A 69,039-nucleotide genomic window follows, 5' to 3' on the forward strand; every position below is an offset into this window, starting at 1 on the left:
TGATTTGAGTGTGGGCTATCGTCAAATCAAATCAGAACCAACGATGTTCGTAATGTTGTCTTACTTGCGGTTGTCCCTTGAGCATACACCATTATATCTTTGGTCTGACCAATACTATCACATTGTTCACATAGTGGTGGAAGTCCAGTGATATGGAGATTCCGATGAGTTGCTGTTAAGCCCATCAGCAGCATTTTGTCTCCCCCATGATTCACGTTGAACATTACACTAGTGTTGGAAACTTTATAAGCATTGCCCTCATGTCCCGATCATGAAGCATATGTCCGGTTGAAAGGTGTGACTTCCTCTAATTCATGTGCATCTGATGTAAGTTGCCGCCGTGAATTCGATAAAGTTTGTTTTGCTTCCTCTGGAATCATCCCAAGTCAGTCATGCATGTGCGAAGTATTCTATGGTCTGATAGACTGATCATCTACATTCTATACGTATCCCTAGCACACCAAGCCACTGATTGATTTGTTCAAGGAGAAGAAGTTTCTTCTTAAGAGTTAGACCTACGCAAGGACTTCGATATCCTTGTTGATGGTTCCCCCTGAACTCGGTAGTGTTTCATTTTAAGACTACCAGGTGACCATGCTTGTCTAGGACAACGTGTTCACATGCTTGTAGCAGAACCGGCTCATGTTTTGGAGCTTACTACCGTAGTTCATTCCCCCGAGAATCTCGCAACGTCGTCTCGTCGATTTGTGTTGCAAACCTTCATTTTCATTTCTAGACTCGATGAGTCTGGAATATCCTGACACCAACCAGATCTGAATCTCAGGCAGATATGATGTTTGGAGCATTTTCCAAGAACTATAATATTGGTCTCTCGATAACCGGTAAAGTGGATGTCGTGGCCAACACACCTAGCCGGAAGGCCTATTATTGTAGTATCTTGATTGAGGAAGTTGGTCACCTACCCATAAGGATTTCGTAGGATTTACTCCAGAAGTTGTTCCTTATGGATCTATTGTATTCTGAAGTCCGACCACTACTTGGTGGCTATGCCGATGCTTTAAAGCATGACCGTGGTAACCAGTACATCAAGGAGAACATTAGAAGCGGAGAGCTAAATGTCTCTCGGTCGATCATCCAGATTTCTTTCCCTTGGCCTCACCAAGGTGAAATATGAGAAAGTGTTATCTTCCTTTGCACCCGCATTGTCCATCACTATTCATCATGGTAGTAAGATGTGTTCCCAGGATCCTCGGCACGGATGTTGGTAAGACCTTGATGAGTATGGGAATGCTCAAGTTCTTGAGAGCACGCTCAGGCACTAGGTTCTGATGTTGTCGTTAACTGGAATGTGCCTCCGTTCCCTCAGTTGTTCGATAACCATCCAATTGGTGGAATCACCTTTGCCGTTGAACCTTCTCCCCAGTTACTAGAATCATTCCCAACATTTGCATTTTGTTCCCAGCTTACACCTCAGTAGCTGTTGTTCAGGATCATCCTCAAAAGTGGACTTACCATGGGTCTCATCTATTTCCGATGATAAGCAAAAATCATCCATTGCGTTGTCTTCGACAAGGTAGTCCACATCATCCATTCTAGTCCGAGTATGTCATTCTTTCAAACCCCTTCAAAAGATCGATTGTGATTGCCCTAGGCTGGTATAAAGAGTTTCAATGATCTATGGGTCAAAAGTAATTCTTTTTGCCACTTAAGGGAATAGCTCTACGAGTCACCTTCACTAAGGTGCCTCGTTATGGTTTTATGGGCAACATAACTTCTCGCTACTTTGAAACCCCCTCACCATATATTTAGGCGTGGAATTGTTGCCCACCAAATCAAACCCCGTCGTTGTTCTTCCATCCCTCTCGATGTGTTTTGTGTCTCAACTCGAGATGTTTCAACATCTCGTTCCGCGAGTCGGGATTGTATAGTTCGATCTTTGAGAAGATCAATCCTAGTAGAGTTTCTTTCCGCCGTCACCGCATGGATGAAGATCTCAAAAGCGAGGATGTCAAGATCAACGTATGCAACGAATCAACCACCTTATGAGGTGCAACCTGGATCGTGAAGATTATGACAGCTTGTGTTTCCCCCTTCACCTTACCCTACGCTTGAATCTCGGGTCGAGATTCTTGTTTAGTGGGGGTGAGTTGTCACAGCCCTAGAATTTGCTTGTAGCTATTTACCTGAGTGAGCATCATGCATCATGTCTAAATTCTGAAAGTTGAATTGAGGTTAGTTGAAACCCTCATAAATCACTTCAAAAATAATCAACATTAAAATCTTTTCAAAGAAGTCCAAGAAAATGTTCCTCTTAGTCTCTGAAAATATTGGCAAGAGGTAAAACTCAAAACAATATTTTTGGAATCTCAGAGATATTTATTTTGGGCCTTTGAATTAATTCAATAACTACTTGCATTGGATATATATTTTTTTATATAAATAATACATGTCCAATAATTCTGGAACATTTTATGTGGTTTGGGATATTTTAGTTCTAGTCACATATTTATTTTCAGGATTTTATAAAATGATTTAGTATTTTAATTAAATCAAAACAAATGTCAGAAAATAGAAAACAGAACTAAAATAAAAGAGAGAGAGAGAAGGACTACATGGCCCACCTACCTGAAGCCGGCCCAGCTCGCTGGCCTAGCCCACCAGGGGCAGAGCCGTCTTCAACCTCTGCCTACTGGCAGAGGCATGGCAACGCGCCCGTGCCCGAGCCTCCACCTCCTGCTTGGCTGCCTCCTCCTCCCCTGGACGTCTCTCGCAGCGCCACGCGACCCTCCCCGGATCTCTCTCACTCTCTCCCGTCCCCATCCCCTCCCCTAGTTTTCCCTCTCTCTCACGCCCGAGAACGCCTTCGTCGCCGCCGACGTGCACCACCGCAGCCACCGCCTCCCCCTCGCCTCCCTGACTGGCTCAGAGGCTCCGCCTCGACCCCCTCTTTCTTCCACCCCGAGCCACGTCACCGCGGGAGCCCCACATCGCCGCCACGAGTCGTCTTCCCCGAGCACGGCCGCCGGACTCCATCGACGAATTCGTCGCCTTCCGGTCGTCCCCGAGCCAGCTGAGCTCCGCTTCGACCTCGCCGTGAGCTCCTCTACCAAACCCCTCTCTCCCCGCCGTCTATTTCCTCCTCTAGCCTCACTAACCACCGCGGCCGAAGCTCGCCGCCGCCGTACCTCATCGCCGCCACGGCCACAGCTGCCGGCACCCACGCCCGAGCTTTGCCCCGTGCTCAGCACTCTCCCAGGAGCCGGGCGTGCCCACCCGTTCGACCTGCTGTGCCCCCTAGCGCCAACCCCGACCTCGCCCGAACTCCGGCCACCGCAAAAGTTGCCGCCGCCGTCGATTTAGTCAACCCCGGCGCGAGGTGTTGCCACCGCTGGATGCGCGAGTCTCCCAGCTCGCCGTAGCCACAAACCACGAGCGAAACGATGCTCTGTAGCTCCGTCCCGAGCATCTCCGGCGATCCACCGCCGTGCTTTTGGTCACCGGCGTCGACCGCTGACGTGGTCGCTTAATTAAGACTAATCACCACTAATCCCTCCCTAACAGACGCTGACAGACGGGCCCCACCCGTTAGTTAACCACAGGGTTATACCCTGTTTAATTTAAGCTAATGACCGTGGCCCCACCGGTCAGTTTGACCTGGCCACGTCACACGTTGACCGACCCCACCCGTCAGTGTTGACTTTGCTGACGCTGCAGTTGACCGGTCCCACATGTCATCCACCCAAACCAGCCCTGTTACACTGACCCGTGGGTCCCAGCCGTCAGGTTTGACTCTGGGCGACCGTGTTGACCAGCTGACATCATAGTGACGTAATGTTGACGCAATAATTCATTTTCTGGAATTAGTTAATTCTAAATAATTCAGAAAATTCCAGAAAATGCCCAAAACTTCTAAAAATCATAGAAAATCAACCGTAACTCCAAATGAAATAAATTATATATGAAAAATTATCAGAAAAATTCAAGGAACCTGTTTATGGCATTTTCATGCATGTTAGAACAACTTATGGCTGCTGATTAGGCCAATTCATATAAATGGAATTTAAACTCTCACGTATGGAGTTTGAATTTGAACCTAGGGTTCAAACCAACTCCATTTAACATGTTGCTAGTTGCATTAGCTCAAACCATAGCATATTGCCATGTCATGATCATGCATCATATTGAGCATTGCATTGATTGTGTCCTTTCTCTGTTGCCGGTATTTGTCCCCTCTCGATAGACGTTGTACCGACGATGTGATCGTTGACACTGATGAAGACCCAATGATATCTTCAGAAGTGCCAGGCAAGCACAACCCCCTTGTTCATTCCGATACAAGCCCACTCTCTCGCTCCTGCTCTCTTTTACTGCATTAGGACAACAACGATTCAACTGTACATGCTGCGGTAGTTGAACCCCTTCCTTTGCATGACCTGTCATTGCCACAGTAAATAGATGAAACCCACTAGTATGAGTAGGAGTTGTTTGAGCCCTAATGTGCCTACTCATTCATGCTTGTTTGTCATGCCTGCTACTGCTTAGAGTTGAGTCAGGTCTGGTTCATCGGGGATGAATCGGAGGTGTGTAAACATGTCCTACTGTTGAGAGCTAAGTGTGTGAACATGATTTGGAAAAGGTAGCGGTGAGAGGCCATGTAGGAGTACATGGTGGGTTGTCTCATTGAAACCGTCCTCAGGAACCGAGTTCTGTGTTTGTGATCCATGAAACAGTTACTACCACGCATTGGGCCCGAAACCAATGGACCCTCTCGACTTCTTGATCACCCTTGTCCTCTGTCCAGGAGTTGCAACTAGTTTCTGGTGTTTATAGGATATGTGTTGGCGGCTGTGCGTAGCGCTGACTCTAGTGGTGGGCTATGATGCGGTAGATACACCATGGCACGGTGTACCGGGCGCCCATTTGGTGTCTCGGGAACCCTGTTCACATCGTTCGGGGCCGTATGTGGAAACCTCGCCCGGACTCCCTGCGGATGGAACCTGGATAGGCGATAAACCTGGACTAGAGACTTGAGTGTTTAGGTAGGCCGTGGCCGACACCCTCGTTGGGCTTTCGCTTGAAGGTTGCCGAGTACATGTCGTGTAAACGGCGGTAAGTGGTGAGAGCGTGTGTGAAGAAGTACACCCCTGCAGGGTTAACATCATCTATTCGAATAGCCGTGTCCGCGGTAAAGGACTTCTGGGTTGCCTATAACAGTTCATAGACAAGTGAAAGTGGATACTCTAAAACTCGCAAGATAAGTGTGAGTGCTATGGATGGCCTTCTCGTAGGGAGACGGGAGTGGTTCCATAGTGGTGTATTGGATGGTGAATATGTGGACTCGTGTGCGCCACCTCAAAAGAGTTGCTTGCAGTCGTAGTTCAGATAGCCACCGAGTCAAAGCTGGCTTGCTGCAGTTAAACTCCACCACCCCCCCTTTCGTTGATACTGATGCATATGTAGCTAGTTCTGATGTAAGTCTTGCTGAGTACTCTTGTACTCACGTTTGCTTAATTTATGTTTTGCGGAGAGATTTCAGTCTCGCTAGTAGTTCCGCGTGGACTTCGACGTTAGCTTGATGCCTCATCTACGATCTTGTGCCCTTGGCAGGATCTGGTAGATAGTCGGGCTTCTCAGCCTTCTTCATTTGTAGTTGTCTGTACTCAGACAAGTTAAGCTTCCGCATGTGCTTGTTGCTTGTATGTTCTGTGTGTTGGGTCATAAGACCCATGTTTGTAATATCTCGCTCCTCGGAGCCTAATGAATAAATACTTGAGTTGTAGAGTTATGTTGTGATGCCATGTTGTATTTACACATATCGAGCATATTGTGTGTATGATTGAAATGCTTGGTATGTGTGGGATCCGACAATCTAGTTGTTTATCCTTGGCAGTCTCTCTTATGGGGAAATGTAGTCTAGTGCTTCCATGAGCCATAGTAGTCCGCTACAGCCCGGTTCACCGGAGTCCTGCTAGCCCAGCACTACTGTTCAGGACACTTGACTGGCCGGCATGTGTTTCACTTCGTTCCTATGTCTGTCCCTTCGGGGAAATGTCACGCGGTGACTTCCGGAGTCCTGCCTAGCCTGCTACAGCCCGGGTTCCCCGGAGTCCTGTTAGCCCAGTGCTACAGCCCGGAATCACTCGTTGATGACCGACATGCTCGATGTGATTCATGTATGCCTGTCTCCATAGATCTGTGCCGCTTTGGGTTCACAATTAGCCATGTCGGCCCGGGTTCTCTGTCATATGGATGCTAGCGACACTATCATATACGTGAGCCAAAAGGTGCAAACGGTTCCGGGCCATGGTAAGGCGACACCCGTGGGATACCGTGCGTGAGACCGCAAAGTGATATGAGGTGTTACCGGCTAGATCGATGTGACTCGGAATCGGGGTCCTGACAGCTTTGCATCTTTTGGTATCAATATTATTAATATGTGTATCACTATGATCGAGATTCAATAAACCATTTATATTAAGTGTATGACCATAGAAGGTTTTATTCATGTAAACAGAACAACAATTATTCTTTGACTTAAATGAATAACCGTACTGCAATAAACATGATCCAATCATATTCATGCTCAACGCAAATACCAAATAACATTTATTTTAGGTTCAACACTAATCCTGAAGGTAAGAGGAGTGTGCGATAGTGATCTTATCAACCTTGAAATCATTTCCAATACACATCGTCACCTCGTCCTTAACTAGTCTCTGTTTATCTTGTAACTCCTGTTTTTGTGTTACTACTCTTAGCAACTGAACCAGTATCAAATACCGAGGGGTTGCTATAAACACTAGTAAAGTACACATCAATAACATGTATATTAAATATACCTTTGTTCCCTTTGCCATCCTTCTTATCCGCCAAGTATCTAGGGCAGTTCCACTTCAAGTGACGATTTTCTTTGCACTAGAAGCATTCAGTTTCAGGCTTGGGTCTAGCTTTGGGCTTCTTCATGGGAGTGGAAACTTGCTTGCCATTTTTCTTGAAGTTCTCTTTCTTTTCCTTTGCCCCTTTACTTGAAACTAGTGGTCTTGTCAACCATCAACACTTGATACTTTTTTTTGATTTCTACCTTTGCCGATTTCAGCATCACGAAGAGCTCGGAAATTGTTTTCGTCATCCCTTGCATATTATAGTTCATCACGAAGTTCTAGTTGCTTGATGATAGTGACTAGAGAATACTATCAATCACTATATTATCTGGAAGATTAACTCCACTTGATTCAAGCGATTGTAGTTCCCAGACATTCTGAGCACATACTCACTAGCTTAGCTATTCTCCTCCATCTTGTAGGCAAAGTACTGTCAGAGGTCTCATACCTCTCGACAGGGGCATGAGTCTGAAATACTAATTTCAACTCTTGGAACATCTCATATGCTCCATCGCGTTCAAAACGTTTTTGAAGTCACGATTCTAAGCCGTAAAGCATGGTGCACTAAACTATCAAGTATTCATCATACCAAGCTTGCAAAACGTTCATAACGTCCGCATCTGCTCAACAGGTTCATCACCTAGTGGTGCATCAAGGACATAATTCTTCTGTGCAGCAATGATGAGGATAATCCTCAGATCACGGACCTAGTCCGCATTATTGCTACTAACACCTTTCAACTTAGTTTTCTCTAGGAACATATCAAAAATAAAATAGAGGAGCTATACGCGAACTATTGATCTACAACATAGATTGCAAATACTATCAGGACTAAGTTCATGATAAATTAAAGTTCAATTAATCAAATTACTTAAGAAATCCCACTTAGATAGACATCCCTCTAGTCATCTAAATGATCACGTGATCCATAGCAACTAAATCATGTCCGACAATCACGTGAGATGGAGTAGTTTTCAATGATGAACATCTCTATGTGGATAAGCTAGACGTCGCTGCCAATTTGACCGCTCTATTAGATGAGATTGGGTCCAACAAGGGGATGGTGATGCAGGCATAATTCAAGCTCAGCATAAACGCGTATTTGCCAGACTTGGTCCACTCCCCGGTCCATTCGCTTGCAGACATCATAGCTTTCAACAAGGCACATCCTATAGAGGCAAGTGTAGCAACTGAATCCACATTTCATCTCTTCGCTTCTTGTTATTTGTTCAAAGTTCAAACAATATATATCCAGGTATTAAAGTAATTTTATCAAAGTTTTTATAGATCAGTGATCACTCTTAAAAACGGTAGAATCAACACGGCAGTGAATGGAACTTGCTCTTTATGCACGCTCTTAAAAAATTTCTTTACCCTTAACTTTAATGCAAAGGCAGAGCTCCTGCCAATTTGGCTCAAAAAAAATTTATTTACATGTTGGTGCAGGAGAGGCTAAAAGATTTCGGACAACCCGACCTTATCGCGGCCCAAAACACAAACGGCATTGGCACGGTGGAGAGAGTCGCGATCTGGTGGCTGAATGAACTAAACGTAGAAGGGATGGACATGCTGATGAAGGAGCACCAGCTGGACGCAATTGTGGCGCCTAACAGCGATATATCTAGCATTCTCGCCATTGGCCACTCTGGCATCGTTGTGCCGGAAGGTTACTATGAGAAGGAGGTCCCCTTCGGGATATGTTTTGGTGGGCTGCAGGGGTACGAGCCAAGGCTGATCGAGATGCCTATGCTTTTGAGCAGGCTACCAAAGTTAGGAGGCCACCCATGTTCAAGCCCTAGCTAAATATAACTTTTTGAGTAGCGACAGTGTAACAAACTCTATGGCCCAAAAATAGGCTCTAGTTACATTTTTCTCTTTACATGTCACAGAACAAAAACCTGGAAGTATTACTTATTGGGTCAGCAAGTAACTCTGAATAAACTAGCAATGTGGCAGTAAAGGTGAAGCAACAGGCACCATCTACAGGTAACCAACGGAGTACTCCAGCCAATGTTACAGCAAAAGAAAACACACCCATCTCCTCCTTACGCTTAATTTAATTAATGTATGAAAATACCATATGACAATGTTCTACGGTTTCAGGCTTAAAAAAAGCAGGGTCGGTGGTGAACACGCAAACTATACATAACCGTCGGCCCCAACAGGCGCTTGCAGATTACCAGAAGCAGGGCGTTACCTATGCATGGTAACAAGATGCTCAGCTGGTGAGTGAAGCGATTGACGGCCACTTGTCGCTCGTTGTGAACCCTGTCATGGTATAATGCACCTTGGACGATTGGTGTCAACGCCCATCCTCCAACATCTCAGGTTCCTAATTACGGAAGAGAACACAAAAGGAGCAGTGAGCACCCTTCATCAGTGCACGGACATGATTGAATTAGATTAATCTGAACAAAGTTCAATTAGTTTGTAGTGTACCAGATCGGAATAGTAGCATGCTGATGGCACGTTCCTCGCATGTGGAGAGTCCGGTGAGTCGTCGACTTTTTCAAGGAAGGGCTACAAACCAGACTTGTCAACTGAATCTGGCTCATCGCTGCAGATCAACTCGCACGCTATCTCGAGGTTGGCAACAATGCCTGATATGGCGGGCCGGTCGTTCCCGGCAAACTTCACGCAGCATCTTGCAATCTACGCCACATGTTTCGATGTGTGCAGCTGCGATGGCGTTGGCTCCGGTACAGGTCATCTATCCAGCATCTCCTCAGTAATACCGGCCTCAACGATGGGGAGTGCAAAGGATGCCAGATCTATATTTATCTCCTCCTCTGCTTGGTAAAACGCCTTTTTCCTTGTCAGAACCCCAAGCATAACCACGCCGAGGCTATACACGTCGCTCGCCAGAGTCAGATGACCTGTATGGAGGTACTCAAGATCGATGTATCCAAGTGTGCCTCTAACGGTGATATCCAACCACGGCACCTCACTCGCCCTGTCCCAGGCGAGCGACAAGCCAAAGTCTGACACACGTGGTACCCACTTGCCATCGAAAAGGATGTTACTCGGCTTGATGTCCCGATGAATGATCGGCGGGTTGGCATGACAATGCAGGTGCTCGATGGCGCGTGACACGTCGAGGAGCACATCAATGCGCATCTTCCAGGACACCGTCACCGGCGACAACGTGGAGCAGCCCTGATCAGCGTGCAGGTGGTCGAAGAGTGTGCCATTCTCCATGTACTCGTAGACGACCGACCTCTGTGGCTCTTCCGGCTCCTTTGTCCGTCTTGTTAGCAGGCCCTTTTTCTCTTTTGCCGGGTTGTTGGTAGGCGCTTTTCCTTGCTCACGGTCACACACGATCCAAGCAGGTGGACGATGTGTTTGTGTTGGGGCCGTGGTAGGGTGTGGAGCTCCATGCTGAATACCTTTATGCAGTACTCGTCATTATTGATCCGCTTGATGGCCACCCCTCGCCCATCGTGAAGCCTGCCTTTGTACACCTTACCAGAAGAACCTTAACCAATCACGGTGTCAAGGGCGAAGTTATTGGTGGCAGCCACAATCTCCACGAACGTAAACTCCTTGGTTCCGAATAAGGCTATTCCTAACTGATTGCGCGCGCAGCACGAATCAGTGTCGTTGCTCCTCATGTGGGTCAGCATGAGCGTGCCCCACATGGCCCCATCCGAATATAGCGTGCAGTTTTCCCAGCCGCATATGGAATGAATACAGTCCCATCGTATCTGCCGATCTACTACTACCTATGCACGCACTGTACTCGCCTATGGGGCGATGTGCTCATCCCCCGTGACCCAGCTGCCCCATCCGCCCGAACGGGACACCATTCGAAATGTGAATCCCCTTCGGCAGACGCAGCCTCGTCGCCGGGAACCAGATCGACCTTCCATCCATATCGACGCCTCGGTCTACAGATTTCTTCTCGATTTGCCCAATGGATCTTGGTGCGGAGTCATTCACGGATCTCCGGTTCAGGTTTCTCCTCTCATAAGCTCCTCTGTTTCTTGCATCGTCTTCTTCCGTCAAATCCTTCAATCTTCATCTTGCCGTGTCCATGTGCAGCTTCTGTTCCCAGCCGAGGGCGTCCCAGATCTGGGATTGCTAGAGAAGGAGTACGACGTGCTAGAGGAGGAGGAGGGCGACAATTGCGTTCCTCTGAATTTACAGAAGGATTCGCCTTCCTCAAGCCAAGATGGAGAGAAAGATGGTGTTACGGATTCTGGATCTCAAGTTCCTGAGGCCACGCAAGATTTTTCTGGCATCCCGGATATTGACAACATCGATAGCCACCGAGAGAGCGCTCATCTGAATCGCAACACACTCCAGATCTGTGGCCTAAAAGGTACTATATCCGTCGCACTCCTGGTTGTCCTCGTCGATGCATTCCATTCTCACACGAAGGACTTTACTGAAGTTTTGGATTTTGCATGAATTAACCCTGTTTAAGTTTGATCAAGCCTATTAAAATATTATTAACATCTGAAACACCAAATTAGCATCATGGAATTCTTTTGTTATTTCTTCTCAGCTCAAAAAAGACAACCGGTGACAACGGCGTTTGATGTCGGCGGTGGCCTGGGGTGACGTGCAACGGCTGTCTGGGAGACAGTCGGAGCTGCACTGGTAGAAGAACTTATGAGTGCGGAATATCATTTAGCCAGACGGATTTATTGAACCTTTTTTTTGCGAGGGGATTTACTGAACCTTGTGGATAGAAAAATATTTCCCAACACTGTCAGACGGAATCAAAATATATTTCTGAATAAAATATACGAGTGTCACTGGATAAAATATTCCTACGTGCTCCATGTCACCGGATAAAATATAAGAACAATACTTTGTTTTTTGAGGAAACAATACTTTGTTTTATTCTACCGACGAAGAACATTTTCCATCTCTTGCAAAAGAAAAAAGAAGAACGTTTTCCATCGAGGTGTCGGACTTTGCTTTGCCACCTATGAAGAACTTGTTGATGGCTGTTGTTTTTTGTTTGGCGTTATATTGTCACATGTCTCACCATTCGTAAGAGAGAAGGTTCAAATTTTGAATCTCATCGGTAGAAAAATCTTGCTCTCTCTCCACTTCTATGACCCTGAGGACCTAACCCATAGCGGCGCCTCACCTCTGACACAACTATCGTGTAGCTTTGTGGGACTATGGACCCACCTGCCGTCCAATCTCGAGAGGAATACGGCTTGATATACCAGCTGTTAAAATAGGAAGATGCCTCCTACACAGATGGAAAAGGACTGGGACCTGACCAACCTGTCAGCCTGTTGATTTCACATGAAGCTGGATGTGCGGACGAGATACGCGTTGTGCGCGCAATGGGTTAGGAAAAATCCACGTCCCCTTGGTTCCATGCAGTAGTACCTCTTGGGAAGCGGATTTTTCCTAACTATTTGCGCCCTCAACATATATCTAGTCCACCCATCGATAATATTTCTAACAGTGTCATAAAGTTTTCATCAAAGTCCAGACAAGCTGTTTATAAAGTTATCGGTTTCAAATACATTTTATAGCAAAGTTCTTTAATATTTCTAACAAAGTGCAGAAACACTATTTATAAAGTTCTTCACTCCTGATCTTGTTTATTTATCACTTTGAAAATGCAAAGTTCTTCACTATGCCCAGCAAAGTTCCTCACTGAAAACACTTATAATCTTCAAAAAGACCATATTTCAAAAACAATTTTTTGATTAAACTGTTAAAAGACAACTAAAAGTAATCAAGTTTTTGAAGAGAGGAAAGACGACCTAGACATGCATGTGCACTGTAGCCATGCATGTGTCTGTCCATGGGAAAGAAAAGAGAGGGAGAGGGGCATGCACATGCAAAGGGCCTGGATCCATATGTTGGAGCAGTGGCTGTGATTAGCGTTGCGCGTGCAACCACTTAGAGGGTGTTTGTTTTCAGGGACTTATTGGTTTAGGGACTTAAAAAAGTCCCTATAAGTCTCATCTAAACCAAACAGGAGGGACTGATAGGGACTTAAAGTGGGCAGTTGGGACTTATGAAATAAGACTCTCAAGGAGGGACTTATAGGGACTTATAGTTGTAACATGGTCTTTTAGTCCATGTTAAGTCCCAGAAATCAAATAGGTAGTGACTTCTTAGGGACTTGGGACTTATAAGTTGGGACTAAAAAAAGTCCTAGGACTTATGAACCAAACACGGCCTTAGGAAAGGCCTTATTCGAAGTCAATGTGCTCAGCTCAGCTGAAGCTAGCTGCTCACTCAACTAATTTTCTGTACGTCCTTCGATTTCTCCTTTCCCTTTGAGCTCTCACTTTGTATCGTGCGATGGACTCCAATTGGCAAATCATACAAGCAAGCAAGCAAGCACACAGGATGTTGGTGTAAAATACAAAGGCAGCTGGTTAACACAAGTTTCCTTCGAAGAACGTCACGAGCGACGTACAACCGGCTATTTTATCTTGTCTTTGTTTGCCTATTGTATGTCCTATTTTTGCCCGCTGTGGTCCAATAAAAATAGGTGTTTAGACATTATATGTCCTATTTTTGCCCGTTGTGGCTATTTGTTTTTTTATCTTGTCTTTGTTTGTCTATTTGAGTTGTGTTTAGCACTTTGATACTTTATCTGTCTTAATTAATAAATGGCTATGTGCACCGCTTGATGTCAGAGAGGCCGGGATAATCCTCCTTTTCAAAAAAAATCGTCTATGGTTCATTCAAATGGTCAAAGAAAATATGGGATGATCTACGTCAATCTAATGGTCTTGCTTCGCTTTCGTGGATGTGATTAGAACTGTCATACAAAATTCATATCAGAAGTGCCGTATGTGTATCATGGTTCAACAATGATTACAAAACTACTCCGCATACGCTTTACGTATAATTTATGTATGCTAGTTAATCAATGGTCCTGCTGCGCTTTCATTTATTCATGGATGATCTGATTAGAACTGTTGTATAAAAATCATACCAGAAGTGTCGTATATGTAGCATGGTTCATACTCATCAACTTGAAAAAGCTGACCACACCTACCGTGTGGTCTGAGAAAGTCATAACATGGTATGACAGTGGATTATGATACCATATGTTTCTTTCTAATCTGTGATTGGCTATTTTGCCATGTGGCTGGGAAACATTTCTTTTGGTTGTTGTTTTTTCCTTTGTTGCTATTTCCGACGACTATAAAATAAGTATAATGCAATCTCACAGATTCCCTTTTTAGTGATTAACTAGATGACTGTATATGTATTCAATGGGGATGTACATATTTTATTGGTTTCACAAACTGTGACTAATGTATGATTCTACCTTTATAATTCACTCTTCTTCTTTCTCCACCCACTATCTCTGCCTCTCCATCATAGAAATCCAAGCCCGCCATCCTCTCCCACTGGCACAGCTAGCTCACAAGCCTTCCACCCTGTCTTGGTATACCCACACTTTGAATTTCTAACATGTAATCATGCAACTATGTTATATTTCAACATCGTGCATTTGTCTTGGCTTGCCATGTCTGCAATTTTTTATTGCACGTAGCTCTCTCTCTCTCTCTCTCTCTCTCTCTCTCCTTGTCCTCGCCTGAAGGAACGAACTTGGATGTCGAGTGTATTGCACGGATTGGATTAAGGTATGATTAAATTATGGTCATAATATAAAAATAACACACGAAGCAAACAACCAAATGTTAAATTTACGTTTGTCTATGTTGTATAACAAACGAAACACGGAACAAAAAGTAAAACATTTTCAGGAGCAACATACAGATCTAGCGGCACAATGCAATTGCTACCAGTGGATGCACATCTCCCTGTTCTCCATAACAATTAGCGGAATTAGCATGCTACAGTTAATAACCAACACCTAGAAATCATACGGCCAGTAATCAACACCAGAACTAGGCAATTGCCCCCACGCGCCCTTTCGCTCAGGCGCGCCGTCGAGCACTACTCCATGCCAGTCTTCCATCAAGGGAGCGGACATATAACTACTCACCTTTTGTGACAATTTATTCCTTCCCGTCTGTGATTGATTCTTTCCCATGAATTTATTATGTTATCAAATAATTACCAATCATGATTGATTTTTATGATTTTATTGTGTTGTGAATATTTATTACCCAAAAAGAAATTGATTATCAAATTTGAATATATTGTGTGACTAAATATTAATTTGATTTGGCCGACCAGATGAAAACTATTAACCAAAGAAAAATCGCGAGGGATGAAGAACAATTGAAAGGGTGGCAGAGTGACATATTGATGGAGTGCGGACGAAGGAAGGGCATAAGAAAACTTGACATAAGAAGGGACCTTACATCTATTTAGGTAGTAGAGGCTTGCAATTGATGGAAGACTGGCACCTTCCGACCACCACACGCACCTCAGCTCCTCTCCCCTCGCTTGTCTTGCCTGATATGCATGACATTTATGTTAGAATAAATCCAAAGCATACCGTCGATCATCCAAGGACCAAACAATCACATGAGTACGACATCGAAATTTGTTAACGAGGTTCATCGATATGGCTACATCCCGGGGCCTAACTACGGGCGCTTTTCCCCGTGACACCGCTACAATACCGCATCCGGTCGTCCCGAACACCGGCACATGCCGCCGGCTTTTCTTGCGTTCCGGTGCTATTATGTTGGCATATGTTACATCATGTGTCTACCCCCTCTATATAAGAGAGGCTTAGGCTACAAGTGTCCTACTAGGACACGACTCCACATCCTATGTAAACACAATACAACTCATAGTCCAACTGTAACCTACCTTGTACACAATATTCGACACAACTCTAATAAACTCCACCTTGGCGAATATTCTCCACCACCCTGAATTTGTCCATGCATCGAACTTCCATGTACATTGAACTTGAGCTTATCCCATGAGTACCGCTGCTACTCCAAAGACTCCATATGACTCCACCTGCAACTTGTAGTCCCTTCTTTTCTTGACCACAGTCAACACTCGAGCAAAATTAAGTTCCTTCTTACTCTAATTTGTGCTCCCAACTTTCAGAGTACAACGCCATCACACACTGATCACTGACCTGCGTGAAAGTGAACAACTCACATATTGGGTGACACACATAAGAGTTATCTGAACTCAACATCACCGCTCCTTTCTTGACCGTCTGTCTGAAACTTGAAGGAATTTCACCAGACTGTCCAAATCTGACCCAGCCGAACATATCTGACTGCAATCATGCTCCACCCTGCATCACAACTGCTTGCACATCATTGCATGTTTTGGACGCCTTGTGTTTGCATGATTCTGCATGACGCGCTCCAGGTTTCCAAATACTCAACCCTGACTGCCATCCATACACAAATTGTGTACCAAACAAAGGAGACCGAAATAAAATCTCTTGTAGCCTTCCTGTGTGCACGTACCAAAGGAGATCAATGACAAGCTAACTAGTCAAACTCCAATCTGTCACATTGTAGCTTGTGGACTTGTATTTCTTTCCTCTTGTTAGATAGCATCACGCCTGATCCTTGGTCCTTGTGCCAATATTTTTGTCCAAAACAAATCCCATATACGTTGCACCGATCGCACTGTAACCCGTGTGTTCTGCCTTGAGTCATCAAGTTCTACGCCTTGGCCACTTGCCCTTCCAGCACCTGGCTGGTACGTGCCCGCATCCAGCACGCCCCCGCCTCCAAACCCTTGGGCCACGCCTAGCGATGCCGCTGGCCGCTCGCCAACACACGCTGCTTAGGGTAGATTCCGTGTGCGTCGCCGTCAGTCCATCGATCTGCTCGACCTCGCTGACACGGTCTCGAACACGATACGCCCTGCTGTACACGATTCAGTCGCTCGATTGCTATTCCAAAGAAAACGCCACTCTGTCGGATCGGCCCTCGTCCGCACAAGTCGCTCTACGGCGACGTCTTCCATACGAATAATGTTGATCCACTCTGAGCGCTTTTTCTCCTCTGATCAACAATCCACGACCTCCAAATAACCTAGCTCATGATATCACTTGTTAGAATAAATCCGAGACATACCGTCGATCATCCGAGGACCAAGCAATCACACGAGCACGACACTGAGATTTGTTAACGAGGTTCACCGATATGGCTACATCCCCGGGGCCTGACTACGGGCGCTCCTCCCTGTGACACCGCTACAATACCGCATCCGGTCGCCCTGGACACCGGCAATGCCGCCGGCTTCCCCTGCGTTCCGGTGTCTCTACCCCCGCTATATAAGAGAGGCCTAGGATACAAGTGTCCTACTAAGACACGACTCCACATCCTATGTAAACACAATACAACTCATAGTTTAACTGTAACCTATCTTATACATAATATTCGACACAACTCTAACAATTTATCTCTCCACATGCTTCTCTGATGTTTCGCAACATCATCTCAATGAGACGACACATCAAATGCAACTTAAGACCTTGAGAGGACCGAACAATATAGGTTGGAGTCTAGACCACGACCCATTTTGAGCTACACGCAGATGACTTGGAGTTGGAGCTGGCTAGAAGTTCTACACTAATAACCCCGACGACATTCCTATTCCTCCCTTCAATTGCTCTGTTTTTGTTGTAGCTTTAATGTTACAAGCATACGTTTCTTCATCCTCCTCATGTCCAAATCTTTCCTCCACCCATTGTAAGATATGCGTCTATAAGTGTAGATAGCAAAGGCAGTCTTGGTCACTTGTGCTAATGTGGTGACGTGCAGGGGCCTAGGTAGGCCAAAGCAACACAGGCCATGGCCTGGGGTGGCAACAACTCCCTTTGTTGACTATTGTTGTTTTATTTTGCGAAAAAAATCTGATCTATTCATCTTTAATCATGGCAGTATAACGAACACCAGAAATAATAAAGGTTAGATCTAGATCCATATAGACCATCTAGCGATGACTACAAATACTGAAGCGAGCCGAAGGCGCGCCTCCGTCATCACCCCTCCATCGCCGGTGTCAGGAACAACTTGTTGTAGAAGACAGTCAGGAAGTCGTCGTGCTAAGGCCCCATAAGACCAGCACACCAGAACAGCAACCACCGTCGATGTAGAATAATGTAGATCAGAAGGATCCAACCCGAAGACACATGAACGTAGACGAACACCGGCGAGATCCGAGTAAATCCATCAAAGATAGATCCACCGAAGACACACCTCCACAGGCCCACCAACGGTGCTAGACACACCGCCGGGAGGGGGGCTAGGCAGGGAGACTTTATTCCATCTTCAGGGAGCTGCCTCCGTCTCACCTTCCTGAGCAGGACACAAACCCTAACAAAAATTGAAAGAAACGACTAAAAACGGAGTCCTTCCGTCGGCCCTTGACGAGATCCACCCCCCCCCCCCCCCCCCCCCGCCCCCGCCCCCGCCCCCGCCCCCGACCCTAGGGCCACTAGAGAGGAGGCGGACCTGCGGCGTCGCCGGCGAGAGGCAGGAACCCTAGCTTTTTTGGAGGAGGAGGAAGAAGCAGCCTATTGATTGTTGACTGATTGATTGTTGACTGTTGCTGTTGCAGCTATTGTTTGATATTGTATCTTGAATTTGGCCTGGGCCATTGGTAATTTCTAGCTACGCAACTAATGACGTGCCTCTCAAAACAGTGGTCATAGAAAAAAATAGTTTGACAAATAAGTCATCATATATCCGCATTAGTTGATCCATGAATAGATTGCAACGGTATGAGTAAATCGACAAAATGGTAGACAACAAAGCAAACTGTTAGACCAGCAATCACACCAAGATGCTTTCGAAATAGATTAGCAGTACTCACAAATTGTGCCGGACATGGTTTTCGATACACGCTCTTGTAGATGGTTGTGCATAGAACCGTCAGGATGAGATAGCCTTCTAACAACACAACAAAATGGACCACCAAAAAACACAGCAAAATGATTTTACAATGTGTGAAAGAGGCTACGCGAGAGACAGGGAGATCAAACCCAGCGTTAGGAGATGGACTGATCGGCCTTCTCTGTATGAATTCTTCTTTGTGGATGGTTACTTAATTAATTCTCATTATCACAACTGGCAAAGATTCCAACCCACAATGAACCAATACCTGGTATAGCTCGGCTCTTCATGATAAAAAAAACGCACATGGCGAGAGGCGAGGGAATGAACGGGCGTTGTTGCTCTCTTTGTCATCCGCGTTCCTGTTTTATTTTTTGCCCTAATGTACTCTTAATAGTTTATCAACGCAGTCGGATGTTCACTAAAAAGATACTTGCATGCTATGTGTAAAGCCTTTAGTCCTACATTGTTAGCGCAAAAAGGAACAACAACACATACAGTTGTATTTATAAGGAGCAGCTTGAGTCGTCCACCCCAATAAGTCAAAATTATTCAAACGCGTTGTGGCCGAGGACACACCCATTCCATGGTAAATTTGTGAACTGTTGATTCCTCGCCACAATATCATAGAACAAGTTCGCCAAAACAAAAAGAATGAAACTTGAGAACTAAGAGCATCTTCAATAGATGATGCAAATTTGTAGATATAAAACTAGAGATGTAAAATTTACATCACCAAAAGTACATTTTAGATCTTTAAAAAAAAGAGGCAACTCCAACAGATGATGTATATTGGTGATGTAACTCCAATAGATGATGTATAATTGGTGATGTAAACTACACCTACTGTTGAAATTGAACCTAGTGTCGAAATTGATCAAATGGCTGATGCTCTCGCATGCCTCCGGCCGATTCCCATGCACCGCCAGTTGCCGAGAAAATCGAGCTGCCGCTTATCGTCTCCTCCTCTGTCGCACACTGCTAGATGTTGCTGCCGCTCCTCCTCTGCCACAATCACTCCTCCTCGCCTCCTCCTCTGTGGACACCGCCAACCGGGTTGTGGCCCGGGATGGCGTCAAGGCGAAGCATCGTGGCCATGAGTGCCTCGGAGAAGTGCGCGCGACCGCCACGCACTTCTGGCATCCTCCTCTGCTCGCGACAGCTCATCTGCTCCAGCGCGGCGGATGGCCGGATTCGGGCAGCGGGGATGGCCGCGGGCGGACTGGAATGGGTAGGGGAGGCCGAAGCTGACGGAGGTGGTGGGGTGGCGCCAGAAGTGGCTGGAATCAGTTGCCGACGGTAGCGGCCGAAAGAGGATGGCGACTGCGGTATCGTCCGATTGGTAGTGGGCGGGGACGCAGCAGCAGTGGAGCATCGGGATCTGGCGGCGGCGCAGCGGAGTTGGCCGGGTCGGGTGGCGGTGACGCGCGGGCGGGTGGGAAATGAAATGAAGGGTTGTTGGCATGCGGACAGATTTTTACTTCTCCGGGAGGTGGAGATGCAAATTTGCATCTCGAGATGATGTATTTTGCATCTCCTAGAGGTGGAGGTGTAATATTTTTATATCTACATCATCTTTTGGAGATGGTTTTTTAGGTCTCTAGTTATTTTTGCATCTAGATCATCTATTGAAGATGCTCTAATGACCACACCAAACTTGATACCACACCCGACCGGAAGCCGACGATTTGCGGGACCAAAACCCCATAGACTCCTCGATGTCAGCCATGTCATATCACACCAGGACGGGGGTAGAAGCCTGAGGCACCATCTGCTACCTCGAAATGTGGCACAAGACCAGAACATTAAGGGAAACTAGAGTGCATTTTGTTTGGATCTGGGGTTCCCTGCCGGAGACGAGAGAAACCGACATAAAACAGTGGAAGGAGAAGTTTTCCTCAGCTATAGGTCTCGGCACTCGTAGCTCGCGAGCTTAAAGAATGTTTGATAGTTCGCCTTGTTAAGCTTGTAGTGCTTCATAAGTAGGCCCTGTTTGGTTCATAAGTTCTAGTATTTTTTTAGGCCCTGTTTGGTTCATAAGTGGCCTAAAAAAATCCTAGGACTTTTTTTAGTCTCAACTTATAAGTCTCAAGTCCCTAAAAAGTTCCTATTTGTTTGGTTCCTGGGACTTACAAGTCTCTATAAGACCATATTACAACTATAAGTCCCTTCTTGAGAGTCTTATTTCATAAGTCCCAATGCCCACTTTAAGTCCCTATAAGTCCCTCCTGTTTGGTTTAGATGGGACTTATAGGGACTTTTTTAAGTCCCTAAACCAATAAGTCCCTGGAAACAAACACCCTCTTAGTCCCAATTTATAAGTCTCAAGTCTCTAAAAAGTCCCTACCTGTTTGGTTCCTGGGACTTATAAGTCTCTATAAGACCATATTACAACTATAAGTCCCTATAAGTCCCTCCTTGAGAGTCTTATTTCATAAGTCCCAAATGTTCACTTTAAGTCCCTATAAGTCCCTCCTGTTTGGTTTAGGTGGGACCTATAGGGACTTATTTAAGTCCCTAGACCAATAAGTCTGTGGAAACAAACACCTTCTTAATAGAGCCAACCACTAATTTCAGCTCAATAATTTTAACAAGCTTAATGAATGGGATAACAAGTTTAACGAGCAGCTCGTAAAGTTCGTTAGTACAACACGACACATATTTTTATCTTATATGATAACATTTTTGTAGCATCTAAGTCGATATATCCAATCAAATATAATCGATCCAACCTAGTTCACAGGAGATAGAAAATTAGTGCATCTCCTCATGTAGTCACCATCTTCTTCATAAAAGTCATGTGCATTCTTATCCTGTAGGCCGTAGCACATTGTAGTATGTTCGCGAGCGTTCACGAGCTTAACGAGTTTCAAATGAACAAAGCCGAGCGGGGTTTTCTGCTTGTTAAGCTTAACGAGCACGAGCTTAACGAGCACGAGCTTAACGAGCTGAGCAACTCATTAATCCACCCTTACTCTCGGCTGCAACAACGGTAGGAACACAACATTTTTATTCTACAAATATCACGCAGATTCACGAGATCTTTAGATGGATTTGGTGCGTCGCGTGACACGAGCGGAAAGCGGCTTCTTCATCACCTTGAAGAAGGAATCCAGCTCGGTGAGGTCAATGGCGATAGTGCCAGTCGGCGGCGCCCACTCAAACTCGCGCACGAGCGCCGCCAAGAAGCACTTCATGTTCACCATCGCCATGCCCACGCCAGGGCAGAACCTATGCCCGGCGCCAAATGGCATCATCCGGATCTGCTTGGGCCCCGGCAACGGGCCAATGCCCTCCCCGTCGCCGCCGGTCAGGAACCTCTCCGGAAGAAACTCGTCGGGATCCTTCCATATCTTGCTGTCCCTACCAATGTCCCCCGCAGAGAAATTGACGTAAAAGTCGCAGGCCGGCGGCGGCACGTCCATTCCTCCGGCCAGCACTCCGACGGCATCGGCATGGACATGGCGCGGGATGACCGGCAACGGCGGATGCATGCGGAGGGTCTCCAGCACGACGGCATGCAGGTAAGGCATGCCTGCACCTGCACGGGAGACCTCGCCGTTGTCGACCTCGCCGCGGAGCTTCTCCTGCATCTCCGGCTTGTCGACAAGGTGGGCGAGGGCCCATTCGAGGGTTGCCACCGCCGTCCCCGTGCCGGCGCCGAGGAACTCTGAGATTAGTTGCACCATCTCGTCGTCCCTAAGAGCGCGCCTGCCGCCGTCCTCATCAGGGATGCGGAGGTCGACGAGTGAGTCGACGTACGGACGACGGCCGTCGTCGTCGCGTGGTCGAGCAGACTGAAGCCCCCGCCGCCGTGCCTGGATGGGAGGGAGGAACAGCTCCTTGAGCCGGACATCGATGGCGAAGAGCCTGCGCAGCCGCCTCCACTCGACGAGCTTCTCCATCACGGAGCCCATGGACGTGAAGGGCTTGACCAGCCCAATGGCAATCTGGAATCTCTGTATGACGTGGCGCATGGCGCGCACATGGGCCTCGTCGACGGCGTCGCCGAAGCAGACGCGCGCGACGACCGAGAACACGGCGCCATAGAGGTGCTGGTGCACCTCCGTCACCTCCTCCCGGCTTCCACGTGGGGCGGACGACAGGTCGGCCACGAGGCCCTGGACGGCCTCCCGCTGCAGGGGCGCGAGGCTGCCGAGGCGCGACGGGTGGAGGGTCTCGGCGGTGAGGTTGCACCGGAGGGCGCGCCAGTGCGGGCCGTGCGCCACGGAGTTGAGGTTCTCGTTCCTCTGGCCGCCGCGCCGGCCGGCCAGGGCCACGTGCAGTCGCGCTGGAGGGCGGTTCGAGAAGGCGTCGGCGTTGTCGACAAGCGCGCGGTGGGCGACGGCTGGGTCGATGATCTTGTGCATGGCGAGTGAGGGTGGAGGAGGAGGAGCACGGCCGCGCCGGAGGACAGCCAGGAGGCCGCACAAGAGAAGGGCGAGGAGCACGACGAGCTGATCCATACTGATCTGCTGGACCTGCTGCTGCATGCCTGCAAATGATTGTGTGTTTGGATACTATATAGGAGTGAGAGAGAGGCGCCTCCCACCATGAATGGTCATGCCGAGTGACTCGGTGCCAGTTTGATATAACACCGGCATGGCCACTCACACCTAACACTTGCCATTATTGTATCATCCACTCACACCTAACGAGTATGATAAGATGCTCCTCACACCACTCTTTGTTAGTGTTCATTTTGCTCACCTTTTGGAGCGCTCTCATTAAAAGTATCACGTTTTGTTTCGAGGATGGATGCTAACACTTTAAAAATAATGCACTAGTTATATTCCTAAATATAGCACTAATTAAGGTTGTGCCGATGCCGAAACCAAAGCACTGGAGCGCCACCAAGCATCTCACCTTATTCTCCCTTTTGAGTCACCCACTTGAAGGTCACACCACAAGCAAGAAAACTTCCGCGCCTTGACCCCTACCACCTAGGAGCCCAAATATTCAAAAATAACAAGTGTTGGCAATGAACGTGTTGGAAAATCACAAATTGATTTGGTGGAAATGTAGATCGGGTGAACCTCTTCCAAATCCTAAAGTATGGTGGAATTTGAGATGATGGATTTGGAGTAATCGAGTATTTACACCTACCCCCCATCAATGTGATAGTTGCCACGCACGTCCAGGAAGGAGGGGGAAGGAGCCGTAGTCACAATGTGTATCTTAACATCTACCATATGAAGGTTTGTCCTGGTGAAACAGACACCGGGACACAGAATGAGCGATGCGTCTATCGTAGCTTCCTTCACCGCTGACTGGCCAACTCAATTGGAAGGTTTTGTATCATAAGGCTAGTCATAGTGGAGAGTAATTTATACTAGTTTCATGCATATAACACTAGTGTAAGTTACTACCTTCATAGTGTAAAGTAACATAGTAGTAGTGTCATAGATGACTTCATTTATTATCTTGTAGTATCATTTTCTCTTGGGAAGCATTAGGCTAGTCATAGTGGGGAGTAAGTTAGACTAGTGTCATATGCATGACACTAGTCTATGTTACTACCTTCATAATGTAAAATAACATATAAGTAGTATCATAGATGATTGCATTTATTATATTGTAGACTCATTCTGCTTTAGGTTCCGTTATGTTACAGTAACATATTATGTTCCTCCAAACACCTCACTCCTCATTAACTACATGCCACATAAGCAAACTTGTCTTGAAAAACGTTATGTTACTAGCTAAGTTACTCCCACTATGACCAGCCTTATTTTAGGCCCTTCCAAGTGCTCCACGGTGTACAGGTGCTAAGGGTGCCACATAGGCAAAAATATGATGTGGCAAAGCATTTAAAAAGGAGAGAGAGCATTATGGTGACCCCAATAAGAACCAATGCTAAGCACGTGGACCTAGGTAAAAAGACTACCAACCAATACATGAAGGAGTTTTATTACTAAACAATTAAATAGAGGAGGCTTAGCTACAAAACCTAAGCACTGATGCATTAAGGACATTAGTTGCTAAGCATTTTAATGCACTTAGCACCTCACTTTAGCACCAATGCATTGGAAAAGGTCTTACCGTAACATATTAGGCTAGTCATAGTGGGAGTAACTTAGGTAGTAACATAGAGCACTCCAAGAAAATGTTGCTTATGTGGCATATAGTTAATGAGGTGAGAGGTGTTTATAGTAACATATTATGTTACTGTAACATAACGCTTCCTGAGAAAGAATCAGTCTATAAGCTAATAAATGAAGCCATCTATGACAATACTACTATGTTACTTTGCACTATGGAGGTAGTAATTTAGACTAGTGTCATGACCAACCTTATGTTACCACAGACATCTCTCTCTTCAGTAACTACTTGTCACATAAGTAAATTTGCCTTGGGGTGCGTTATGTTACTATGCCCTTCGTCCAGGTGCAAAGGGCATCTTAAGGAGTTGCATTACAACCTAGGTGCGTGAAGATTTGATGGGTGATATTAAACCAAAAATCAATGACAATGATGACTCCTATTTGGCCCTCTTGAAGAATTTGGAGGAGCCAACCACTATACGCTAGTTTCCCGCGTCATTAATTTCTAAAGAGCAGCATGCAAATCCTATTTAATGCGGCAGCCAATGAAAATAACAGCATGCAAAGTGAAAATTAATTATCACAGAGAATGAGGAGCTCCTTCTACATAAGGTAACTGATATGTTTGGAATACTAAATTTTCATTAAAGACCCCCTATGCACCTCGACGAAGGGAGTAGCTAAGTTACTCCCACTATGACTAACCTAATAAGGAAAAGCATGATGGGGCACTCCTCCTCTAGCTAGGACGCTTGTCGGCTCGTCCTTTTAGACATGGAGTAGATCACCTAGATGTGCAACAACTACTGCCTGGCGAGCACATCTCCGATGTTGTTTCCCTTGCCACATGACTCTGATTCATGATGGCTGACATAAGGAACAGATTCGCGGTGACAAGCTCACCCCTGAGTTATCGAGTGCTTCTATTCTATGCTTTAAGAGTAGGCGGAGGTAGGTGGCAAATCGCCTCACATGCTCTCATATGGGCCAGCCTTAGCATGACCCATCAGTTCAATGTTCTTTATTTTTGTTATATAATTCAGAAAAAAATTGTAGTTACAAGAATTTATAGAAAACACCCTCAAAGAATGAAAAAAGGAGAAATGTCCACATATTTGGAGAATAAAATGTTTGGATTTTGTTTACAACATTCATTTTTTTGCGAGAAAAAGTAGGGTATTTATTTCAGATTCACAGGATTACAATCGGCGGCGACAAGTTTAACGATATAAGAAAGAGGTTGTGTAAGCCAGCATGCAGTATAGTGCTATCCCCAACAAGCAAAATTCGCTAAACAATCTACAACCCTATTTTGTTCATGAGAGATTTTTCCAGGAGTATACACCCCATCTTCTAGTAGAAGTTTTATCTCTGTAATCAAATGGCCATACGTTGATCTGTCTAAAGAACGGTCCTTGATCACCGATAATGGTGTGGTATAGTCAAACTGGGTCATTACTGGTAGGGCAGTCCGCTGGGTCGCCAATTCAAGACCCTCCATTATCGCATGTAACTCCACCTCCAAAGCTTCATTGCAGTGGTATAACCGCCTCTACGCCGCAAAAATTATCGCTCCCTTGTCGTATCTCAAAACCATTCCTGTACCAGCCGAACCGTCCTCTTTAAGAAAAGATCCATCCACAGATAAAGCACCCCAACCAGATGGTGGCTGTGGTCATGGATGGTTCGGCGGTTTCGGTTTGGTTTGAGGCAACTGTCTACATCGAACACCAGGGATTTTCCTTTATTGCCTCCTCAACAGTAAGTTGGCGCGCTTGACTCACTGAGTTAAGATAGCTGCTCAGGAACAAGCTGGCACTTCCGTAGGGGAATAGATTTACCATGATATAGCTCATTCCGGTGGTGCCATATACGCCATTGAAGGAGCAGAAGTATGTCTCGTGTTCTCTCAGGTTGATCAACAAGAAGGTGAAGCAACTATTCGTTCCCAGCCCATATAACTTCCATCCTATCTGGTATGGGCCATTGAAGCTTCGTTGAATCCCAAAGAGTTGCAGCATTCGGGCAAGCTACGAGTGCATGAAATGACAATTCTTCCTTCCGGCCACAAATAGGGCAGGCTGCATGAGTTCCAATATGAAGGCAGTTCTTCTCCAAATTAGTGTCTAGAGCTCCAGACGCTACTTTCCCCTCATTTTATGTGGAACTGATGCCTTCCAAATCAGGTTCCACAATGGACGATTACCTCCAGGTCTTCAACTACTAACGCCGGAACAGTGACTTTCCTCATGGTCTGCCATGGCTAATGGTACGCAGACTTGACACCTTCTTGCCAAGCAATAAAACCATCGAACAAACCTAGGTGAAGTTCGTATTTTCAATATTTCATCCACATCCGCAGGCAGAAAATATTTTTTTATTAAATCCATCTTCCATGCCCCCATTATGATCAATAAAGTCTGACACCTTCTTGAGCCGGTAGATTCCCTTCAATGGAACCGTCGTGTATGGCGGACCATGAGGGATCCACGGATCACGCCAAGTACGTATCTTCCACCACCCATGATAGTTTCCGGCCAATGCGAGGACGGTAGTTGAAGGACGATTAGACGAAGGTGTTGTACGTTAACAGCTCTGACAGATGGAGATGGGGCTCGGAGGGGTAGGACTTTGTGGCGTCGCCGGACGGCTTTAAATAGTGGGTGCCTAGGAAAGCAGAGCGGTGGCTTGAATGTGGACGCCCGGATTTTGTTATTGCCAATGGCTGCCGATCGCACGAGAAAGGAAGATAGAGAGGATTTTGCGAGAGAAGAACAAGTCTGACAAAGGAGGGTTTTGAGCTGAGCACTGAACTGCAGCTTTTCTTTGCTTTTCTGTTATTTGTAGCAAGCTCAAACGGCTGCCTAAAAACAAGCAAAACGCCCACTTCTCTAGCTGGCTTACTGGTCGTGTCATCCCACGACGCCGCACTGAGATCGAGCAACTATTGCGCCCGCACAAACCGTGATAATCATGCTATCCCATGACCTGGTCCTGCGAGCGAAACTAGCTAACTATCTAACTGAATCTACTGACAGACTAGCTAACTGAAACTACTGACCGTACGTGGACATATGCACGCTGCCGGTCCTTTTATTCAGATAAGGAATAGATTGTAAAGCTGAGACTAGCCACAATGGGTAGTAACATAGACTAGTAATATACACATGTTACTAGTCTATGTTACTACCTCTATAGTGGGGAGTAACATATGTGTGGTAACATGCAACACTTTATTTATTAGGCTTTAGACTCATTTTGCTTTGATATGTGTGATGTTACTCATACTACTAGTAACTGACTATGTTATCACTTTTCTCCATTTTTTCATTTATTACTTGTCACATCATTTATTTTATCTAGACATATGTGATGTTACTACCTATGTTACTTCCACTATGGATAGTCTGAGACTAGCAACGAGATTACACATCAGATTTGGCTTCCTGTTTGCCGCACCAATGTGAATGCCGAGCACACGGAGGGTCGGTCAGCCAGCTTAAATGCGGTTGAAGCCATCCCGTAGTCCCGTCCGGTCACACCCGCTCTGAACCGGCATAAATGCAGTGTAGAGAGTGAGCGGGCGGGACGGGAGAGACAGAGTGGCGGCTTCAATGCGGGATGGTGTTGTCAATGCCGGGCAGGCGGGCAGCCGGTCAGCCAGTTTGAGTGTGGTAGGAAGTCTCCCATCCGATCACGTCTACTCCAAACCGGCATGAATCAGGCGCGGAAAGCTTGCGGATGCGGCGGGAGAGGGGTTTTGGACGTGGGCCCATGGTGTTGGAGGTCCAGATGCCCACAAACCTTGCCTACATTTGGTTCTGATTTGTGGGATTTTGGATATCAAGATAGGTCTAGACAAATTGAGTGAGTGGCGTTGGATGGCAAGAAAATGTTTGGACTGTGCGATCTGTACATATAGGAGCTATTTCATGAACTGCGCTCGAGTTTCCCTTAGTACGCAAGGAAGCTAGCTACTTCTGAGATGTATTTGTCAAGGTCGGTTCTTGTGGCCTATAAATAGGCATGTATGCCATCTTTCTAAGGCAAGCTTGTAGTGTACTCTATAAGACAAATGGTCTTGAGCCCTTGGCTGTGTGGGGCAACAAGTCACCAAAACTGCCTGTGTATGTTGTGAGAAACAACATAGAGAAAGTAAGTGGGGCAGAGCTAAGAGAGCTAAGAGCATCTCCAGCCGCGCCACAGAAAGGCCTCTCCAGGTGATTTTTTTTTTCACCGTCGCCGAAAAAACGGTCTAATCGTGCCTTCAGGAGTCCGATTTTCGCCGGCCTGGGTCGAAATCAGCACCGGCGGATCCAGCCCGAACCCGGCACGCTGGGGGGCACTCGGGAGCAACGGGCGAATCGTTTTTGGCGCGAAAGAGCCACGGGCCCTCCTTGCCAGCGACTCGTCTCTCTTCCCGCGGCGAATCAATGCCAAATCTGCCGCGCGCTGTCGCGCCGGTCAGCCTCCTCCATTGATGCCTCACGGACGACGCGCGTCCTTCGTCCGCCACGCGTGCACACGACGGCCACGCGTACACGCTGCGCCCCCGCCTATATAAGCCGACCCCCAGCGCGCTGGAGACACACAGACTCTCCACCGCCGACGCGCCGTTTCTCCCCCATTCCTCCCTCTCCTCTTGTCGTCCCCAGTTCAACCATGGCCGAGCGCTTCCCAAGTGACGGCGCGGCGATGAACGGCTTCGGCCGCCGCCACCTTCACGAGGACGAAACTTGGCTCCTCTACGAGGCCGAGTACCCGGTCCCGCCGGATATGCGGGTGCCCGGATCGTGGAGGATCAGCGCCGGCGGGGTCCCGGTGCCACCACCGCCCACCGGGGTGGCGCGGCGTGCGGAGATCGCGCGTATCCGCGCCTCTCTGCCGCGGGCGGCGAGGAAAGGTCCACGGTACGTCCCCGACAGCCCGCTCTGGGAGCCCTACTTTCGCCGCCGCCACGCCGAGCAGCTCGAGGCCACCAACGGCGCCGTGCCCTCCGGAAGGCTCAACTCCGAAGGCCGGCACCGATGGTGGGACGTGCCCGGCCGCACGCTGGAGGCCGTCCTCGAGTACATCGAGGGCGGCAACACGCCAAGGCTGGAGTACCCCGCTCCCCCGTCCATCTCTCGCCGGCGTGGGAGCTCGTGGAGGCCGAGGCGCATGGACCCGGGGGCGTCCTCCTCCTCGTCCGGCTGCTCGTCCGACTCTCCCTGCCTCCGCCCCGTCAAGCCGGAGCCCCAGGACACGCCTGTCAGCGCGCGCACCCGCAGCTTCAGCATCCGCATCGATGACTCCGCCCCCGCCTCTGGCCGCCTCGTCCTCGTCAGGCCGAAGCCGGAGCCCGGCCTCCCTGCGGAGTACGAGGAGATAGTCCGGCGCGGCTTCTCCGACGAGGACGCCCTACGGTGGGCGCGGGACGACTACCTCCGCGACGAGATGGTCCGGCAGCGCCGGGCCCTGGAGGAGATAGCCGCCCGCAAGCGTGGGCGCGAGGACGAGCACGGCGTGGTGATCCTCGACAGCGACGAGGACGAGGTCGCCCCCGGACCGTCCAACCCGCCGAGCCAACCTGGGAGGGTTGTAGCAGGGACGGCGGCCGCGGAGGAGGCGACGACGACGGCGGCGGCAGCGGCGACTACACGCGGTTCTACAGCCTCCTCGGCATGTAGAGCTGCAAGGGCGGCGGGCGGCGAGGGAGACGGCGGGCCTAGTAGCGTTTTTTTTCTTTTTTGTAAAATACTCTATATATGTATGAACTCGCCGAAGTTTGGTTGAATTTGCGCCGTGTTTGTGCCGGAATTTAAAAAAAAATTTAAACGTGGGCGCCGCGACTGGGGGCATCACGTCCCGAGCACGCGGTTTGCGCCGGTGTGCCCTAGAGGACGGTTTTTAGTGCCTTCTGAAGGGCCAATGACGGGAGATGCTCTAAGTGATTGAGCTTCAAAAGAGAAGAGAGGGAGAGAAGCTTAATTCAGGAATAAGGGGAGTCGATTCAGCTAAGCTTCACTTCTAGTAGCAGTTATGTGTGTCTATCACACACACACAGAGAGAAGCATATTTCAGGAATAAGGGGAGTCGAGTGATTCGATTCCAACAGACACATCCGTCGTGTTGAGCTTGTCGCGCGTCGCAATCAGGTCCTTGAGCAGCACGGGAACCATTTGCCAGCGCTCGGCATCGGCGGGTGTTGGAACCGAGGATTGCTGGACAATCACAGAAACACGAAGAGATGAATTTTACCGGATGACAAACACCCACGGCGATGGAAACCCGCCTCGGCGACGAACGCCGGGGCCCTTTTTCTCTCTCTGCATTTCACCAACTCGGCTCAAACCGAACAAGTCCATTACATTGACTTATATAGCCCAGCAAACAGACGCACGCCCAGCCGTCGCATGTATCTGGCCACTATCCACGCACGCACGCACTAACTGATCGACCTAGCATGCACTAACCACTAAGCCACATGCACGCAACGCCGCGACTCCACTCTTGCTAGCTCGCCCGATCAGCACGCCATGGCCGGCTCGCACGACCCGCTCATACGCACCTGGACTCGCAACAGATCGTCAACGGCCGCAGCCTTACACGATGGACTCAGGTGCAAACACACCATCGCGACACACGGGCACACAGGCCCTGAACGGACCGCACCCGGTGCACCCGACGCCAACAGCGGGCACCTCTTGCCGTAGCGCGTACACGTTAACCTCGATGACGGTGCAGACCAATGAGTTCAGCCGGCTGATACGGTCCAGGTAGAACCGGACGAGCACCGTTGTGGTGATGGTGCCGTTGCCGAAGCCGAGTGGGATGGCCTCCACTGCGACCACATGGAACTCGAAGCATGTACTGGCGTCGGCGAACCGAGCAAAGACGGCGACGACGAGCAGCGTTCCTGGGCCTCGTGGCCGTGGCTGAGACATCCGGTCGTTCGCTGATCAGTTGTGATCGAGCAGCTGACTTTTTGTTTGTTTAGCCTCAGCTAATCCCAAGTCTCAACTATGATGACATATTGTGAAGCAGCTACTCATATTAAACATAGCTCGAACTCATACCATTCCAACGATATTTGATATCACTTGGGGTGCTAAGTATAAGAAAAAACTTAGCAATTAAATTCTTTAAGACATACTCCTTCCGTTCACAAATATAAGATGTTTTGGATATTTCAATATGGATTATATACGGAATGAAAGGAGTGAACACACACTAAAACATGTCTGTATGCATCCAATTCGTTAGAACATCTTATATTTATGAACGCAGGGATAGATCCTTAATTTTTTATTGCTAAAGCTTCCTTCTCTTTTAATTATTTAGCAACTGAACTTCCTCATGGATAGGCGATTTGCGTCGATCCATGTGCGGTGTGCTCATCATTTCTTTTTAAAAACTGCTTGAGCATGGATTACGGGCAGCGTGCCTTCTGCTAATTCATCCCTCACTCCAACTAGGTGATGCCACCTCTCTCTCCGTATGCCCATCTCCCTACAAACGTGCCCGTAACACTAGCATTGCTCGTTTCTTTATGAGATCTCCAAAATGGTCTCTTCTCTTTAGTTGCTTTGCATGTGGTATTCAACACAAAAGTATCTCTGGCCATTCCGTCAAATCACTTTTAAGTACTCCATTTTTTTTATATTTCAATAGTTAAACCCTTTTTAGCCCTTCCCTCGAAACTGTTTACTTCTCAAAACTAATTGCCACTCAAACCATCCTCTTCATGCTTCGTCAAACCTTCTCTCTCCTCTCATTGCATCCTCTTTCTTTTGCCGGGCACGCAACCACTGCACCGACCTTCATGGCGGCGACACCCCGGCCCTCCCGACATCCGTGGCGACCTCACACGTCGCTGCCAAACTCCTCCGCGCCCTCTCCTCGCCCGGCGGCTGTCCCATGACCAAAGTCGTCATCACTCCATTGACACTCCAAGATCCATCCTTTTGTCGACTACTCTGATGCCCCGATTTCGCACGCACGCATCTGCCAAATAAGCAGGAGACCACTGAATGTACATCGCCAAAAAGGCTGAAATAAATCAGAAAAAATGAGCACCATTGTCAAGTCTAGAACTTGAACTCCAGCGCTCTAGTTCGACCACTTGCATTTTAACAACCATTGTCTATGCCCAAAGAAGGAATCAGGGCGTTTGCCGATTCCGTTGGTCAAACGGAACTTATTTTGGGCAGTTCCGTTTGGACTACCCATTGGCAATTGGCAATGCATGTACGGCGACTTGCAGCATTTTTTTTTTCTTAACTTGCAGCATGTGCGCTTCCTTGCTTGTATAATGTGCCAATTGGAGTCCATGGCGGGTGCCTTCCTAGCAAACAATCGGGTTTTTTTATCATGGGAAAGTTATTAATCTATGTTGATCTCATCGATAAGCTTGTGTTCAGTCAGCAGTCAGCACTAGACTTCACATTTGGACAGGCCGGCGTTAGCTCCAGGATGCCTCAGCCGCTCCTGGCAGTGGCCGCGGCGCTCGTGCTCCTGCTGTTCGCCGCCGCCGCCGCCCATGGCTTCGAGATCGAGGAGGCGACCGTGGCCAGCATCCAGCTAGGCTTCCACAACGGAAGCCTCACCTCCGTGGAGCTCGTCCGGTTCTACCTGGACCGCATCAGCCGCCTCAACCCACTGCTGCACGCCGTCATCGAGGTCAACCCGGATGCGCTCCGCCACGCCGCGCGCGCCGACGCAGAGCGCCGCTCCTCCTCGTCCGGCAAATGCGGGGCCCTGCACGGAGTCCCCGTCCTGCTCAAGGACAACATCGCCACCCGCGACGCGCTCAACACGACGGCCGGGTCCTTCGCCCTCCTCGGCTCCGTGGCCAGGCGGGACGCCGGTGTGGTGCGCCGGCTGCGGCGCGCGGGCGCTGTGGTGCTCGGCAAGGCCAACATGGACGAGTGGGCCAACTTCCGCAGCCTCGCCGGCACCGACGGCTGGAGCGCGCGCGGCGGCCAGGCCCGGGTAAGTAACTACACGAGCACATCTAGTGATCCTCTCACTCTGCTTGCTCCAATGGCGAACGAACTAATCCTAATCCTCTTGTCTTGCTCTGTGTTCTGTGGTGTAGAACCCGTACGTGCTGTCGGCGAGCCCGTGCGGGTCGAGTACGGGGTCGGCGATCGCCGCAGCGGCGAGCATGACGGCGGTGACGGTGGGGACGGAGACCGACGGCTCCATACTCTGCCCGGCGTCGCTGAACTCGGTGGTGGGGATCAAGCCCACGGTGGGGTTGACCAGCCGAGCGGGGGTCGTCCCCATCACACCACGCCAAGATACCGTCGGGTAAGTGATCGATTTAATTAACTGATCCCCTGCCTGTATGCAATGCATAGACCATCGATCTAACCAATGAAATATTCTAAAATCTAAAAAGTGCACGCGCACTGTTTAGACGAGTCGAGCGGCCGGGTGCTGGCCACACGATCTCGCTCCTATCGTCGCGCGCGTGGGTCAGGTGCTACCTTGTCGAGACGGCTTTCCATTCTCCCTTGCGCTGCCCCTGCTCCTCTCGTTCTTCCCATGGCGCCGTCGGCGTTGCCCCTGCTCCTCCCGTTTTTTCCATGGCGCCGCCCTAGCCCCCTCTCTCCTTCCCATGACAGGCAACAAGATCGACGGTCGAGCCTTTGCCGCCTTTCTGCCCCATTCATATCCAGCTTCATGTGCTCGATGGCGGTGGAGGTCAGCGGGAGCACCGACTAGCTGGAGTTCACCATGCTCCTCTCTGGCCCAATCCGCCCCTTCGGCCATGAACCGGGGTACCGCAGGGAAAGGGGGCAAGATTCTCATCCCCCCGACGCTGGTAAGGAAGGTGTCACGGGAATCAGCGCGTCATTGGCGAATACCGCCGGCCGCCGCTGCTGCAAATCTCTGAGTCTTGGTGAGTTTTGGTTAGATGGGGAAGAACCAGAGGACGAGAAGACGAGAAGACCTGTATGCTCTGTCTGAGCAGAGGCCAATGAGAATCTTTGACGAGGTAGATGGATTATTGGGGTTGGATGGATTGTAGGGAAGAGATCTGAGCTTCGTCTCCCTTCCCCTGTTCTTGCGTGCTTCCCTTTCTTCAGGAAGAAAAATATGCCCAAGCACTAGTATAGTTAATTTACGTTAATTACTACCCGCTAAGATATGTTGATCTTGCCCTTCGTTGTATCTTCTGCACCATCTGTTTCTCTATTCACCCGCCACGTAGATGAGTAGGTATGTGCCTTGCTTTGCAGGAAACCCATTGAACAATTGTACCTCTTCTCCTGAAGCCGATGCTGCTGTGCCTATGAGCTCAGATATGATGGATGCTTGTAACGTAGGAAGACTAGTCGCACACACATTGATATTTAGTTGGCTTGTAATGTAGTCCAGTTGCACATACGTTGATGTTTAGTTGACAGGAAGACTAATTGTACACACATATACTCAGTTGGCTTGTAATTTAGTTTAGTTGCACATACATTAATGTTTAGTTGGCAGGACACTAGTTGCACACACATATGTGCAACTGACGCGGCAATGTAGCTTAGTTGCACACACATTGATGTTTAGTTGGAAGGACTAGTTATACACATATGCTCAGTTGGCGCGGCAATGTGGTCTAGTTGCATACACGTTGATGTTTAGTTGGCAGGAAGACTAGTTCGTCGAAACATTCCCATGCGGGGTCTACTTTTAAAGAGCACGTCGCGTGGGTTTAAACGGTGAAAACAGATCTAAATTTTGACACGCGGTTTAGAAGATATATTTTTTATAATTTTGAAAACCAAAAATTAATACACAAGAAAAGAACACAAGAAATATTAGTGCAGCAATATGGGCATCCATCAAATGAGAAAAGACCACATAAGATGATTAATTAACTGTGTTTTTATAGCACTTTTAGATTACAGTAATTTTGTCTTTTTTAACCTGTGATAGGACTAGACGTGCTGCCGACCAAGGGGCCGGCTGCTCGCTAGCGCTAGCGAGCCCGCCAGCTAGACACGCCCATGAAATATACTCCCTCCGTTGTTAAATATAAATTTTTTTAGAGATTCCATTACAGAGACTACGAATGTATATAGACTAAAGGTTTACTTATTTTGCTCCGTGTGTAGTCTATAGCGAAATTTCTTAAAAAATATATATTTAGAAATAGAGAGAGTAGTAGTAACTCGTTAAACAAGTATATATCAGTAGATGTGTACTCCCTCTATCCCATGATATCTTATATTAAAAGAACGGAAGGAGTAGTTTCTTATGTTTTTTTCATTGATAGAACGAGCTAGATTCGTACTAGTAAAATGATGTTTCCAGCAGTATATGGTTTGTAATATGCAACTGCTATTAGACTACCCACATTGTGAATAACTTCAACAATAACATAAGGTTCAACTCAGCAAGTTTGCTTATGTGGCAGTGATTTAATGAGAAAAGAGAGATGAATTGAGCAAAATAGCTAATTACATTGGTCAAACTGCCGACCTAGAGATTCGTGCAAGCATTATTACAAATCCAAAAGGAGGTAATGTTATGATATTGATGCCAATTCTATGAAGTTTGTCAGTTAAAGCGGAATAAATCCGCTTTGTCAGCTACTACCTCCGTCCTAGGTTATAAGTTCACTTTGTATTTTGTGTCAAATTTTGTTATAAATTTAACTAACAAAATATTAATATATGTCACCAAAAATGATATAGTTGGATTCGTATTCGAACATAGTTTTCAATTATATTATTTTTTATAACATGCATTAACATTTTATTATTTAAATTTAAGGTCAACTTTAGCACAAAATACAAAAGGAGACTAATAAACCAGGACGGAGGTAATACTCCGTAGTTGTCAAAAATGTGAAAACAGCGGCTTAGGTTCATATAGCAGCCTAGCTTCGGCATATCATGCATGTCATATCACCGGAAAAAAAAGATCACTTTCAGTTATTGGACTCCACTACAAATTTGATGTCAGATGTTTGACAATGGCAAATCGAACGTTTTTCATGCCAAATTATGTTCTTCGAGGATGGCAAGTGTAGTTGGCGAGCATGGCAAATCCCCCTCGGTTCGCTTTTTACCAGAAAGATTACTGTCCTTACAAACTAAAATCGCTACTAAGCATACAATTCCGACGTAGGATATTTAGCGTTTCCATAGTTATTTTTGTACTCTCTTTGTTCCAAATCAATTAAAATTAGTAGAATTTTGCATGTCACGTGAGGTCGAATTATGGATTAACTGTTGAGGGTACACGCGACATGATATAGCTTGAATTGATAAAAATATTTTTTTTCAAAAGAGAGATCGAAAAGTGGGCTTTGAATGGTTGAGATGCAGGACAACTTGTTACACACAATCTTGCTATTGACATCAACAGATCTAGAGATCGAGATTGCAACCCCCTTTTTTTCTTGAATAAGAAATGTTTCTCAAAGTCCACTTTGATATTCAACTTGCCAACTGGCTAGGGTAGCTGCCACTCTTTCGGTCTTTCCTTGGTTTATAAATCATCCTAGTGGTATTTTGCAAATGGTGCTAAACATCCTACTGTAGTACAACACAGTAAATAGTTGTTGTTTTTTTGAAATGATGGTCAAACCTCCGGTCTCTGCATCGTTATGATGCACACAATCACTATTATTAATGGTTGCCATATGAACTGTGTCTTCAAGTAAAGTAAAACAAATGGAGATCTTGATGTTTCATACGGCAGGCCGATTTGCCGCACAGTGACAGATGCGGTGCTTGTGCTGGACGCCATCGTTGGCTACGACGCCCTCGACGCGGCAGCCACAAGCACAGCTTCCAAGTACATCCCCGATGGTGGATACACACAGTTCTTGAAGAAAGACGGACTAAACGGGAAGAGGATCGGCATCCCCAATGGGTTCTTCAACTACGCGAATGGGACCGTGCAGCACACAGTTTACCAACAACATATAGACACAATGAGGTATTTGCCTTCTTCTTTTACAATAGCGGAGCAATCCTAATTTCCATCTTTGCCCTCTTTGTGAGATGTTCAATGCCTCAAGTACTGCAAAGTTTGCCGAAAAAGTATTACTATCTCCGATCCATATTAATTGTCGCTATTAGATAGATCCGTTTGAGCAACAACTAATATGGATCGGAGAGAGTCACATTACCTTGTTTGTCCATTTGAAGGAAACAAGGAGCAATAGTGATCGAGGACCTTGACATAGCGAATCTAAGTGTCATATTGGATTCCCTTAACAATGGACAAGAGATTGCATTAGCAGCAGAGTTCAAGTTAAGCCTCAACGCATATCTGCCGGGCTTATCCTACTCTCCAGTTCGAACACCTGCAGAGATCATAGCTTTCAACGATGCACATCCCGTTGAGGTCAGCTTAGTTCAGAGTTGATTGTTTTCATCTTCATGTATTTTCTCATCGTTACCTTTATGTTATGGTTTATATGTTTGTTTCCGTTAAAAGTCACGAAACTGAAATTACGAGATTGACACGCATGGCAGGAAAAGATGAAGGAAATTGGGCAGATCATCTTCCTGGTGGCCGAGAACACGACCGGCATTGGTGCCATTGAGAAAGCGGCGATCAGTCAGCTAAACAAGCTGTCCGCCGACGGGCTAGAGAAGCTGATGAGGGAGCATGAGCTGGACGCGGTCGTGACACCCAACGACTCCGCGTCCTCCGTGCTCGCCATGGGCGGCATGCCGGCCATCACCGTACCGGGTGGTTACGGCAAGCTAGGGGTGCCGTTTGGTGTCAGCTTCGGTGGGTTGAAGGGGTACGAGCCGAGGCTGATCGAGATGGCGTATGCGTTTGAGCAGGTTACCATGGTCAGGAAGACCCCCACTTTCTTGCCGTAGAACAGACAAGAGAATGGTGGTGTTGTTGGGATTTATTTTGTTTGTTTCACCATATTTATGTACATCTATGGTGTAATTATTTTCCGCAAATTTGTCGACAAATATTTAGATACTTTTCAGAAGATCTTTCCTGGAAATGTATCGTTGGAAAAGTGACCGGGACAGGCATACTCATGGAGCATCTGAAAAATGCCAAAAGCGACTCCACAAAATATGTTCAAATGCCACTAACTTAAAGCAACGGGCGCACTGGCAAAACCACTAACCACACTGACACTGGCACCGTGCAGCTCAGCTAAGTATGGCTTGGCTGCGGCTGCAATCTGCTGCCGCCGTCCTCGCTCTGATGGTCATCGCCGGCGCCGCGCACAGCTTCGAGTTCCACGAGGCCACCATCGACGCCATCCAGCTCGGCTTCCGCAACGGCAGCCTCACCTCGGCCGCGCTCGTCCAGTTCTATCTGGACCAGATCAGCCGCCTGAACCCGCTGCTGCGCGCCGTCATCGAGGTCAACCCGGACGCGCTCCGGCAGGCGGCTTGCGCCGACGCCGCGCGCGGCCGCGGCCAGCCCACCGGCGTGCTGCACGGCGTATACCCGTCCTGCTCAAGGACAACATCGCCACCCGCGACGCGCTCAACACCACGGCCGGCTCCTTGGCGCTCCTCGGCTCCGTGGTGAGGCGGGACGCCGGCGTGGCGGCCCGGCTGCGGCGCGCGGGCGCCGTGGTGCTCGGCAAGTCTAACCCCTCCGAGTGGTCCGAGTTCCGCCAAGTCGACAACGGGTGGAGCGCCCGCGGCGGCCAGACGCGCAACCCGTACGTGCTGTCGTCCGACCCGTGTGGGTCGAGCGCCGGGTCGGGCGTCGCCGCGGCGGCGAACATGGCGGCCGTGACGCTGGGTACCGACACCGACGGCTCCATACTCTGCCCGTCGTCGTTCAACTCCGTGGTCGGCATCAGGCCGACCCTCGGGCTCACCAGCCGTGCCGGCGTCGTGTCCATCACCCCGTTGCAGGACACCGTCGGGTGGGAATTCTTCTTCTTGATGTTGTTTCTCTTCATTCATCATTATTGGAATATATTGTCGTCTTTCTCCATCATCAGTTTTGACTTTTGAATGAATTGGCTGGAGCATGAATCTTCTATATCTAAATAATTAGCCCTCACTAACATATTTCTCTCAACATGCAAGCATGCCACCTCATCATTCAACATGCATGAAAAAGGCTCACCTCAACATGGAACTATGCATAATAAAAACCCACCTCAACATGCAAACATGCATGGAAAATTTCATTCTATTATGCTATTTACATTTAATTTTTATATTCATTTAAAAACTATTATTTCAAATATTAATGTTTCATATAACCAAAACCTCATCAAAATATTGCAAAACATTCCTGCAACAACGTGCGGAGCGTCATCTAGTTCAATATGGTATCAGGCTCAAAAGTCTTAATAAGTTCAAGACTCTGCCAACGCAATATTAAAAAAAGATTATGTGGCCTACTTAAATTCATTGAAAAATAGCACGCTATAGTGTATTGAGAATTGTCTCGCTAAATATATTAGTGTACAACGTCTCGTTAATAGCACACTATAACGTGATATAGCACGCTAATAGCATATCTTGAGGTCAGCTCTATTTTACTGTAGCGCGCTATTTTTTTTCCTTGCTTAAATCCCACGTCTAAGAACTAAATAAGTCTAGACGTGAGGGAAGCGTTGAAATATATTTTCCACCTCTCTTCATCGGTTTGAATTTTGAATGAGTTGGAATGCAGGCCGATTTGCCGGACGGTGTCAGACGCGGTGCACGTGCTGGACGCCGTCATCGGCTACGACGAGCACGACGCCGCGGCCACCGGAGCGGCGTCCAAGTACATCCCTCCCGGCGGGTACGCGCAGTTCTTGAGGAAGGACGGGCTGAGAGGCAAGAGGGTCGGCGTCCTCCGTGGATTCTTCCAATCATATGCAGGCACGCAGCGACTGAGGGTGTACGAGCAGCACCTCGCCACCATGAGGTGAGTGACGAACAATTTAAATAAATACCGCCGACTGTCGATGGTTTTCTATTATTTTGGAATGCAAATTTGGAACCTTTATGACCGATTTGGTAGAAAAGAGGGAATGGTGTGCATTTTTCATTGGGGATTCCGTGAAATAAAACGTCGAGTCTTCCTCCTATCCCTTATGTGGGATATCCAATGTATTGGAAGTCAGGTTAAAGATGGTCTTTATCGTCATCTTATTCTTTATATGGAATGTGGGGGGCAAGGTACCTTCGGGTCCTTCGTCTTGGTTCAACCAAATAAACTATGAAAAATGATGTGAATTTCAAAATTTTAGTGTATTGTTTTTTTTTGAACTAAAGAAGGTACCTAAAGGTTTCGATTTTGCATCCATATACTCTTATTCTATTTTATATTAATTTCGTCAAAGGAAACATGGGGCCGTGGTGGTCGATAACTTACGTGTCACGGCCAATCCGACGGCTCTGTTGGATGATATCAGTTCCAACGAGGGCATCGCAGTGGTGGCAGAGTTCAAGCTCAGCATAAACGCCTACTTGGCAGACTTGGTCTACTCCCCGGTCCATTCGCTCGCGGACATCATAGTTTTCAACAACGCACATCCTATAGAGGTAATAATAAATAGCGTAAAAAACTGAAAATTCTTGATTTATCTTATTGTATGTTCGAAATAATAAGCAGCAATATATCCAAGAACATATTGTGTAACTTAGTTTACCCACAAACTTTAGAGGCCGTGTTGCTTGTGCATCGGTTCATTTACATCCATCGATGCAGAGGCCCGGATCCAATAAGTGAGCTGAAACCTAATTAATGACATGTTTGCTGCAGGAGCGGATGAAAGATTTCGGGCAGGATGACCTTATCGCGGCCCAAAACACAAGCGGCATTGGCCCCGTGGAAAGAGTGGCGATACGACGGCTAAAGGAACTGTCAGCTAATGGGCTGGAGAAGTTGATGAAGGAGCACCAACTAGACGCGATTGTGACGCCCGGCAGCGACGCTTCTAGCCTTCTTGCCACAGGTGGTCACCCTGGCATGATTGTGCCAGCGGGGTTTAACGAGCAAGGGGTTCCCTTTGGCATATGCTTCGGTGGGCTGCAGGGGTACGAGCCAAGGCTGATCGAGATGGCATATGCATTCGAGCAAGCTACTAAAGTGAGGAAGCCACCCATGTTCAAGCCCTAGCTGGAATGCACAATCAAGAGTTAAGTATAACCCTAGTATGTGCATCAGCCATTCAGAAACTTAGTGTGTGTTCATGATGCTTTGTATCGCCTTCATGCTCAATAATATGAGTTAATAGAGAACACCCTTTATATCTCTCAGTAGTGCATGTAAAAACTTGCTTCGGTTGTCGGGTCTTGGCCTCCTTTATATATTCGTGGTATGGTGGTAGCCTCCTCATCTCTGAGTAGGCTTATTTACGAGGACCCAAAGCATATCCCAATGGTGTGGGCATCAAGGTCTACATATACCTAGGTCCATACACCCCATATGACATATATAGTATATGCATACGTAGTACAACTACTCATTGTCACACAACATTTATTCAAAATATTGCAGCTCATGTGAAAAATTGTCGCATGAAGTTCATATAAGATGTTTCGGAGGAATCTATGTGCCCAACAAGCATGAAGGGTGTGGGCACGAGCAATGTAGAAAAGCAGGACTTTACCCGGTCTGTGGACTAAGCGTTCGATCTTACCCTCGGCCCTAAGATCAAATGTCTGAACCCTATGATCGGTGGGAATCTAAGTATATTGAATCTCCTTACATGATGGTTGATATATCTTCTACTAATCCACATAAGAGTGTTCTTCAAAAAAATTTGCTCTTAGGGCACGTACAATGCAAGATGCTTAGGGTGTGTTTAGTTTGAGTCACCAAGTGGAACGGCATGGGCTGGACCCGTCCCTGGGCCTTGTTCCAGCGTTTGGTACGCAAATGGAACAGAACCCACTCGTTCCCACCGAACGAATATTCTGTGTATATCCGGAACCAAGCCATACCTCCGAATCGGGCGGACCATGCGGAACGGGTGCCTCTTTCCCCTCCCCCCGACTCGCACGCACCCTCCATATCTCAGCGCCGCCACTCCCCCGACTCCCACCTCGCCCATTCTCCGGCGTCGGCTGCCCGTCTCCTCCGTGTCGTCTCTCCTCCTGCTTGTCTTCCTCCCAACAGTTGGCCATCTTCATCTCTCCCAGCGACAGAAGGAGGAGCGGCCATCTTACCGCAGACACATTCAGGCAAAGGAAGGAGGAGCGGCCGTCCTGTCACAGGCACATCTGAGCGGCCGAAGCTGCTTGCTGTGCATCGGCAGCGGCTAACGGTGAGTGAAGCAGCGGCCATCTTGTCGTAGGCACATGTGGAAGCTGCTTGCAGCGTAGCGGCAGCGGCCAAGGAGGAGTGCCGCAGCGACCAATTGTGGCGGAGCTGCGGTAGTGGAAGGAGCCGCAGCGACCATGGGCTGTGGTTGTGGCCGTGGCTCGTGGCTGGCCGAGGGCGGCCTCACCTGCAGCAGCGGCGTACACACATCTAAACATGAAGATGTAACCGTTCCATTCCACCTCACTGACCATATTAAACATAGAGATGGAACCATTCCATTCTTGTGGAATGGAACCATTCCATTCCATTCCACTTGGTTCTTCAACTAAACACACCCTTAAAGAGGAGCTTATGAAAATAAATCAGTTTTTTTAAGCACCGATGCTTATTTATATAGCACAAGGCCTTACCTGGACACCTCTAATATGAAAACAAGCAACGACGCTTAATAAAAAAATTGGCTTATTTTCACTAGCACATTGCATTGTATATGTTCTTCGGAGCCAAGCCGTGAGAGCACTAGACATGTTCTTTTAGGCTCAAGACACCTACAGGGAAAATGTACAAGCACATATGATATCCGGCTCCTGTATATCGATTGCAAATTTGCAAGATGACATTGTTGTTGCACAACTCATGCACATCCTGAGTAAAAATGAACATCACTGATTTTATATGCATTCACTCCTACTATTTATTACATACATAATGTACACCATACGAACACCAATCGCATCACCTGTTTCTTGCTGTACACTCTGATCACTAGCTCAAACTAAAAACCTATAAACTAAAGAAATCTAGTTCACCCAGAACAACAAAACCTATTCTAACGGTCAATGTACATACTCCAGACTAACAAAATTTCACTTCAGACACATCTACACTATGCCGGAACAAGTTTCGGGTCTAGAGCGCCATGACTACAGGGGACAAAATACAGCAGTGCCATGCCGTTGAGATTCTGCCATTTTTGCGACTAGGTACACTACATTGTCCAGAATCTGTCCGGGTCAGGGCTAAACAAGGAATGATCTTGGATCTCCAGATTTGCTATGTGCCAGTTGACCAATCCGGCTTGAAGCGACTTGACAACAAACAGGACAACTGGCAGTATCCACCATCCATCGTCGTCCCTACCCTTGAAGCTGCAGATGCGCCAAAGAACAAACAGATCAGCATGTAACATGTGGGTAGTTTTTAATTCTTCTGTCTCATCTAAAATAATATTTGTAATTTGTAATTAAGTCAATCCAAAACACAATGATATCCACTATTATCACTATTAAAGGGCCATTTGCTGGTTTCGCTTCCATCACTTCCACCCTTCTCATCCAACATGCCCTCTCCCACCCACTTTCTTTTTCAAACCACGCGATAATCCCCACTAATTTTTTTTTCCAAATCAACCCCACCTCCTCCTTTCTAGGGAAAAAAATCCCATGCAAAGCAATCGACAGAAATCAAATAAATTACCAATAGCAAGAAATCCCTTGCTAGCAAACAACAAAATCAACTCATGTAGTTGTACGTACACAATCTCAATCACATCATATATTTCCTTACCTTTGCCTATGGACTCCCTCCTGACAACATATCTCAATCACAACCCAATCAAATTTTCCTACCTTGAACCACTAGAATAAAGTTGCCCCTGTTGCAAGGCATAGGTAATTTGCTAGTAAAAGTAATTGTCTAGATTCTCAATGTGGCATTTTTTAATTACTCGTGACATGGGTTTCCCTAACCCCCAACAAATACCGCCCAAACTCTCGGTTGTAAGTGGAAAGCCTTGAAATTATAGTAAGCCAGTTTCCTGAGCAATGGATCTTTTTCGAAAACTGGAGAACGAATAGTGCGAGTCGATTGAAATGTTCTCTCTATAAGTACATATAAGGAATCTAACCTTTTGCTGTTTGATGCCTGAGCTGAAGACACTGTCAAAGAAGATAGCCCAGAGTACATAGCACCATAGACGATTGCTACAATCTGCACGGAAATAAGATTCATAAATCTCCGAACCTGTCACACTATATGTTTATGAATATATAGATATTAAACTGTTGCGATGCATTTCGAACTGATAGCAATAGAATTAATAGATATATTCTCTACTATTACAATGCTAGATACAAAAGAGTTCAAGGATAAATAGCATGTAAATAAAAGAGTTCAAGGATAAACCACATGTAAACAAGACTTACAATGTTTATGACAGAAGTAGTATTCCAAAGTGTAAAAATGCGGGTGACAGAAGATCTTTTTGGTCCTCGGCTGAAAAGTGCATTGAGGCCAGCAAGAAAAGGGGAAAGCAAAGCAAGGGGTGGAATAAGCAGTACAGCAAGGAAAGCTCCAACAGATATCCAGTAGTATTGTACAAGCATAAGCAGGGTGATGGTAAAATCACCCACAAGTACAATACAAATAAGCAACTGCAGTGTTTCCTGAAATGCCAAAGCAAGGTCACAGTTAAGGTAATATAGGTAACTGTCATGTACAACATGAGCATTTGTGTGCTTATAGAAAGGGTCTAGTGGTTGCTTACCGCATAGCCAATAGGCCTGCAATTTTGCAAGAGCAACGACAGAGGGAATAGATAATCTCTTTTGTAGTCCAGTGACTTCAGTGTCTCTTCGTTTATGACCCCACCAGTCACTCCGCCTGTCAACCGCTTTCTGGAAACACCATAGCTTGTGCAAGGCTGATCCTGAATTGCCTGCTTGGAACCCAGTAGTGGAACTGCAAAATTCTTCCTGTAGAATTAAAAACATAGCAGTCATTTCACACAGCATGAGAAATGTTTTTTGTAAGACATGCTATTGTAGTTGGCCTTTCTTTTCATACCTCGAGCGATCACCAAAATCTGGGGCATGCTCATGATGGTGGTGACTCTTGTAGAAGTTTTCATTCACTGCTACAACAATACCTAGCTGGTAATAACCAGAAGCAGTGGCCTGAAACCACCCTAGCTCTACTCGAACACCATGTCGCTCAAGTTGGGGATTCCCATGACTCTTAATCCAAGAAACAACCGGACCCAGAGTTGACCGGATGCTGCCTTGCTTTACTGACCTCAACTGAGTATTCAAGCCAGCTACTAATCTGTTCCAAATCGCAGTAGACACATACTGGGAAAATGAAACTGAGTCACTGGGAGTGACTGAACACAAGAAATGCATTTTGTAGCATATATAAGAAGAAAATAAGCAGTGGACACCTCAAAAACACTAGAATATGATATCAAAACCAAACACAGCTAATAGGGATTTTTATACCATTTGCCTCAAAGTTGTTGCACGCCTATGACAATTTGCAAAGTTAAGGCATATCAAATGGGGCAAGTTACAAAGGCACACTAACCTCGGGGCAAACGATAAAAAATCTGTAACCAATAATAATGCATTACTTTGGCAGACAACCATATCCTAGTCAAGACTGGAATTTTTCTACTTTGACCATGTGTGACAAAGTGGCTACTGGCTAATCCTCATGTAGTAGTAATATAATTGGGAACGTGGAGCATATCTATAGATATAAAAAAGAGTAATGTCCTTGGCATCACTTGTTCAATATTAAATTGTCTAATGTTCACCTGGCCAAGAAGATTTGACAGTAATGTATCACTGTGTAGGTGGTATGGGGACATATAGCTCCCCTCACCGCCAAAAATTAAACACATGGGAAACCTCTTCTGGATTGTGGCCGCTACATCAAGTCGTTTCTCATCACCTCCCAGAAAGAAATCAATGTAAGCGACCATTAAGTCTGGAGTTGAACCAACCTGTTAAGTTCAAACAATTACATGTGTTAGACTGGTATGTCAGCAATGAAAATAACACACCAAATTTCCCTGCATTCCTAACAAACAGCTATTCATGGTTCACAGAGCTAAGGAAGAGTATACTTCAGATCAGAAGTCAAACTCAGCTGAATAATATCTCTGAGTAGCTATTCCAGGTATATCTGGTGAGTTTGGGTACAAATTTAGATACATGGCTAGTACACCATTGAACTGAAACCCAGTTGAACTGATTTTAAAAACATTGACACAATTTGACACAATTACTACTGGTTCTAATACCAAATGACGTGACTAAATTATGATTACTGACCTTCAGCCCTTTATATAGAGCCCGTGATCTGCAAGAGCGAAGACATGAATGGTCGTATTCAGATTTAACGTATTCTTGAAGACGATGGATTTTCTTTCTTCTGCGCCATTGCTTCCAAGACCAGGCACAAGGATATGCAAGTACTGCAAGTATACTATGCACAGAACCTTCCCACCACTCAAAGGCTGCTACCAAATTTATCTCATCGATAAAACGATTAAAAGCATCTTCATACCTGGGAAAAAATAACAGAATTGTCACCTACAGTCAGGAGATACATATATATATATATATATATATATATATATATATATATATAGAAGTACAGATGGAAACATTAAACATTGTTCTCTCATGGAATATGGGTCATTAAATCGATATCCATATGTCATTCAGATCAATCAAGATAATAGTCGCTCCCGTTTCGAACACGATAGTTGAACTGTTTTCAGCAAATTCTATAGTTCAAGGTAGGCCCTAAAGGGTTTTGGATCTCGAATTTTAGAATAAGCAAGTTTTATACTTCAGTCACTTTTTTTTGCTCAAGCTCAGTTGGTTTCATCAGCAATGTAATTGCTGTGTACCTGTGAATCTAGAACCACTACAGCAAGGATGGCTGTATGAGAACATCCAAGCTACAAATTCTAAGGAAAAAGAAAAGACAATAAGAGGAAGGATTTCACAAATGGGTAAATCAACAAAACAGTGCAATATTTTCTATAGGTTAGTGACGCGTAGAACAATGTGAACAACTGAACATTAGTGATATGTAGAACAATTTACATCTGAAGTTATATATTTGCAGTGCAAATTATAGTAACTTCTCTGAATTCTATTACTTTGTGATGAATGAACACGGATGAATTAGTGATCATGTACTGTCATAGATTCATAAGATGAAAAGCCTTACACAATGCCAATTATAGATTCAGGGGGCGAGTAAGGAAGATGCCACGGTTCTCGGAATGTATTAGGTCCCATGAAGTACATTCTGTGCACATGACTTTGTGTTTCTTCTGCCCTGCTGGCCCCAGGTACCTATTTATAAGAAAATACACAATAAGCAAGATTTCTCAACAAACTGTACTACAAGTGTCCTTGTACTTCATCATATTTAAGAGCTAAATATGCTTTGATGAGGTGGAAAGCTTTTGACGAGGCATGTTTAGATAAATAGAAGTAGTGGGGATCAACTAATAATAGAAAACTTTTTTTCCATACATGTTGGGGTGGGCCTTTAATGAGGTGGCAGGTCTGGTGAGATGGCATGTGTGCATGTTAAGATAAATAGGAGTGGTGATCAACTACTTAGGTATATAGGATTTGCTCAATGACCAGATCTAGGTGATTTTGCAGTTGCTCTAACTACATCCAAAGACCATTTAGAATAAAATGAACTATACCTCAGCCAATGAAAGCAAAAAAGGCGAAGAAGCATAGGCATCATTGTGGATTGCACTTGTAGCCCGATACGTGACTTCACTCTCACCAATCTTAACTCTTACGGCACTTAAGATGAGTGCCAAAAGAATAATTGCAAAGAATAGGAAAACCGCAAAAGACCAAGGACCCCCAAAAGTATATATAACTTCCTCAAGTGGTGTGTAACAATTTGGCATCTTGTACTTAGCAGATATGCACTTATACGGGCAGGATGGCTGGGTAACACCACCTAGCAAGTCAAAGTTAATGCTTATTTTCTTCCATGCAAGGTCAAGAAGTTTGAACATAAACAAGGCAAGATAATGCAAGTCCGATGACCTACCTCTTACATATATGAAGTCAGCACGGTTTGGAAGAGCATTCAAAGAACAAGGGGTGCAGAGAGATGAGTTGGACCCAGCAACATTTTTATATGTTCCAACTGGGCATTCCTGGAAAGAGTTATAGTCAGTCAATGGTTTCAAAGGAACTAACAGAAAGTCATCTGCTAGTTAGAGAACATTAGCCTATTAGCCTTTCGTTCATCAAGACGGAGTGTGTGGTGCAGGTTCTTTTGAGAAAGTTCCCTCTCTTTCAGCCACTTAGCCTATTAGCCTTTCGTTCATCTATTGTCACTAACAACCTTACCTTCTTTTCCTTAACAAAAAGATGTGCAAAGCTTCTACGGCTCTCTAAAAAGAAGTATGAAACATAAATAGGCTTAGTTTTGTACTGCATCCTGGAGCCAAAATGTTCTGTCCACCCTAGCCTCATCCCTCTTTTTTTCTGTTCCCTTTAATGTAAATATTCTGGATGTTACTCCTTAATGAAAATGGATGCAGAGATTTTGCATATACAAGAAAAGGAACAGGTAAAATAAATTAATATGTAGTAAGATGAATACTATATATTATTTGTGTTACTAATAACAGAAAACGTGCTATGTAAGCTGGATGAACAAAGACATGTCAAGTTTAGTGCTCATACGGTACAAAATGTTCCATATAGTCCCACAGGGCACTCCTTTCCTGTTATTGTTCCATCTTCTCCAAAATGCCCATCATCATTACCAGAACCTCCACTACACAAAAGAACAGCTATTGGAAATTAGCACAAGAATATATTCATTCACTAAAACTTCTAAGGCTCAGGCAGTGCACAAATGAAGTTCCATGCCAAAACAAAATACTATTGAGTTCTCCCATGTAGGTCAACACAGATAGTAGCTGTTGCATTTCATGATGAAAACATGCATCTGAGGTGAAAAATAAAACAACAGGTATGCCTCAGAAATTTAGAGTAAATTGCACCACAAATATGATAACACGCAAATGGAATTAAAAAATGCCTTTAGAGTAAATGCACCACAGTTACCTGATCTAATAACAAAATAACCATTAGGTCCCTATACTTGTAAAACATTTTGGTAGGTCCCTAAACTTGCTAAACTATTTGGCAGGTCAAAACATGTGTCACTTGGGTCATTTTGACTCAAGCTAAAATGCCAACGTTATGCTGAAGGTATGACTATGATGTTCATCATTATGTGAACCCAAATTGCAGCATTGATCATCGACCCAAACAAATAACGTCAGTTTAGCACTTCTATTCAATTGGCATGTCATCATATTAGGTGAATGAAAGGCCATCATACCTTCAACTTGACATATGGATAATCAATATGGATGATTCAAATTAGCTTTTGCACCTTTTTATTACTATGTTAACAATCTTAGCAGACTATAAAGTTCTAAATTCTAATGACCTAAATGTCGTGTTCTAAAACACAGCCTAGGTAGCCTCTGCACATGTAGTATTTCACAATTTTAGCTACTTATCAGGTTGTAATGACCTATGCAATGTTAAGACTAGGAGAGCACTTTTGCTGCCGCATATAGGCCATAGTTGAAGGCTGGGTATTGGACCCACCTAGAAGGTTCTATGTGGACAATAGCACCACCTAAGCAGCAATGTTGAGCTTGGTGCGGCAGGCAAAAGGCAGCGACTCATAGGTCTGCTACTCTGCCCTAGATCTGCAGCACTAACTTCAGAGCAGAACAGGGATAACATGGCATTAGGAAGAGGCAATGTAACACTGGCATAGCCCATGAACCAGTAGCAGTGATGCCTGTTGAGGTCATGAGCAGAACCTGCAGAGGCATGTCGGCGAGGTAAGAAAGGAAATGGCCCACCCAACTAATCTGGCCCAACTCAACACCCACTCACATCCTAGGGCTTCAGTACTTCAGCACAGCCTCCATCACCATCAGTCTCCACCGGCCTCCTCTTATGGTGAGTTCACAGGCCACCACTGCTGCTCCGTTCACTGGTTTCTTCCTATCAACCAGCTAGATCAAGTGACCATGGCCATAGGGGACTGGAGGGAAACAGAAGCAAAGCTTCGGTAGGTGACGTTTATGGTGGTGAAAAACTGAAGCAGACACAGAAGAAGTTGACAGCAGCAGTGCGAAACAAACATACGGCTTCTGGTTAGCTTCTCTTTGCCTACCTAACTTCTCGGTTGGTTTACATCCATATCTATTTTGTACTTTTGTTTGTGTGTTCTAGATAATGTAGTAGCAAGCAGATAGTGACGTAGGAACTTAAAACGTGAGACGGGCAAACAGAGGAAGTAGCAAGTAAGAAACTTCTGAAAATCAGGATGATTTGCAGAAAACACCATTAAACAACTTAAGCTCCAATGTTGTGCCCTCCAGTAAGCTAACTTTGTTTTAGGACTTTCTTGACAGTCCTAATCCCTAAGATCCCGTCCAAACTAACAAGCAAGTCCAATGAGGATTCTGCTTGAATGTTGTGGTTGCAACAGAACACCAATAATCACATGTAACCGTAATAGAACTCCCATAAACATTTCCAAAAAAAATTGTGCAGTAATGACATTGGGTAGGTCAACGCTGGTGCAAACATATGATCTCTTTCTAATATGTAGGTGTCATTACGAAGGAATTTATTATATCAGGTATACTGGTTAAAGGAAAATCATCCGGAAGGCTCCGAATAACATAGTGAAACAATAAATGATCATGTCTCATGGCTTTAGAGAGACAGGTATATGCACAAGCAAGGAACCTCCTTTTTAATTATCATGGGTATTTACATGATTACGTACCTTGATGCTACTGTACCATTGATAGATGCAATCTGAACAAATTCATCTCCAGTAGCAATATTTGACCAGTGGAAGTGTATTCTGCCACCACCACCGCCACCTCCACCATGTATGCCTCCTTTGCCTCCAGATGCTGACAATGATGAATTTTTCTCTACCAGAAGCCCTTGAAGGAAAAAGAGAATTGTTCCTCCAGAACCGCCACCAATGCCACCTTTGAAGGACCCACTGGAATTTCCAATTGTGTCTCTATTGCTTTCACCATTAGAGCTCACAGAGCCATAAATTAACAATCTTGCAAGTGGCCATTTCATGGATCCAATGACTGCATCAGGAAATTAATCGGAATTTATAAGAGAAGTGGTACCAAAAGCTTCGCAAACTAAATGTACTTATTTCCAGAAGCAAACTGAAAAGAAAAGGCTAGTTAAGTAAGAAGAGTGCATGTAATAGATTATGCTCTCATTGTGCAGGGCAATGTGCTCGTGTCAAGCACAGAATAAGGAAAAAGAAATGTGATGACAGCAAACTCTGATGGTGCTATTAAAGTGCTTGAAGGAAAACTATCATCAGCACGGTAAACCCCTGTTGTGGATAAAGATTCACAACACAAGACTACACAAAATAGTGCATACCTATCAATCCCCCACCAGCACTGTCATCGCCTGACTCCGGAGAACCAGTACCACTTCCTAGCTCACATGGAAGATAAGCACTGCCATATCGTTGACCTCCTTCACTTGTCATTCCGTTGTAAATCCCTATACCACCCTGGCCTCCATGACCAGCACCACCACCAGCTCCATACTTAAGAAATGTTCCTCTACCAATGCCTGCTTTGCAACCTATAAAAAGATCCAGATTGCTGAGTGAACAGAGTTACCACATTGATAGGAGAGATTCCAGTTATTTTACTGATCACAACACAAAAACACTGAATCACCTAACTCTGAGGCACTTATTGCACCACCATCTGTAACAGTCACGGTTCTTGCTCGATGAATATGAATTATACTCCCCTTGACTATGCCACCGACAGTTATGTCTTCAACACGGCAAATCTGCAAAATGTGAATTTCTTACTAAGAAGCTAGAACAAAACACGAACTTCAAACTGCAATATAGCCAGATCAAAACAACAACGCACAATACAACTATGAGATAATAGGAACTTAATGTTATTTCTATTGGCAGGAGGGAATATTTATTGTCTTGTGAATTGTGATAACATTAAGGTGTATCATTCACCACTATCACCATGTTAGTAGCAAGAGGTGATTCCTTTTTTCTATCCATTTGATGTATTAGTTGTCCTGGGTAGGTATAATCCATGAAATCGTTCGGTTTGCCGATTCACGTGTATTGCATTCTGTCAGTACAGGGTGTTGATAAAAGAAATCAGAAATGCAATGCACTGCAGAAAATCATCTCTCTACTGAATGACAATGAAGGTTGGAGTGCAAGTATCAAATTCGACATGGTATACGACACATTTCAACAGTGCAAGTATCGAACACATCTTGTGGAATGAATATCCAAAGGCACAATGTAATTAAAATTTAAAAGTTCAGCCATCATGCTTCCTTGCCAAGAAGTTTGCTCTTGTATGGAAGATCTACAAGTTAATGAAAATTAGGAGCTTCCTTCAGAAGAGAATCTCACAGCAAACAATCCTTACTTGTATTGTAAATGACAAGGAGCTGTTCACATGGCAATCATCGGGGGGTGCGATTAACTCACTAGGGCATGTTTTACTTTCACAGATCGAAAGTGCATCCCTGATATACACAAACATTAATCCACAGCAGTGTTTAGAAGCAACTAAAGACCAATAATTTACATTGCAACAGCAGAACTCACAAGCTGCTTCGAACATCCTCATCTAGTGGAGCCTGGACAACGGAACCAGGACCAACCTGCTCATACATCAAGAGAAGTTGTGGTCACAAAAGTTATAACTACATGGAACAAGTTTTAAAGCTCACATGTTGTTTCAACATGATAACATGGACCAGCTCAACACTAAGCATACCAAAAAGGGAATCCCAAGAAATACAGTTGCACGGGATTAAGAAAGAACCAGGAAAGTGGATTTACTTGTTTCCAGAAGCATCCCAAATAATAATTGCATCAAGAGCTCAATGCATGTGGTTCAAACAAGTCAAGGCAAACACTAGGAAACATGGTTTATAAGGCAGTAAAGCGACCTAAAGCGAGCACCGCCTGCTCTGACGCTTAAGCAACGCCTAAGAGTCTAAAGCAGGCGCTTAAGCGCCTAAAGCGGGCAATATTTCTAAGGCGCTGCCAGGGCGCCTTATCGCTTAAGCGTCTGAAGCAGGACGCTTTATAAACATTGCTAGGAAACGGCAGTGCTTCCTAGATACTTATAATGCTGAAAGCTGATGAGTAGCATAAAAATAAGAACAGAAAATTGTTAATATACCAACACTCTCATATATGTGACATATTGCTGACGAACATGCAGTACAGTCAGCTATTCATTATACAAGTTCTAAGAACTTCAAGAAATTACAACTTATGAGATCTGAATAAATTGAGAATGCAGATAAGTGAAGTGTCCTTCCTACATAATAATGCATATGCTATATCATCCGCTGGAGAAGGAAATATTGAAGGTCTGGATAGGTAATTGCGCAAAAACTGGATAGGTAATGATATAATATGATCTTACTTCAATGTTGTAAAACAGAGACAGAAACAGTTGGCGTGCTTTGATTCCATCTCCAGGACCACTCAAATTAAGAAGTCCTTGTCCATAAACTCCCAAAGCAGCATTGGAAGATATCACTGACCCATGCTGTCAGAACAGAGAAAACTGAACTTCCACTACTAAGAAAAGGACATTTTGGCAATAAGGCTTTCAAACAAACATACCTTGAGTACGACAAGGTTTCTTGCCTCAAGCATTGATGCAAGAACAACATCCTTACCCCCACCATCTATCTGAATCTTCGAATCCCACATCAAGAGCACCTTCACATACATTCTGAAAGCACCATACACCTACAATAACAGGAGAAACTTAGGACTGCATAACATGCTCAGAAATGATTATAATGAAGTAACAAACAGTATATTTGGTACATCAGATGTGTCTTCCTGTTGAATCTTTGCAATTACAAGGAAGAAACACACACACACACACACACACACACACACACACACACACACAGATGAGCCCATCGTCCAATAACATGCTAAAATGACAGAAACCAGGCATAATTCGGTGGATTTCACTAAATCCCTGCTGTACGCACCTACGCGTGTGTGTAAACATGAACAGCAGGATTTGAGCCCTCTTGGGTGGAGCTGTTGCCCCCACAACTCCATCCCACAGTCCCACCAAGAGGCGGTTTTCATCTTGCTTCTAAATATAATCCTATTATACCAAGCAATGCTTCAATGTCTGCAAGTGTTGGACGCATGACAGTTCCTCAATGCTTCATCAGCATGTGTGAGAGCCATGGAAAGTATCCGAGAATCCCTCAGGTGTATCAGAGCCATGTCAGATCACATGTTGGGATATTGTTATTCTCCTCTCTGACAGGGCAAGGTCTCAAGTTTGGAGCAAAAATATCTTGTAGTTGGGCAACTGACGATATAGGCATTACACAAAGAGTAATATCAACTCAGCTGGGCGGAAGAATGGAACTAGCACAAAATTCTAAAGCAGGTCAGAACATGGTCGACTCAGCACAGCAGGCTAGAATGGATTTTCAAGAAGCGTAATCACATCAAATTAATACTGGACGTATGTACAGCATACAGCATGGTGTAGTTCGATTGGTGAAATTTAGGATACCAAATTGTGTCACAGGGCACTGAAATTTACAGGTGTAAAAGCATCACCATCCACATACGCATGCGCTTGCACCAAAAATATATAGATATGCAATTCATAATTCTCATAAACCAGTTGGGTCTCTCAACATCCACACCTCCTTTAACAGCCCCTTGCTCAAGCGATTGTAAATTTTGTCGAATGATTGTTTTTTAGGAAATGCTCATCCACAATTGCGTTGGAGGCCTTAACTTCTATAAATCGCAGTAAGACTTCTTTAAAACAACTAATTTAGATCATCAATTCCTCCTTCACCTTGGTGCTTAAGGAAAAGTCTCTACAAGCACCATAAACAAAAGCTGTGTATACAACAAGGCATACCTTTATAACAGAGTCACTCATTAGAAGCTCCTCTGCAACCAGCTCAAACTCTGATATTGGATTTTCAGACAACCCAAAGCAAATGCTACCCCCAGTAAGTAGCCTTATTTGCCCTGTCACCTGAACAAGTAGAAAATAGGAGCAAGTAAAAACAGCGAATTAAATAATGGAAATGCAGGTAGGAATAGGAAAAGTGTCAAACAATAACAAACAGTAGGTAAAGAGGAAGGAAAGCACAACGAATATAAAGGGCATGGAAACCCAGCCAAACAAATTTAGAAAGGAGCTCCATGATAAAAATGTAAACATGCCTGATATGCATAGACTTCATTGCTCACTCAAGTCCAAAAAGAATATATTCGAATATAAATTATTTAGTGGCCCATGTAAAAAGAAACATTGTGATCGACAAACTAAATTTTAAAAATTAGCCACAACAAAGGAAAAGAAGATAATGAATGGGAAAATTATAGTAGAGTGACAACTGCAGGAATCGATGGTTATTACAAACTGTGAGTGTTGTATGGCATGCCAGTGGTTGACTGACGGGGCAAGGGGGCAGGCGGGCAGCAGGGGCCTTTTCTCCTGCCAGGCTCCATGCTGGCACAGCAAGCACTGCCAAACTTTTTTTCCACCCTAGGAACCCATGGCGCAGCACTACCATTGCAAAGCGCTAGCTCAGATAAGAAATTTAATCAATCTGAAGGGGTAAGTAAACAGAGAATGGCTTAAGTTGTGTTGGTGGGCTTTGGGTTTACTACATAAAAGACAGAATATGGCACCAGGCAGCCCAGACTAGCCGAGTCAAGCTAACAAGCGTCCGAGACCCTCCCTCGACTAGTGTTACAATTGCAGGGCACGGGCACTGGGTGGGCATCACAGCAAGGAACCCTAGCGGCAAGGTCAAATCCTGGCTCAACCCCTGTGTGTAGGAACACCACAAGCAGGTTCAATTAGTGCTGCTCAACAGCTCATCCACTTTACAAAAATCACATTAGCTTGTTGACAACAAGGCCATGTAAATTTGAGAAACTGGATGATAGCCTAGTGGTGGAGGCATGAGGTGGTGCCTCCTTGCAAACCCCGTTGATTTATTTCGTGTAGTGAATAAACCAGTGCCGTCTTCTTAATAAAATTTTGTCGTGCCAATATCCGCAATTAGATTAGTGCAGGTATTATTATGGGACCTCCTTAAATGGGGAACATAGATTTGCAGAAACAATTGGATATTAGTGCGGTGTAGATGCAATACTGAGAGAAGGCACTTCAAGAAAATCGAGATATTAGTGTAGTTATACAGGTACAGTATGTTTGCTTGGAAAAAAATATACAGTACAATATAACCTCAGAATTAGTTGCGCAAAGGCATACAAAATATTGATTAATAAATAAGTCATGAACGTGATGTTAGTCGTGAGTCAAAGTATTCAAACCTGTACTCTGGACCACAACAAGGGAACCAGCACTTTTGCATTGCTCTCCACAAGCACATTGGACCAAAGTTTAGTCACTGAGAAACCCAGCAATGGAGTTTCCGTATGCGTGGTGAAGTTTCCATTGCTGACCTTTAGAGTCTCCAATGATTTATCATATATTGTGCCTGCTGCACCAGCATTCTGGGGGCACCCAAAACTCTGTCCACCTGATGAATGTGAAAAAAGTTTTACCATCAGAATACAACGAATGGGAGAAGGATTGCATTACTGAAAAGCGATGAAGCAAACAGGCGTTGATATCTTGCTCTCAAGAACTTTATTGTTGACATTTAGCAGTTGTTCCATTAGGAGAAACCATTGACTCATGAAAAAAGGTGTTTGCACACGAGCGGTACTTTATGCAAAATAGTGCAAAACAAGGCTGCATGAGTTTAACATCATGGCTAAGTCAACAGAATGCACTAATTGAGCTATCCCTACATGAGGTGCAACCTACGTGTCACACCCTTAATGCATTTGGTACTCCCTCTGTAAAGAAATATAAGAGTGTTTAGATCACTACTTTAGTGATCTAAATGCTCTTATAATTCTTCACAGAGGGAATAGTTACTAACTAGCCAGAGAACCAATACATGACACTAAATAGTATTAGTAACCAGTAATAAATATCCATTGCACTATTAATTGAAATAGTTTGGCCGATTGTGCTTCCCTATGGGGAAACACCAGTGGCAGGAGGGTTACAAAACAGTTGCATAGAAACTAAGGCCAGAAAATACTCACCGTGAGCTATAATTTCCAAATCTTGCTGAATGCTGTAAAATTTTAGGGATATCCTCCCACCACCTCCTCCGCCCCATCCATTACCACCGCCAGCACTTATTGTACCATTTCCATATCTAGAATGTTATACAATAAGGGAGTGTTGCATCTCACAGGTCAACGCAGAAAGCATAAAGTGCAAGTATGTGGTTTGCTACTTTGCCTATGGGATGTTTATGAATCTTGCAGCAATTAATAAAGTAAATGGTCGTTGTTAAATGTTTAAATGGGATTTCGGTTTTGCAAAGATGTAAACCTTGTGGGCAGCTCAGATGTTATGGGTCATAACAGGATAACAGGGCTATGTATCGATTGTACCATTGGAGTCGCACTAGAGCATCATATCCAACAACACTTAGCTATATCACAACTCATGATATTTCTCAATATTTCAAACTTGAGTAAATGGTCACTGTTAGAGATTGTCTGCTTGAACAAAAAAAATTGTGTGTAGGGTAGCAGGAAGAAAGGCAGCACATCAGACAGCAAGTCACTGTTTTGCAACTCAACGCAGCAACTGCACTCAAATTATAGCATCGCGGTACAACCAGACTAAGTCATAGATACTCTTGATTTCCTTGTTTTGCTTGAAAATGTAATTTCAACATAATCCTGAATAAAGGAGATTCACCCAATGTCTAACAAAGTGCAATGACATGGTAATTCATAAAACGCTCTAAAAATTCCTTAACAAGAAAAAACATCATAATGTTCACATTATGAAGTTATGTAGCCAGATTGTGCATTTATTTATCGACAGAAGCATCCGGACAGGCTAATTCCCGTGGAATAATGTGAAATGATCAAATAGGAGTCGAATACTTCTATCCAAGGACTTCACATTGCTAACGTAAATCGTATCAAAAACAAGTAAAGTTTCAAGAAATGCAGAACTTACAGCTTGAAAGCCTTGATCATAATGCTTCCCCCGGACCCACCGCCCCCTCGGAGACTGCCCACGCCTCCTTCGGCAAGCACAACTCCATCAACAGTCAAAATCTCACTCGCCCTGAGCAAGACGCGGCCTCCGCCGTCCCCTCCAAGGTTCTCATCAGTGGACAAGCTCCCACCCTTACTGCCATAGCTCCACGGATTGTCCAAGAACGCCCACGCGTACACGTCACCGCCCCAGTTGGTGTCGTTGGAGACCTTACACGACGCGCCACGGCCACCATGCCCGCCGCCGGCCCCCTCGAGGCTGTGCGGCGTGCCGGAGGTCTGGGGCGGGGGCGCGCCGGCGAGGCCCGTTGTGTTGACTGCGGAGCCGCGGCCCAGCGAGACGTTGGCGGCGTGCAGGCCGACGGAGCCGGCGACCAGCTCGGCGCGCTCGCCGACCGCGATACTCCCGGAGACGTTGAACACGAGGCGGCAGCCGGGGACCCGGCAGGCGATCCTCACCCCAGCGCGTATCTCCACGCTGCCGGCCCCGTGCGCGCAGACGTCGCCGGACAGGGTGGTGGTGCTGGAGGCGATGACGCAGACGGCGTCGAAGGACCCGGCCCCGCCCAGCTCCTCGCAGGTCCGCGTGCTCGCCGCGCGCTCCCGGCACGGCAGCTCCGCCTCCGGGTCCTCCGCGCCGCCGCCGCGGACCCCGTAAGGGAGCCGCGCGAGGCTGTCCTCGGGCCGCAGCGCCAGCGCCGACGCAGAGACGCGGTGGCCCCCGCTCCCGCCACCGCCCCAAATCAGACCGGCCGCCGCGAGCAGCACGGCCCAGCAGGCGAGGCGCCTCGCCGCGGAGCGCTCCGGGCCCCGAATCATGGCTCAGCAGCGCATTCTAGGCGGGGAGAAGCGGTCCGAGCGAGCACCGGAGCGGCGGCGGCGGCGGGAGACGGATCTCGGTGGAGCGAGAGCGGGGTGGATCTGCAAACCCTAGCGGCGGCCGCGCGCGCGCGAGGACGGGGAGGGGGAGGGGGTGCGGACGGCGACGAAGGAGAGCGTGCTGCTCGGCGAGGCGGGGGCGGGGGGGAGCGCGTGCGCGAGGAGAGAGAAAGTAGAGAGGGAGTGGAGTCTAGAGAGAGAGAGAGAGAGAGAGAAGGGGGGGGGGGGCGAAGGTGGCCAGCTGGAGTGGTTTGTCGAGTCGAGGGGGGCGCGATCAGTCCACGCCCACTGACGGTTTTTAACACCACGCCGTCGCTTTCACTCCTCCCCTTTAGAATTCTCAAACAGCCTCCTTCTAAAAAAAAAGAATTCTCAAACAGCCGTTCAATCTCGGCCTCGCCCTCCTCCGACGGTGAGGATCTGTCGACGCCCTTACTCTTCGTTGCAAAATAGAGGGGCGTGTCGTCGTGGATTCGACCCCGCTCTCGCTGTTGTGGGGAGGGAAAATGGCTCGGCAATGGGAAGCGCCACTGTGGCATGCTTACAATTCGTTTTTTTTTATTTTGTGTAGTTCTCAGTGTCATGCGTCAAGGAGCTCGTGAGGTATGTCGTCTTAATTAAGCATCAGGAGAGATGGATAACGCTTCGCTAGGGCGTCCCAGCCCGGGCGATCAGGGGGCGATCCCCACGCCGCCACCGCCGCCGGACATCGCTCCGGCCAAGTGTGGCCCTCCCTCCGGCCCCCTGCCTGCGCAGGATGCCGGAACAGCAGCGGCTTCGTCCGCCCTGCGATCGCGCGGGCTTATAGTCATCGTCGATCATGCCGTGTTCGAGATGGAAAGTGCCAATGGGCTTCCTGACTCCCCACGTTGGAGGGGGCTAGATTTTCTCGAACCCTTCTGCAAGGGAAAGCTGGATTGGACTCCCTTAATACCAAAGGCGGGGTTGCTGCGAGGACAGAAGTCGAGGGAGCCACCAGATCGATCTACGTGCGCTGCTACACCGCTGCCGCCTGAGCGAGTCATCAGCGAGAGGGCGGGATCGTCAGCGCATCGGGCGGGGAAAGCTATGCCAGCGACTACGGGGAACCTGGTGGTTGGTGGGGGCGATTATGGGGCTCCCTCTGCGGACGCCGCCCGCCTGAAGCCCTCCATCAGGGGATCTGCAGTAGCCACGGCTATGAACCCACGCGTGCAGGACCTGATCATATGGAAGCGTAGAACAACGGAGACGCTGGAGGGGCAGCAGTCTCACGTACTTGGAGATGTTCGTGACCAGGACATGCTAGAGGTGTCAAGCGACAAGGAGGCAGTCGGCCCAGGGGCCGCCGACGAACTGACGGGGCCGGCGGAGCCCCGTCAGGAGCAATGAATGTCTTAAGTTGGAACTGCCGAGGGGCGGGGAACCCTCGGACAGTTCTTGATCTTGTGAGTCTTGTTCAGACTCACTCCCCTAGCATTGTTTTTCTTTGTGAAACTCGACAGTCCAAGAATAAAATGAGTAGGTATCGTGCTCGCTTAGGTTTAAAGGGTTTTGATGCTTCTGATAGTGTTGGTCTTAGTGGAGGTCTTGCTTTGTATTGGCACGAGGCGTTGTGTGTGGATGTAAAAACAATAAATGAAAGATATATCGATGTGTATGTGACGAGTGTGGCGGGCGAGCCGCCCTGGAGGCTCACTTGCGTCTACGGCGAGCCCCGTACGGAGGACCGACATCGCATGTGGTCCATCCTTCGTGATCTGCACCGACAAGCCAACATGCCATGGGCAGTGGTTGGCGATTTCAACGAGGCCATGTGGGGCTTCGAACACTTTTCTGCTACACCAAGATCGGCAGGTCAGATGATCGACTTCCGTGATGTGCTTGAAGTATGTGGCTTGGGTGATCTTGGTTTTGCAGGGCTCCCGTATACATATGATAACCGGCGAGGTGGGCGGGCAAATGTCAAGGTACGCCTAGACCGGGCCGTGGCAAATAACTCTTGGAGGGATCTGTTTACACATGCAAAGGTGGAGCACTTGGTGGCTCCTAGTTCAGATCATCTACCTATCCTGCTCCGCTGTTCTAGGGAGGAGCCGAGACAGGAGCATGGGAGGAGGTGCCGCCAGTATGAGGTTATGTGGGAGAGGGATCCCACGCTACCGGAGGTAATTATGAACACTTGGACCGAATTGGGTTCGATGCTTAACCTTGGTGAAATTGCTTCTGGGTTGGGAAACTTGATGAAGAAGTTGCATGATTGGAGTAGGAAAAAGTTTGGTAATGTCATCAAGGAAATTAACAAGTCTCGCTCTCGCCTAGAGGAGTTTATGTCTATGAATGCAGATAGGAAGGAGATTAGAGAGGCAACAGACAAGATGAATGAACTCTTGTATCGTGAGGAGATGATGTGGATGCAAAGATCATGGGTTGCATGGCTGAAGGAAGGCGACAGGAACACACAGTTCTTCCATAGGAAAGCTGTTTGGCGCGCCCGAAAAAACCGCATTAAATCATTAATGGATGCTGCAGGTGTCATTCACAGGGATCATGAGGCTATGGCGGCTATGGTTACTTCATATTTTGCAGATCTCTTTTCAGCTGATAACTCATTATGTGCGGACCCTGTGATTGATCTCATTAATACTCGTGTTACTGACCACATGAATGATGCTCTCTGCGTAGATTTCTCGGACAAGGAAATTGCGGACGCCTTGTTCCATATTGGACCCTTGAAGGCTCCGGGACCAGACGGGTTTCCCGCTCGTTTCTTCCAGAGGAACTGGGCTGTGATGCGGGACCAAGTCATCGCAGGAGTTAAAGAGTTTTTCCGGACGGGACTAATGCCGAAAGGGGTGAATGACACTGCCATAGTTCTCATCCCCAAGGTTGATAACCCGGAGAAACTGACAGAGTTTCGGCCTATCAGTCTGTGCAATGTGATTTATAAGGTGGTCTCAAAATGTCTGGTAAATTGCTTGCGCCCTATCCTTGATGATATCATCTCCCCCGAACAGAGTGCATTTGTTCCTGGCCGGATGATCACAAATAATGCGTTAATTGCGTTTGAATGCATTCACTATATTCAGCAAGAGAAGGACCCTGATAAGAGTTTCTGTGCTTATAAGCTGGATTTGTCTAAAGCTTATGATAGGGTCGATTGGATCTTCTTGGAAGCGAATGATGCAAAAGATGGGTTTTGCTCGTCGTTGGGTGAACTGGATTATGGCATGCGTCACCTCGGTGAGATACACAGTTAAATTTAATGGAACCCTCTTGGATTCGTTCGCACCGTTGCGCGGGCTACGGCAAGGTGATCCCCTCTCCCCGTTTCTATTCCTGCTTGTGGCTGATGGTCTCTCCGCTTTGTTGAAGGATGGAGAGCGCAAAGGTGATTATACTCCGTTAAAAATCTGCCGCAGAGCTCCGGGTGTTTCTCATTTATTGTTTGCAGACGACACTTTGCTTTTCTTTAAGGCTAAAGAGGAGCAAGCTAGGAAAGTACAAGAGGTGCTAAATACGTATGAAAAAGCTACAGGCCAGTGCATCAACCCAGCCAAGTGTAGTGCTTTGTTTGGAGATTCATGTGCCATTGAGGACCAAGAGAAGGTGCGTGATGTCCTACATATTGAAACAGTAACTTTTGAGGAAAAGTACCTGGGGTTACCTACACCGGAAGGACGTATGTCTAAGGGAAAATTTCAGAATTTACAGTCTCGTCTGCTGAAGAGGATCGTTGCTTGGGGCGACACCCTCTCGCTTGCAGGGAAAGAAATAATGATAAAAGCCATTGCCCAAGCTATCCCCACATATATCATGGGAGTTTTCAAATTACCTATGTCTGTTTGTGATGACCTGAACAGAATGGTGAGGAACTTTTGGTGGGGCTCCGCTGAAGGCAAGAGGAAAACTCATTGGTTGGCATGGCCAAAAATCTTAGCTCATAAAATGAAGGGCGGCCTGGGCTTCAGAGATTTCCGTGTTTTTAACCAGGCTCTCCTTGCTCGCCAGGCGTGGCGGCTGCTTATCAAGCCTAACAGTTTATGTGCGCAGGTGCTGAAAGCTAGATACTACCCAGATGGACGCCTAGAGGACACAGTCTTCTCCGGAAATGCTTCTTCTACGTGGCAGGCCATACAATATGGACTAGAGCTACTAAAGAAGGGCATTGTGTGGCGGGTAGGGGATGGCCAGAACATCCGCATATGGCGGGATCGGTGGGTCCCCCGGGAGCCATCGCGCCAGCCTGTCTCCCAGCAGGGCACATGTCGGCTCCGGTGGGTGGCTGAGCTTCTTGGCCCAGACGGGACTTGGCGCATGGACCTACTCCGGCGCTACTTCCTTCCGGCAGACGTCGACGCGATCGCCAGCATCCGCACTTCATCCCGTGTCACCGACAACATCATCGCATGGGCTCCGGAGAAGAACGGTATCTTCACTGTTCGATCCGCCTATCGCTTTTCCATGGACGAGCGCGAGCGTCCATCGGCCACATGTTGGGTTTCGTAGTAATTTCAAAAAATTTCCTACGCACACGCAAGATCATGTGATGCATAGCAACGAGAGGGGGAGTATGATCTACATACCTAGTAGATCGACAACGGAAGCGTTTGGTTGATGTAGTCGTACGTCTTCACGATCTGACCGATCAAGCACCGAAACTACGCCACCTCCGAGTTCGAGCACACGTTCAGCTCGATGACGATCCCCGGACTCCGATCCAGCAAAGTGTCGGGGAAGAGTTCCGTCAGCACGACGGTGTGGTGACGATCTTGATGTACTACAGCAGCAGGGCTTCGCCTAAACTCTGCTACAGTATTATCGAGGACTATGGTGGCTGGGGGCGCCGCACACGGCTAAGGAATAGATCACGTGGATCAACTTGTGTGTTCTAGGGTGCCTCTGCCTCAGTATATAAAGGACCAAAGGGGGGAGGCTGGCCGGCCACATAGGGCGCGCCAGGAGAGTCCTACTCCCTCTGGGAGTAGGATTCCCCCCCCCCCCAATCCTAGTTGGAATAGGACTTGTGGAGGGGGGAAAAGAGAGAGAGGGGCCGGCCCCCTTTCCTTGTCCAATTCGGACCAAGGGAGGGGAGGGGCGCGCGGCCCATGTAGGGCTGCCTCTTCTCTTTTCCACTAAGGCCCATCATGGCCCATTTAGCTCCTGGGGGGTTCCGGTAACCTCCCGGTACTCCGGTAAAATCCCGATTTCACCCGGAACACTTCCGATATCCAAACATAGGCTTCCAATATATCAATCTTTATGTCTCGACCATTTCGAGACTCCTCGTCATGTCCGTGATCACATCCGGGACTCCGAACAACCTTCGGTACATCAAAATGCATAAACTCATAATATAATTGTCATCGTAACCTTAAGCATGCGGACCCTACGGGTTCGAGAACAATGTAGACATGACCGAGACATGTCTCCAGTCAATAACCAATAGCGGGACCTGGATGCCCATATTGGCTCCTACATATTCTACGAAGATCTTTATCGGTTAGACCGCATAACAACATACGTCGTTCCCTTTGTCATCGGTATGTTACTTGCCCGAGATTCGATCGTCGGTATTCCAATACCTAGTTCAATCTCGTTGCTGGCAAGTCTCTTTACTCGTTCTGTAATACATCATCCCACAACTAACTCATTTAGTTGCAATGCTTGCAAGGCTTAAGTGATGTGCATTACCGAGAGGGCCCAGAGATACCTCTCCGACAATCGGAGTGACAAAACCTAATCTCGAAATACGCCAACCCAACATGTACCTTTGGAGACACCTGTAGTACTCCTTTATAATCACCCAGTTACGTTGTGATGTTTGGTAGTACCCAAAGTGTTCCTCCGGTAAACGGGAGTTGCATAATCTCATAGTTATAGGAACATGTATAAGTCATGAAGAAAGCAATAGCAACATACTAAACGATCGGGTGCTAAGCTAATGGAATGGGTCATGTCAATCAGATCATTCTTTTAATGATGTGATCCCGTTAATCAAATAACAACTCATTGTTCATGGTTAGGAAACATAACCATCTTTGATTAACGAGCTAGTCAAGTAGAGGCATACTAGTGACACTTTGTTTGTCTATGTATTCACACATGTATTATGTTTCCGGTTAATACAATTCTAGCATGAATAATAAACATTTATCATGATTATAAGGAAATAAATAATAACTTTATTATTGCCTCTAGGGCATATTTCCTTCAGTCTCCCACTTGCACTAGAGTCAATAATCTAGATTACACAGTAATGATTCTAACACCCATGGAACCTTGGTGCTGATCATGTTTTGCTCGTGGAAGAGGCTTAGTCAACGGGTCTGCAATATTCAGATCCGTATGTATCTTGCAAATCTCTATGTCTCCCACCTGGACTAGATCCCGGATGGAATTGAAGCGTCTCTTGATGTGCTTGGTTCTCTTGTGAAATCTGGATTCCTTTGCCAAGGCAATTGCACCAGTATTGTCACAAAAGATTTTAATTGGACCCGATGCACTAGGTATGACACCCAGATCGGATATGAACTCCTTTATCCAGACTCCTTCATTTGTTGCTTCCGAAGCAGTTATGTACTCCGCTTCACATGTAGATCCCGCTACAACGCTTTTATTTAGAACTGCACCAACTGACAGCTCCACCGTTTAATCACTACTAGGAAAAGGCCTACTAATGGCGCACCTAATTTGGCCATTAATGGCGCATTAGTGGTGCGCCATTAGTAGCACGCCATTAGTATATTTTACTAATGACGCACCAGTGGTGCGCCATTAGTATCTGGTATACTACTGGCGCACCCCAGATGCGCCATTAGTATATACAATAGTGCGCCATTAGTATGCCTCACAGGGGGCCATGTATACCCAGGTGCTTTGGCATACTAATGGCGCACGACAGCAAGATGCGCCATTAGTAACTTCGGCATACTAATGGCGCACTCTTTAATGATGCGCCATTAGTATCCTTTGGCATACTAATGGCGCACTATGATGTGATGCACCATTAGTATGAATATTAGGTTTTTTTATTTTTTTTATTTTCTGTTTTTTGCACAGGTTAAAAAATGTATAATTGGACAAAATATAGACAGCACACATCAACAACAGATTCATCGAATACAATAGAATATTAGTCTCTGAATACAATTCATCATTTTAGTCTCCGAATACAAGTCATCATATTAGTCTCCGAATTGAAAAGACCGAACAAAGATAGAACATTATATTACAAGTCTCGAGACCGCGAGTTTGTCTTCACATTACAAGTCGATATCGATCATCTAAAATACCATCACATAGAAGAGAGCTGCGGTCATCACGATGAGCATCATCACGATGAAACTCGTCTTCATCCGGTTCCTCCAACGCTCCCTCCCCTCTCCTGCTAGATAGCGGGCGTATCTAGATTTGGCCTCGGCCCTAGTGGCGTACCCTTTGTAACTGTTACCGTTGAATCGGTGAACCTGTCTCCGACACTCCTCCCAGTCGTCGTAGACTCCGGGAACCTTACCCTTGTACACGACATACCACGGCATCGCTATGCAGTAGCCAAACGAAACGTTAGTACCAATTCACAGACAATACATAAGCAATATATAAGTATGCAACAGAACGATCGGAAGAGAAAAGCAAGACATTAATAGCATCGATTACATCTTAAGTTGAACGACTCTCGAAACCAAAGAGACATACTACAAGTTCATTAAAGTTTAATTACAACATGAGCCAATCGATGTTTCAGAACTAGACACAGCATCACTGCTTTCGACTCGACTCAAGGGACCGGAGCGTGGATGAAGCCGCCGTCTATCGTGGGAGTCATGAAAGAATGGGCGTTGTCAGCCTGCATTTGTAGGATTGTGTCGATGTCACTGTTGGACGGTTGATTTCTGAGGTAGAACTGCCCCGCGGTACGAAGGACATCTTGATGGATGATTTCCGCAAACTCCGACTGGATGCGAAAGAATTCTTGTCTGATGTCCGCGTCCTGGATTGCCGACACGCTCGCGGCCTAATCTTTGAGTCTACTCGGTAGCAGAAGTTGATGATGGTCCCGTACGATCGCCCGCATGTGATGGATGGCGTAGTAGGCACCCTTCTGACCGCCAGGCGGCTGCTTGACGCAGCAGAACGTCGTATTGTGGGAGAACACGTGCTTGCCGTACTTACGAATAGGCCTGGTGAAGGTGCCTCCAGATTTTACGTAGCCGGGGAGAACATCATCAAGAACCTTCTTGACATTTGTGTAGTCTACATTCGACTGACGGTCCGGGTCGAAATACGTGGCCATGGAATATTTGGGGCTTAGGAGGATGAGCGTGCAACATGTGTCACTGCAGAAAACACGGAATGTTAAAAGAAAAACGATCGAAATCTAAGAATTCATATGTTACGGGGCGGTTGAGGGGAGGACTTACTCGGGAAAGTAAGGCACGAGGAAGTTATCCTTATCTTGGTTTGCCAGAATGACGCCTTTGAGGTAAGAACTCGCGACTTGCCGGTCCCCAGCGCTGCCCAAGATCTTGGCATGCATGTAGAAGGGGTCGACTATCACGATGTCCGGGGTCTTGTCGCGAATGATCCGCATCTCCATACTCAGCAAAAATAGCCGAACGAAGGTGTAGTGCAGCGGATGAAGGTTCAACATAGCGTGGATGTCATCAAACCGCAGGACGATCGTACCCCCGATGGAGTTATCCACAAAGCCCTTGCCCTCTGGCACCTTGGCCGCGAAAACCGGGTATGCCACATCCTTCTCTCCGAGACGCCGCTTCTCCAAAGAAAGAACACTGTCATGCAGAATCCGCATAGCACCGGTTGCAGCATCGAGCATATTTCTCGGTAGCATCGGCCTACCCGCCACATGCACCCTCCTCGAGATATCCTCAGGTGAAGGTGGCCCGTCCTGAGCACGGATCATACTCGGTGCCGGCTGGCCCGCACCCTTGTTAGTCTTTCTTTTGCGTGCCTTCTTCTTCTCCTGTAATGGGACTGAGTTCTGCTCACAGACCGCCTTCTTGAGTGTGTTGGGGCTGATCATATTTCGCACCTCGCCTATCTGAGGCTCGGTGAAGTCGGCAGCTGGAGGCGTCTCCTGAGAGCTGAACTGCAGACGACGCCTGTTGCAACTTGGCTTCTCCGCGTTACCAGCTAGATCGCGCACGTCTTTTGTTGGGTTGGGTTCTTGAGAAGGAGGCCCCATGAAGTCGCCACCGTACCCATGATCGGCAAAGTACTGATCGACGTTGGCAAATGTATCGTCGTCGTCGTCGTTCTGATCCTGTGCCATATGCATGTTTGGATCCAGTGGCA

At 46.6% G+C, this 69,039-nt stretch overlaps 3 protein-coding genes and 3 pseudogenes across 3 annotated transcripts; 3 read left to right on the forward strand and 3 right to left on the reverse strand.

The window, feature by feature from the left end:
• Nucleotides 1-8,641, forward strand: part of LOC125534704 — a 21,029-nt pseudogene extending 12,388 nt beyond the window's left edge.
• Nucleotides 8,642-9,144: 503 nt separating this feature from the next.
• On the reverse strand, nucleotides 9,145-10,480 carry LOC125534705 (annotated as a pseudogene).
• Nucleotides 10,481-21,357: 10,877 nt separating this feature from the next.
• Nucleotides 21,358-23,140, reverse strand: LOC125535023 (cytochrome P450 89A2-like). The gene has a single exon (XM_048698086.1). It carries the CDS (start codon nucleotides 23,065-23,067, stop codon nucleotides 21,619-21,621), a length of 1,449 nt encoding a protein of 482 aa, XP_048554043.1. The 5' UTR covers nucleotides 23,068-23,140; the 3' UTR covers nucleotides 21,358-21,618.
• Nucleotides 23,141-33,010: 9,870 nt separating this feature from the next.
• Nucleotides 33,011-38,608, forward strand: LOC125535020 (probable amidase At4g34880). Its single transcript, XM_048698085.1, has 5 exons — nucleotides 33,011-33,591; nucleotides 33,698-33,912; nucleotides 37,309-37,548; nucleotides 37,761-37,959; nucleotides 38,091-38,608. Exons 1-5 carry the CDS (start codon nucleotides 33,073-33,075, stop codon nucleotides 38,445-38,447), a joined length of 1,530 nt encoding a protein of 509 aa, XP_048554042.1. The 5' UTR covers nucleotides 33,011-33,072; the 3' UTR covers nucleotides 38,448-38,608.
• Nucleotides 38,609-38,686: 78 nt separating this feature from the next.
• LOC125535022 lies at nucleotides 38,687-41,796 on the forward strand (annotated as a pseudogene).
• A 1,673-nt stretch (nucleotides 41,797-43,469) lies between these two features.
• LOC125535024 lies at nucleotides 43,470-59,944 on the reverse strand. Its single transcript, XM_048698087.1, has 22 exons — nucleotides 58,823-59,944; nucleotides 57,886-58,001; nucleotides 57,100-57,308; nucleotides 55,667-55,786; nucleotides 54,379-54,507; nucleotides 54,176-54,301; nucleotides 53,344-53,399; nucleotides 53,162-53,261; nucleotides 52,427-52,544; nucleotides 52,119-52,328; nucleotides 51,484-51,808; nucleotides 49,341-49,434; nucleotides 48,697-48,805; nucleotides 48,335-48,603; nucleotides 47,842-47,969; nucleotides 46,932-47,166; nucleotides 46,412-46,600; nucleotides 45,664-45,947; nucleotides 45,365-45,572; nucleotides 45,024-45,263; nucleotides 44,726-44,808; nucleotides 43,470-43,967 (listed from the first exon to the last, which is right to left on the reverse strand). The coding sequence occupies exons 1-22, from the start codon at nucleotides 59,680-59,682 to the stop codon at nucleotides 43,808-43,810; spliced, it is 4,368 nt and encodes a 1,455-aa protein (XP_048554044.1). The 5' UTR covers nucleotides 59,683-59,944; the 3' UTR covers nucleotides 43,470-43,807.
• Between the last annotated feature and the right edge of the window lie 9,095 nt (nucleotides 59,945-69,039).

This window comes from Triticum urartu, chromosome 2 (assembly GCF_003073215.2).
Source record: "Triticum urartu cultivar G1812 chromosome 2, Tu2.1, whole genome shotgun sequence".
Taxonomy (NCBI): domain Eukaryota; kingdom Viridiplantae; phylum Streptophyta; class Magnoliopsida; order Poales; family Poaceae; genus Triticum; species Triticum urartu.

Coding starts and splice junctions, on each gene's coding strand:
- LOC125535023 (XM_048698086.1), bottom strand. CDS start 23,067: ATGCAGCAGCAGGTCCAGCAGATCAGTATGGATCAGCTCGTCGTGCTC.
- LOC125535020 (XM_048698085.1), top strand. CDS start 33,073: ATGCCTCAGCCGCTCCTGGCAGTGGCCGCGGCGCTCGTGCTCCTGCTG. Junction 33,592..33,697: donor CGCGCGGCGGCCAGGCCCGG/GTAAGTAACTAC, acceptor TCTGTGGTGTAG/AACCCGTACGTGCTGTCGGC. Junction 37,960..38,090: donor ACGATGCACATCCCGTTGAG/GTCAGCTTAGTT, acceptor CACGCATGGCAG/GAAAAGATGAAGGAAATTGG.
- LOC125535024 (XM_048698087.1), bottom strand. CDS start 59,682: ATGATTCGGGGCCCGGAGCGCTCCGCGGCGAGGCGCCTCGCCTGCTGG. Junction 51,809..52,118: donor TGCTGGTGGGGGATTGATAG/GTATGCACTATT, acceptor TTCCTGATGCAG/TCATTGGATCCATGAAATGG. Junction 44,809..45,023: donor CTACTTCTGTCATAAACATT/GTAAGTCTTGTT, acceptor ATTTCCGTGCAG/ATTGTAGCAATCGTCTATGG.